This window comes from Lolium rigidum, chromosome 1 (assembly GCF_022539505.1).
Source record: "Lolium rigidum isolate FL_2022 chromosome 1, APGP_CSIRO_Lrig_0.1, whole genome shotgun sequence".
Classification (NCBI taxonomy): domain Eukaryota; kingdom Viridiplantae; phylum Streptophyta; class Magnoliopsida; order Poales; family Poaceae; genus Lolium; species Lolium rigidum.
The window spans coordinates 63151064-63217323 of record NC_061508.1 but is presented as its reverse complement, the minus strand read 5'-3'; the positions used below and the strand labels follow the sequence as shown (position 1 = coordinate 63217323).

The following is a 66260-nucleotide window of genomic DNA, read 5'->3' as shown; positions in this document are numbered from 1 at the left end:
CAACAATGAAGCACAATGAGGAGAAGACAACCATCTAGCTACTGCTATGGACCCATAGTCCAGGGGTGAACTACTCACTCATCACTCCGGAGGCAACCATGGCGGTGTAGAGTCCTCCGGAGATGAATCCCCTCTCCGGCAGGGTGCCGGAGGAGATCTCCGTAATCCCCCGAGATGGGATTGGCGGCGGCGGCGTCTCCGGAAGATTTTCCGTATCGTGGTTCTTCGCATCGTGGGTTTCGCGACGGAGGCTTTAAGTAGGCGGAAGGGCAACGTGGGGGCCACACGGGGCCCCACACTACAGGTCGGCGCGGCCAAGACCTAGGCCGCGCCGCCCTATAGTGGCGGCCCCTCGTGGCCCCACTTCGACTCCTCTTCGGTCTTCCGAAGCTTCGTGGCAAAATAGGACCCCGGGTCTTGATTTCGTCCAATTCCGAGAATATTTCGTTACTAGGATTTCTGAAACCAAAAACAGCAGAAAAACAGAATCGGCTCTTCGGCATCTTGTTAATAGGTTAGTTCCATAAAATGCACGAATATGACATAAAGTGTGCATAAAACATGTAGGTATCATCAATAATATGGCATGGATCATAAGAAATTATCGATACGTTGGAGACGTATCAGCATCCCCAAGCTTAGTTCTGCTCGTCCCGAGCAGGTAAAACGATAACAAAGATAATTTCTGAAGTGACATGCCATCATAACCTTGATCATACTATTTGTAAACATATGTAATGAATGCAGCGATCAAAACAATGGTAATGACATGAGTAAACAAGTGAATCATAAAGCAAAGACTTTTCATGAATAGTACTTCAAGACAAGCATCAATAAGTCTTGCATAAGAGTTAACTCATAAAGCAATAAATCAAAGTAAAGGTATTGAAGCAACACAAAGGAAGATTAAGTTTCAGCGGTTGCTTTCAACTTGTAACATGTATATCCGATGGATAATTGTCAACATAGAGTAATATAACAAGTACAATATGCAAGTATGTAGGAATCAATGCACAGTTCACACAAGTGTTTGCTTCTTGAGGTGGAGAGAGATAGGTGAACCGACTCAACATAAAAGTAAAAAAGAATGGTCCTTCAAAGAGGAAAGCATCGATTGCTATATTTGTGCTAGAGCTTTTATTTTGAAAACATGAAACAATTTTGTCAACGGTAGTAATAAAGCATATGAGTTATGTAAATTATATCTTACAAGTTGCAAGCCTCATGCATAGTATACTAATAGTGCCCGCACCTTGTCCTAATTAGCTTGGACTACCGGATCTTTGCAATACACATGTTTTAACCAAGTGTCACAATGGGGTACCTCCATGCCGCCTCGTACAAAGGTCTAAGGAGAAAGCTCGCATTTTGGATTTCTCACTTTTGATTATTCTCAACTTAGACATCCATACCGGGACAACATGGACAACAGATAATGGACTCCTCTTTAATGCATAAGCATGTGGCAACAATTATTATTCTCATATGAGATTGAGGATATATGTCCAAAATCGAAACTTCCACCATGAATCATGGCTTTAGTTAGCGGCCCAATGTTCTTCTCTAACAATATGTATGCTCCAACCATTAAGGTGGTAGATCTCTCTTACTTCAGACAAGATGGACATGCATAGCAACTCACATGATATTCAACAAAGAATAGTTGATGGCGTCCCCAGAAGCATGGTTATCGCGCAACAAGCAACTTAATAAGAGATAAAGTGCATAAGTACATATTCAATACCACAATAGTTTTTAGGGATTTCTATTTTCGTGCCCTCGGGTCCTTAGTTGTGCTCAGTTTCCCCGACCCCTTAGTTTTTCCTCGCTTTACCCTAGCCTTTGTCCGAAGACCCGCAGAAGGAGCTCGGACGGAAGGAATCCGTTTATTTGGACGTTCGTGCCGACGTGTTGCGCCGCGTCGTCCGTGGGGCCGCGTCGTGTGGGGCCGCGTCGCGTGGGGCTGGTAGAAAGGGACCGCGTGGGACGGGACGAGAAGCGTTTGGTTGCACGTGAGCAGGAGCTGGGTTTTGTCTCTCTCGGCCCAAATTGGCATTTTTAAGAGCACCTTTTCCCCTCTTTCTCTCTCTCGTCTTTTTCACCAAATTAGTATCAAATCTAGAGAAGCTTCTATTTCTGTCTTTCTTCAATATGGCAGCAAATCTAGTAGCAAATCTTTGGGGTTATTTATGCCTTTTGGCCCTCGTTTTTGCCCAATATGGCAGCAAATCTAGTAGCAAATCTAGAAGCTATTATATGATAAATTCACGACGAAGCATAATCGGAAAACTAAGTATAATACATAGGTAAACTGCATACAGCAGCCAAAAGCAGCCAATAACATTGTTAATGTTCACGACAAACTAAGCTGCAAAAATATACAAGATCACGCACGCAATGTATGGACAACAAGAAGATTAGGATGAATGAATTTGTTCTTCATTCCTCCTCATATATTTCTCCGTCGCTCCATTCGTGCAATTCCCCAAGGAAATATTCATTGAACTCCTTCCGTCTGCAAGTGTGAGGCCAATACATCCTCCAAACGGTATGGCCTCGTGTTCATTTCTCAAACCGTAGAATCCTATTCTATCCACACGTAGTGGCCACTCATCCCGTGCATTTGTATCATGAGAGTACGCTCTGATATAACCCAAATCCGTGTAGTAGATGCTGCCAGGTTGAAGTGTCGGGTACACTCTGGTGTCGACGGAGATACACCGGATATAATTCACGAAGAAGGCATTACCGCCAATGTTAGTGACCGGATGGAGAGAGCGGCTCCGAGTGTCCACACGGTACACCAATGGTCTGCCCGCCAAAGCCGCGCCGACCAACAACACAAGCAGCAGCTCACCATCCGACTCCACAAGGTAGAACTTCGACGTCCAAGTTCTGGAAATGAAATTAGTGTCTCCATCTTGACAAGGTGCTCGCGCGCTCGCTGCAACCGTATATTGGTGCACACTATTCTTCCGATCTCAAAATTGTCCGCAGCCTACGCATACAGTTCACCATTGAACGGGGTAATGGAACGGAAACCATGGTTCTTGATCGAAAATCTTCCTTCTCCCCAATCCCCATCTTCATTTATATGCTTAGTTGGAGTGCTCTCATCGACCCAACCAATTTCCGGCGGGTAATGTGTGGCAACGAAGACCATAGTCGGGGATTTGATAACAGCGACCGATTTCGGAAAAACAGATGGCATCCGCGCCTCAAACATCGTGTTCGATTTCTTTGTGAGTGGGTTCAGCAGCCGTATCTTGTGCGGTGGGTTCTTCCGGGCAAGCACGATGACGCCACGGGAAAAGCCGAGGAAGTAGAATCTAAAATATATTGAAAAGATAACATTCAAGCACTAAGATTGAAAATAAGATCTATGGTGACGCCACGGGAAAAGCCGAGGAATTTGAACCTTGCACGAACTGCAGATAGATCTATGGTGACGTAGCGGGATGTGCCGAGATGGAGGAAGGTGAACTCAGCGGCGCGTGGAAGGGCGTGGTGTAGCATGATCCATTCGTGCGGGTGCACGTCGGGATCGGGTAAACCCGAGCGCCAATTTCTACGGACTTGCCTCATAGCAGAGTAGCTGTCCACGTACTCCTCTTTGGCCAATAAGCATTCGCCGATCTTGTGAAGTGGTCCGTCGGCCGGTGAGACCGGCCCGGTTCACGGAGGCGCCGCGCTTGGATGCGCCGCCCTCGGATGCGCCGCCCTCGGAGGCGACGGGCTCGGCGGCGACGGGCTCGGCGGCGACGGGCTCGGCGGCGACGGGCTCGGCGGCGACGGGCTCGGAGGCGACGGGCTCGGAGGCGACGGGCTCGGGGCGATGGCCGCCGGCGCATTCTTCTTCTCCATCGCCGGCGGGGAGGGCTCGTACGGCGGTTGGGGTTTTTTGGAGAAGTTGATGGGACGTGAGAGGGGTGGTTTCGTGCGTGAGCGATAATGAGACGTACTCGTGTGCGAGAGGGAGGGAGAGAGGGGCTTACGCGTCCTAAATGCGACCCGAGTCAACAATGGCACGTCTTCCACGTCCGCACCATGACACGCGTCAACAATGGCACTTCTTCCACTTCGCACCGCAACACGCGTCCTCGAGTCTAACCCCGGAAATTTAGATATACTCATGTATACCCTCGAGTCATATACTAGCATTTTTTGTATGCTCAGCTTTCACCTTGAGTGCTAATATCGGCTAGTGCAATATACTCAGTTTTACCCTCAAGTGGCTGGTCAACGAGAGTCAACAAATGGGATTAACTAGTTAAATGAGTTATTTAATGTGCAAAAAATTCCGAAAAGGAGTGGCACTTACTCATGGAGTCTTCACCACAAATTTCCACTTCTCAAATCATAGATAAATCGTAGATAAATCAAGTTTCACCACAAATTGCCACTTCTCAAATCACCTAGTAGCTATGAAGGTGCATGGTTTTCCATAATAAGCCCTACCCAAAACAGCTTTCCCCAAAACATACTTTGTCCGAATGAGACCATAATTTTCACACTCATGTAGATTTGTATTGCAAATAGTTTGAGGTAGGCCAAGATGGGTTTCATTGTACAAAACACGCATTTTCCATTTTTTAAATCTCATATTTGAATCCCTTAGTCCGTTTACTACTCACTTGCCCTTGGTTTCTTGATACTACTCAGCTTTGCCCTCTCCCTTCACAAACTCTCACGGACGCCCAACATTGCCCCGATTGGTCTAGCCCATGTCACGCGGATCGTGCCCGACGACCGTTGATCGTATGATCTAACGGGCAGGATAACCCCTATCTCTCTCTCTCGGTCGGGGCCACCACCCTCTCTCTCTCTCGTCGTCGGTTAGCTTCACGCAAAGTTTGGTTTTCTCGCATTATTTTTCACGAGCTAAATTATAAACTCTTTTTAGGCATTACTTTTCACGCAAAAAATGATAAACCATCACCGATTTGTTGTAGCCATTACTTTTCACGCACAAAAATGATACACCATCACCCATTTCGTGTACCCATTACTTTTCACGCAAAAAATGATAAACCATCACCGATTTTGTTGTAGCCATTACTTTTCACGCACAAAAATGATAAACCATCACCGATTTGTTGTAGCCATTACTTTTCACGCACAAAAATGATACACCATCACCCATTTCGTGTAGCCATTACTTTTCACGCAAAAAATGATACACCATCACCCATTTCGTGTAGCCATTACTTTTCACGCAAAAAATGATACACCATCACCCATTTCTTGTACCCATTACTTTTCACGCAAAAACGATAAACCATCACCGATTTCTTGTAGCCATTACTTTTCACGCACAAAAATGATACACCATCACCCATTTCGTGTACCCATTACTTTTCACGCAAAAAATGATAAACCATCACCGATTTTGTTGTAGCCATTACTTTTCACGCACAAAAATGATAAACCATCACCGATTTGTTGTAGCCATTACTTTTCACGCACAAAAATGATACACCATCACCCATTTCGTGTAGCCATTACTTTTCACGCAAAAAATGATACACCATCACCCATTTCTTGTACCCATTACTTTTCACGCAAAAAACGATAAACCATCACCGATTTCTTGTAGCCATTACTTTCCTTTTAGGCATTACTTTTCACGGTAAAATGATAAACTATACCCCCACAACGGTCGTCTCCTCCTTAATTTATTGTGTATAAACCCCCACAACGGTCATCTCCTCCTTATTTTATTGTGTAAACCCTACAACGGTCATCTCTCCCTTATAAACACCCACACGGCCATCCCTTGTGTCAATAGGTTCCGCCTCTCTCTTCTTTTCGTTCACATACACTTTATCCATTGCCATGGCTTCCACGTCTCGGACGCGGACCGGAAGGGGAAGGGGAAGGGGAAGGGGAAGGGGAAGGGGAAGTGGATCATCATCATTGCCACCACCACCGTCAACACCGCCATTGATCATAGAGGAGTTCTTCATCGTCGTCTATGAAGACCCTTTGGTCAAGAAGGTACGTACGCGTTCCCACATATATGATGCATGTGATTAATTATGGGCATGTTCTAAAAAACCTTTAATTTCAAGGGTTCCCTAATTTCAAACGATCGGCGCTCGATCTCTTTGCAGGAACTCCCAAAAAAATTTGCGGACTATCTTGACGGCAAGGAGCCAGCTAAGGTGTATCTCGCGAGCAGCTGACCGCGGTCCTCGTCTCTGGACCGTGGAGGTCCTATTTGACGGACAAGGCCGGATGTACCTCGACAAGGGCTGGGAGAAATTCGCCATCGCGCACGGTGTGGATTTCGGCTGGTTCGTACACTTCAAATATGAAGGCGATGATGTGCTCACGATGAAGGTGTTCGACGGAACAATGTGCGGGAGGTACTACTACTCGGACGACGAAGATACCGACGATGAAAGCGACGACGACGTGAAGCCATGCATCCATCCCCTTTAGATAATTAAGGGGATTATGACCAAGAATATATATGTAGCTTCATATGCATCGATTTAGAGATCTAGCTATTTTCTATATATTATGCATGTAAAAAATAACATCCCATTTCCACTATTATTCGAGCACCACATCCTCCAAACGATGCCGATGCCGATGCCGATATCGGCATGGTCGGAACGGCTATGCTCGCCACCACCTGCTAGGTCAACGTCGGGATGCACAATGTTTAGCATAAGAGTCACTTTAGATTAAGCTGCGAAAATAGTCACGTGCCATGGGCTGAGGCGGCCCCTACGGAGCGGCTCTATATTATATTCTCTAAATAAAATAGACGACCACAACGGTCATTGGCTGCGGAGGCCCCACAGAGCGGCAATATATAATTTTCTATAAATAAATAGACGACCCACCGGTCATTGGCTGCGGCAGCCCCATAGAGCGGCCCCATTTGTCATTGGCAGCACCGCGTATACAATCAGGAAATAAAACGGCCCACGCGTCGGCGGTAGATGGATCCACCCGTCGGCACGAGACGGTCGGCGAGGAACCGACCTCACGGTAACGGTAAGGCCTCCGACCCGACGGCAACCCGCGTCTTCGAGGGGTTTCAAACTAGAGGGAGGGGAAAACTGAGGAAAAACTAACGAGCTGGGGAAAACTGAGTACAACTAACGAAGCAGGGGCACGAAAATAGAAATCCCTAGTTTTTAAGCTATTTGTCCCATGATCTATATATTGCAAAGGTGAATGATGGAATTTTAAAGGTAGCACTCAAGCAATTTACTTTGGAATGGCGGATAAATACCATGTAGTAGGTAGGTATGGTGGACACAAATGGCATAGTGGTTGGCTCAAGGATTTTGGATGTATGAGAAGTATTCCCTCTCGATACAAGGTTTAGGCTAGCAAGGTTATTTGAAACAAACACAAGGATGAACGGTGCAGCAAAACTCACATAAAAGACATATTGTAAACATTATAAGACTCTACACCGTCTTCCTTGTTGTTCAAAACTCAATACTAGATATTATCTAGACTCTAGAGAAACCAAATATGCAAACCAAATTAGCAAGCTCTAAGTGTTTCTTCATTAATGGGTGCAAAGTATATGATGCAAGAGCTTAAACATGAGCACAAAAATTGCCAAGTATCAAATTATCCAAGACATTTTAGAATTACTACATGTAGTATTTTCCAATTCCAACCATATAACAATTTAACGAAGAAGAAACTTCGCCATGAATACTATGAGTAGAGCCTAAGGACATACTTGTCCATATGCTACAGCGGAGCGTGTCTCTCTCCCACAAAGTGAATGCTAGGATCCATTTTATTCAAACAAAACAAAAAAACAAAAACAAACCGACGCTCCAAGCAAAGTGCATAAGATGTGACAAAATAAAAATATAGTTTCAGGGGAGGAACCTGATAATGTTGTCGATGAAGAAGGGGATGCCTTGGGCATCCCCAAGCTTAGACGCTTGAGTCTTCTTAGAATATGCAGGGGTGAACCACCAGGGCATCCCCAAGCTTAGAGCTTTCACTCTCCTTGATCATATTGTATCATACTCCTCTCTTGATCCTTGAAAACTTCCTCCACACCAAACTCGAAACAACTCATTAGAGGGTTAGTGCACAATAAAAATTAACATGTTCAGAGGTGACACAATCATTCTTAACACTTCTGGACATTGCATAAAGCTACTGGACATTAATAGATCAAAGAAATTCATCCAACATAGCAAAAGAGGCAATGCGAAATAAAAGGTAGAATCTGTCAAAATAGAACAGTCCGTAAAGATGGATTTTATTAGGGCACCAGACTTGCTCAAATGAAAATTCCCAAATTGAATTAAAGTTGCGTACATATCTGAGGATCATGCACGTAAATTGGCTTAATTTTCTGAGCTACCTATAGGGAGGTAGACCCAGATTCGTGACAGCAGAAAGAAATCTGGAACTGCGCAGTAATCCAAATCTAGTACTTACTTTACTATCAAAGACTTTACTTGGCACAACAAAACATAAAACTAAGATAAGGAGAGGTTGCTACAGTAGTAAACAACTTCCAAGACTCAAATATAAAACAAAAATGTTGTAGTAAAAACATGGGTTGTCTCCCATAAGCGCTTTTCTTTAACGCCTTTCAGCTAGGCGCAGAAAGTGTGACTCAAGTAACATCAAGAGACGAAGCATCAACATCATAATTTGTTCTAATAATAGAATCATAAGGTAACTTCATTCTCTTTCTAGGGAAGTGTTCCATACCTTTCTTGAGAGGAAATTGATATTTAATATTACCTTCCTTCATATCAATAGTAGCACCAACGGTTCGAAGAAAAGGTCTTCCCAATATAATGGGGCAAGATGCATTGCATTCAATATGCAAGACAACAAAATCAACGGGGACAAGGTTATTGTTAACCATAATATGAACATTATCAAATTTCCCCAAAGGTTTCTTTTTAGCATTCTCAGCGAGATTAACATCCAGATAACAATTTTTCAATGGTGGCAAGTCAAGCATATCATAGACTTTTTTAGGCATAACAGAAATACTTGCACCAAGATCACATAAAGCATTACAATCAAAATCTTTGACTCTCATTTTAATGATGGGCTCCCATCCATCCTCTAGCTTTCTAGGAATAGAAGTTTCAAGTTTTAGTTTCTCTTCTCTAGCTTTTATGAGAGCATTTGTAATATGTTTCGTGAAAGCCAAGTTTACAAGCGCTAGCATTGGGACTCTTAGCAAGTTTTTGTAAGAACTTTATAACTTCAGAGATGTGGCAATCATCAAAATCTAAATCATTACAATCTAAAGCAATGGGATTATCATCCCCAAGGTTGGAAAAAATTTCAGCAGCTTTATCACGCATGCTTTCAGTAGCTTTAGCAGTTTCAGGTAATTTTGCGCGCTTTGCACTAGGAGTAGAAACATTGCCAACACCAATTATTTTACCATTGATAGTAGGGGGTGCAGCAACATGTGAATCATTAGCATTGCTAGTAGTGGTAATAGTCCAAACTTTAGCTACATTTTCCTCTTTAGCTAGTTTTTCATTTTCTTCTCTATCCCACCTAGCACGCAGTTCAGCCATTAATCTTATATTCTCATTAATTCTAACTTGGATGGCATTTGCTGTAGTAACAATTTTATTTTCAATATCCTCAGGTTTAGCAGCCATTTTATTAATTAAAGAAGATTGTGACGCAGACATGTATGAGATTCGGGTTTCAGCATTTGCAAGTTTAGTTTGCAACCCGTAAATCTCCATATTCAGATTTTCAAGTTGATTTCCTATATTCTTCAACAAGGTAGATTGTTCATTCATAGTTTTAGTAAACAATTTATTTTGCTCATATTGTGATTGCATAAAGCTCTTGGTGGATCTTTCAATTTCTAACATCTTTTCCTCATTAGGTGAAACATATCTACCATAAGAATTACCATTAGCAGGATATGGCCTAGAATTTTGAGCAACCAATGAAGCTAACGGAACATTATTAGGATCAACATTAGTCCTATCATTCGCAAGCATAGACATAATAGCATCAACCTTATCATTCAAGGAAGAGGATTCTTCAACAGAATTTACCTTCTTACCTTGTGGAGCTCTTTCCGTGTGCCATTCAGAGTAATTAACCATCATATTATCAAGGAGCTTTGTTGCTTCACCAAGAGTGATGGACATAAAGGTACCTCCAAGCAGCTGAATCCAATAAATTCCGCGAAGAAAAAATTAGTCCTGCATAGAAGGTTTGGATGATCATCCAAGTAGTCAGTCCATGGGTTGGACAATTTTTAACCAAAGATTTCATTCTTTCCCAAGCTTGAGCAACATGTTCATTATCCAATTGTTTAAAATTCATTATGCTACTCCTCAAAGATATAATTTTAGCAGGGGGATAATATCTACCAATAAAAGCATCCTTGCATTTAGTCCAGGAATCAATACTATTCTTAGGAAGAGATAGCAACCAATATTTAGCTCTTCCTCTTAATGAGAAAGGAAACAATTTTAATTTTATAATGTCACCATCTACATCTTTATACTTTTGCATTTCACATAGTTCAACAAAATTATTGAGATGGGCAGCAAGCATCATCGTAACTAACACTGAAAATTGCTCTCGCATAACAAGATTAAGTAAAGCAGGTTTAATTTCAAAGAATTCTGCTCGTAGTAGCAGGTGGAGCAATAGGTGTGCATAGGAAATCATTATTATTTGTGCTAGTGAAGTCACACAACTTAGTATTTTCAGGGGTGGCCATTTTAGCAGTAGTAAATAAAGAAAACTAGATAAAGTAAATGCAAGTAAACTAATTTTTTTGTGTTTTTGATATAGAGTGCAAGACAGTAAATAAAGTAAAACTAGCAACTAATTTTTTTGTGTTTTGATATAATGCAGCAAACAAAGTAGTAAATAAAATAAAGCAAGACAAAAACAAAGTAAAGAGATTGAGAAGTGGAGACTCCCTTGCAGCGTGTCTTGATCTCCCCGGCAACGGCGCCAGAAAAAGAGCTTGATGGCGTGTAACTCACACGTTCGTTGGGAACCCCAAGAGGAAGGTATGATGCGCACAAGCAGCAAGTTTTCCCTCGAAAGAAACCAAGGTTTATCGAACCAGGAGGAGCCAAGAAGCACGTTGAAGGTTGATGGCGGCGGGATGTAGTGCGGCGCAACACCAGGGATTCCGGCGCCAACGTGGAACCTGCACAACACAATCCAAAGTACTTTGCCCCAACGAAACAGGTGAGGTTGTCAATCTCACCGGCTTGTCTGTAACAAAGGATTAATCGTATTGTGTGGAAGATGATTGTTTGCGAGAAAACAAGTAGAAACAAGTATTGCAGACAGATTTGTATTTCAGTATTAAAGAATGGACCGGGGTCCACAGCTCACTAGAGGTGTCTTTCCCATAAGATAAAAGCATGTTGGGTGAACAAATTACGATCGGGCAATTGACAAATAGAGAGAGCATAACAATGAACATACATGTCATGATAAGTATAGTGAGATTTAATTGGGCATTACGACAAAGTACATAGACCGCCATCCAACCGCATCTATGCCTAAAAAGTCCACCTTCGAGGTTATCATCCGAACCCCTTCCAGTATTAAGTTGCAAAGCAACGGACAATTGCATTAAGTATGGTGCGTAATGTAATCAATAACTACATCCTCGGACATAGCATCAATGTTTTATCCCTAGTGGCAACAAGCACAACACAACCTTAGAACTTTCTGTCACCGTCCCGGTGTCAATGCAGGCATGAACCCACTATCGAGCATAAATACTCCCTCTTGGAGTTAAGAGCAAAAACTTGGCCGTAGCCTCTACTAATAACGGAGAGCATGCAAGATCATAAACAACACATATGTAATAACTTGATAATTAACATAACATGGTATTCTCTATCCATCGGATCCCGACAAACACAACATAGAGTATTACGGATAGATGATCTTGATCATGTTAGGCAGCTCACAAGATCCAACAATGAAGCACAATGAGGAGAAGACAACCATCTAGCTACTGCTATGGACCCATAGTCCAGGGGTGAACTACTCACTCATCACTCCGGAGGCGACCATGGCGGTGTAGAGTCCTCCGGGAGCTGAATCCCCTCTCCGGCAGGGTGCCGGAGGAGATCTCCGTGAATCCCCCGAGATGGGATTGGCAGCGGCGGCGTCTCCGGAAGGTTTTCCGTATCGTGGTTCTTCGCATCGTGGGTTTCGCGACGGAGGCTTTAAGTAGGCGGAAGGGCAACGTGGGGGCCACACGGGGCCCCACACTACAGGTCGGCGCGGCCAAGACCTGGGCCGCGCCGCCCTATAGTGGCGGCCCCTCGTGGCCCCACTTCGACTCCCCTTCGGTCTTCTGGAAGCTTCGTGGCAAAATAGGACCCTGGGTCTTGATTTCCTCCAATTCCGAGAATATTTCGTTACTAGGATTTCTGAAACCAAAAACAGCGTAGAACAAAGAATCGGCTCTTCGGCATCTTGTTAATAGGTTAGTTCCAGAAAATGCACGAATATGACATAAAGTGTGCATAAAACATGTAGGTATCATCAATAATATGGCATGGATCATAAGAAATTATCGATACGTTGGAGACGTATCAGTCATTCATCCAAACTTCTCACAATGAGCGACCTCTTAGGGCTTCCATCAGACACCGACAGCGAGGGCAAGTCTCCAGGATGGCGCCATTGGTGGGACAGAGTCCGGACACCCAGCAGCGGCGATGATTCCACGCCGTCGGACAGCGCCGAGGAGGAGGAGGAGGAGGAGGCCCAGGAGGCCGAGGCCGAGGAGGAGGAAGAGGTTGAGGAGGCGGCGGCAGCCCGGGCGAAGGCGCAGCCGGCGAGCTCCGTCGATGACGAGGAGGACACAAGTTCCTCCGATGCGTCGAATGACACCGCCTATTCGAAAGAGGTGACGAGCAGGAAGCGCCAAGGTGAGGACGACGAGGCAGGGCCATCAAAGAAGAAGTAGTTTAAATTTTTATGTGTAAATTTGTTTATATTTTTTGAAGTTTTTATATGTAATTTGTGTATGTTGCACCGCTCAGCGTTCTTTAACCTACACATTTCTTCTATATACTAAATAAAAAAGAAGTATTTTAAAGTTTAGGGCCGACGTGGGGGTGACACGGTTGGGGAACAACATCTCCCAAACACGGCACGAATGAAACACGTCCCCCAAATACTCGATCCGGATGTGTTTGAAGGACGGTTGATGACCCGACTAGAGATGCTCTAAAGGTTGCATGGAGGATCTACATGAACTATAGAGAATCTACGGATTATTGGTTTTGTCTAGCTAGGGGTTGTCGGCCGGTGCATGTGTATAAACTCTTGCCTTCCAAAACGTTGGAAAATAAACGGAGCCGGCCACGTGGTACTTTGCAAAGTTTGACCGAACTATAACTACTGTGTGCGTGCTGACGTGGTAGTCAGCTGAGCATTAGCTAGACCCTTAGTTAATATCTTTCTCGTCCCCGCTCCCGTCGCCCCCCTCCCCCCGCCCCACACCCCGTTGCACCTCCCCCTAGGCGGGCGGCTGGGGCGCCTCCTCTTCCCCCACCAAGATCTGCCCCCTCCTCCTTCCCCTGCCACCATCATCGGTGGGAGCCGCCGGGAAAAGCCTCGGTGGTACTGGTGGCGGCGGATCTCCGTTCCCCCGTGCGTTTGGAGGGCCCGATGGGGCGGGTTCCGTCCTTGCGGAGAGGAGGCTCACCGGCTCCATCCCGAACGGGCGCATATCTGGCCGTTGGGGGCCATGTGGGCGGCAGACGGCGATGTTGGCCCTGGCCGGCGCTACCATGGCCTTGCTCGATGGGTGGCAGGGGGCTGGATGCAGCCTCGGCCAGATCTGGGCTTATGGTCCTAGATCTGGGCCTGGCAGGGCCCAGCCATATCCTCTCGATCGGAGGGTGGCCAGGGGTGCGCGGCTGCGTGCCGGGTGCGCCACCTCCGCTGCCTCTCGTCGGTTGCATTCGGGATGGTTCAGGGCCAGGCGGGGCTGGACCTGACCCTGGTCGTTCGAGGTTGTCAGAGCTCTGTGCTTCTGCGAACTCCGGCAGTCCTTCGTCGTTGCGGGCGACATTCTGGAGTCGATGGGGTGACGTCTTGCTAGCTATCTGGGACGAGGTCCTTGGGCCGGCTTAGTACTGCAGCTACTCCGACGACTACGGTATGTTCTCCATCCGACCAATTTGGTCGTGCTTGTGCAAGTGCGCTTGCGCGCTGGGGATGGCGGACATCGTGATGCCGCTAATCTAGGGTCATGGACGTCTAGATCTGGGTCTGGCCAGAACCTGCCAGCCAGCATGTTTTCCTGCGGATGAGTCTAGTTGGGGCTAGCTCATAGTGCTACTTAGGTTGGAGGCGCGGCAGTGATCTCTGCCTTGTTCGCTCTACGTCCTCGCGATGGCGTCCGGAAGTTCTAACTAGGTTTGGACCTCGGCGAAAGCAGCGCATGGCTCTAGCCTGTGCCGGTGACGGCGTCACCTGCGGGTGTCGTTCCCGTGTTGAAGGCGTCCCGATGATGGCCCCCCTGTTTGAAATGATCGACTCCATCCCTCCACCTCAATCTGCTACCCTTGGAAGCCTCGGTTCGTGTAAGCTTCTCTGGTAGTGTCTTGTGGAGCATCGTGTGACCTCTCGCTGGTGTGCAGCCCTCTCGCAACGTTGGCCTGACTGCTTTTAGACGGTTTGGTGCGGTAGTCGATTTCCTTCCTAGCGCCTTGGGGGGCTTTGCTAGGTCGGCGTCTGGTTGTATCTCTTGCCGGTGTGCCTATCCCAACGCCAGGGGATGATAGTGTGTTTGGATGTAGTTTGGTCTGGGCCTAGCCCCATCTCCATGTGTGGTGGTTGTCGGGTCTGGGTGAAAACTTTGCAGGACCTCTGCCTCTACCGATGATGATGACGCATTCTTGCGCCATTCACCTTTTTGGAGGCATCACCGCAAGACCCCCGCTCCTTTGGTTCCTCAAGATCTGCTAGGTGGCCGGCCCATCGTTGAGTTTCTCCTTGAGTTGCAGGCTTGGTGCGGTGAAGGTTTGTTGGCGTGGACACGGTCGTGATCGCGTCGGTGCAACAGAAGACAAGGCTCCCTCTTCATGGATCAAATGATCCTTCGGCTTACTTTTCTGTGTTGTCTTTTGTTGTGGTTTGCGGTGTACGCTTGGCGCGTGTGTATTGTAACACATGGTGTAACTCCTAGCCGGTTGATGGATTCATTAATTTAAAGTCGGACTCGTTTCGAGGCTTTACGTCTAAAAAGTTAATATCTTTTGCTCGGGTGAGCTGAGAACAAACACTGGTGTACAACGGAGCCTAGAGACAACATGTTTGGAAGGTCAATATTTACATGCTTATCTGCTTGTAAAATAACGGACCAGAGATACTTGACATTTTTTTTGGTTTGGTTGCTCAATCGACTTATGGATTAGTATTGGATTATGACTCCTATTAACTGCATTCTTCCGAGTCAAATTTGGCAGCCAGATGGATCCAATCATGAGAGATTTGCCCCCCACATCTCAAACACAATGAAACCAAGATTATTAAAAAAGGAAATAACTCGATGTATAGGTTATTAAGGACTTTGACATGGACTACTTCACGTCAATCTATACACAAATGGTTGCACATGAAAACATTTGTATACTATGAAAAGTAATCACGGCAAATGCGTTGATAAGATTTAAAGGTAGTATATATAGATGGCTTCGCCTTATCAAATGGACAGACTTGAAAATGCTTGATGCATTAAGAGCAACTGTAATGGATCCTGTAAAAATAGTCAAACCCCTAAAATAACTGATTTTTAAACTTTTAGTCGAACAAATACCAATTCCCGATTCGGTATCGGTTGACCCATAAACTTTTAAAGGACACCAAGAATCCACATTGGAGAACTTTCTTTGTTCAGTTTTGAAGCCAAAATTCCCAATGCCCTTAAAAACGATCAACGATTTTGAGGACAATTTTACAACGCATCCGTTCCATTTTGTTGTGGGACTCGCTGGACTTTCGACAAAATCTAGCTAAATTTGGTCGCGCCGGCCAAAATTTAGCATCAGTTCACATTTGGATCTCGTCCCCGTCATACATACTAGTTCCCGCTCGCCTTCGCCACAGATAACCCGTCTCCATCGCGGCTAGGGGCAGGGCCGCGCGGGAGGACACAGGCGGCAGCACGGGCAGGTGGGCCCATATATGTGGCAGATTTACATTTACATCCTATCTTACAGAGGGAGCTCGTAGAAAACTGTGAACCCCTTTTTCGGTGCAACTTATACTTGTTTTTAAGGGCAAGTTTTAGGAATATGTTGAAGATGCTTTAAGACCGACATATTGGTTTGGAGATAAAGCTTCGTTAAACATAAAGGGAAAATAATCGAGAATATATACTAGATACATTTAAATTTTGACAAATCTCGTACAACCTTTATAGGATGGGCATTCTAAACTCTAGAGTAAAACCAACTGGTGAGTACATTAGTGTGTTTTCCTTTCGCAAAAAAAAATTGATTTGTAACATTAGAACTTGGTTCTTTCGGCACAGTAAACGGCTAGTTTAGCATCTGTACTTAACAGTCTACCTGCCACGTGTGATCTAATGGAAACTCTGGGGCCTTCTAGGCCCTTATCTTGTTCAAAAAAAAAAAAAAAAAAACATTAAGCACCGGGCTGACCTATATAAACAGGTCCTCGTTTGCCTTTGCTCCCCACGCACTTACAAACAACACCATTGCAAGAACCTTCTTCCAAAATCTAAACCCCTCCCCTTCTTCCCCAAATGGCCAAGCAAAACCTCCTCATCCTGCTACTAATGGTGCTTGCCACAAACATGGCAGCCGCGTCAGTTACCACCAGGAAGCTCATGTTCCTGGTCCAGCCCCAGCCCAACCAACTCACGTACCACAACGGCTCCGTGCTGCATGGGGACATCCCCGTCTCCGTCCTCTGGTACGGCCGCTTCACGGCGGCGCAGAAGGCCATCGTCTCCGACTTCCTGGTCTTCCTCTACGCCGCGCCGAGGGCGGCCCCGGCGCCGTCTGTCTCCCAGTGGTGGAGCAGCATCCACCAGCTGTATCTGTCCAAGGCGGCGGCCACCGTTGGCAAGAGTGGAGGACAGAGCACAGGCGTTGCCAAGATCGCGCGGGTGGTCCTGTCCGGCCAGGTCTCCGACGAGGCGTGCTCGTTGGGAAAGAGCCTGAAGCTGTCCCAGCTCCCGGCGCTGGCGGCCAGGGCAAGGCCTGCGAAGGGCGGCATCGCGCTGGTGCTGACGGCGCAGGACGTGGCCGTGGAGGGCTTCTGCATGAGCCGGTGCGGGCGGCACGGGCCCGTGGACGCGAAGGCCGACACAGCGTACGTCTGGGCAGGAAACTCGGCGACGCAGTGCCCCGGGCAGTGCGCGTGGCCGTTCCACCAACCGGCGTACGGGCCCCAGTCGACGCCGCTGGCGCCGCCGAACGGCGACGTGGGCATGGACGGGCTGGTGATCAACGTGGCCAGCATGGTGGCCGGCGCGGTGACCAACCCGTTCGGCGACGGGTTCTACCAGGGCGACCGCGCCGCGCCGCTGGAGGCCGCCACGGCGTGCCCGGGGGTGTACGGCAAGGGCGCGTACCCTGGGTATGCCGGCCAGCTGTTGGTGGACTCGGCCACCGGGGCGAGCTACAACGCCCACGGCGCGCACGGCCGGAAATATCTGCTCCCGGCACTGTTCGACCCCGCCACGTCCGCCTGCTCCACGCTAGTGTAGTGGTACACTGCCGGGACGGTGGTGCCGTGCCGTGCCGTGCCAGTGACAAGTGACCCTGCCGCTGCCCATCTTAGCCAAGATCGTACCGTCGTGTACATGCTGCTTCTAGTAGTTACGGTAGTGCATATATGCGTAAATATTTCGCAGGTTGTGTTTGGGTATTCTCGTGCTAAATAAATAAGTACTCCGTACTCCACATGTAAAATGTAAATCATGCGCACTTCATCTAAATCGGTGTGTTGTACTTAGGGTTGAAAATGAAAGGGAAACTTTCCATCCGTTTCCGAAGAAAAAGGGAATGGAGGGCCAAATACGAAAAAGGAAGCGACATTTGGAGGAAAAGAAACGGAAATGGCAAAATCATAAAAGGAAACGGAAAAGAAAACGAGGGAGCCCTTTCCGACAGAAAGGGAAACGGCAGAGGAAATTCCGGAAAAATAAATACGAAAAGTTTCCGAAAATATAACCTAGAGAGGCTCATGCATTTAGTAGACCTACATTTACACATGAAACCAGGCTTAGCCACGTATCAAGTCCACTAATTACTCTAACCGTAATTACTTTGTATAACTGTGTGTGCATGCAGCTGTTAAACTATGTGTATTAATTTATGTTGAATTACCGCTTGTCGAAGTTAAGTGATATATCTTGTCTTATTGTCTTTTTATTTATGTGTGTCTTTCGGTCTACTAATCAAGGTATTATGCCGCATTGTGTTGTGGCAAATATCCGTTTTCGTAATGTATCCGCTACGTATCCGTTCTGTATTCATATCCGATGATTTCCGTTTTCATATTCGTTTCCGGAGTTTTCGATTCCATTTTCGATTCCGACAAGATAGAGGGAAACAAAAACGATAAAGCATGTTTTCGTCCGTTTCCGTTTTATTTTTAACCCTAGTTGTACTACTAATAGTATTTTGTAACATTTTGATTGGTTTGAACGGTACGGTTTAGAAGCGGAGGCACGTGACTGAACTTGGAACTTGGCGATGCTTATCATCACCATCGAACCCTATCCTACTCGACACTCGTCCTAGTATTAGGGTCCGACGTGTTCGAACTCCACGTTGCCGTACCGGAGAGCAGGGCGTGCGTCGGTCAGCATGTGACACGTAAGGCACGATTGGATGATTATGCGGCACCGCACGTGTGACTGAGTCGTGTCTCATAATGTCGACAAACAAGAGGCAGTATGTTTTCTCAACCAAAAAAATAAACAAGATGCAGCAGTATTTTAGTTTTTGTTTTTTGAGACGATGCAGTATGTTAGTTAGACAGGCTATGCTGGCCTGGGCTGTGATGGGCTATACTCTGGTGGGCCTTACGAACTCTAGGAGGGATACAACTTTTAAATGGGCTCTATGTTACAGGAAGAAGTTCATAAACGGGTCATTCATATTCTGTTGTGAAAGACCGGCATGAGATACATTGGCCGAAGCTCTTTTTCTTTTCAAAACAAGGATCCTCACACGGTCACCGAGTTTCATTACAAACTCAAGTATCTCACAGAGTCACGGTTCTTACACGACCCATAGCAGACTTGAACAGATAGCAAGACAAGCCATGTGATCTATCCAACAAAACGAAAAGACCAACATAAATGTACCGACATCCACCACACTATCGATCCTATTAAGAATCCTAATTCTTATCACCAACCAACAAAAGAAATCTTTGATCCTCAAAGTTTTCTTGAGAGTCCACATAACTTTGTAAGGGAAGTTGAATTTTTTGGCTACCAAAAACATAATACTTCAATTTGACAGAAAACACACACCATTTAGTTAATAACCATGACACGTACTCTATTTGGTTTGTTAGTTAATTTCACTTGGCTACAAACATCTAACAATTCCGGCCACATTTCTTTAGTTTCCTCTCTCAAAAATCTACTACATCTCAGAAAATCAAAACCTTTAGTAAAGACATTGTAGCATAGATTGTATAGACGGGAAACTTCGACAGAGCGGTTGATGGCCGATTCAACTGTCCTCCCGAACTAAAGTTTTTCTACCATCACCTAGCACTCTCTTGCTGTCTTGCAGCAACTGTAGAAGGTATCTTTGATTGACACTACCCCGGACCAAAAATGAGAATGTGAAGGACTTCGTTTGCAATGAGTAAAGTACTTTTCCTCGGATACTTAGCTCTAACCAACTCTTACGAGAGGCCATCTTTTTCAAACCTCGCAATATTTTTACATAGAAGGCTAACATTCTTGAGGTGCAGATCTGTACTAAGGCCAACCTCTCTAGCAAACACATCAGGATTTTCAGAGTAGTTGAAATCAACTTCATCCTTAGGGTATTCATCTTCTTCCATGCTGCCAATCTTGCCTCGGTAATTTCTTAGCATGTATTGGAACATTCATGCCAGCATTCCTCATCTTTTCCGCTTCTAGTTCTGCATGTAATCTTATATCAAGTTCATGCATACTGACCGGAGATAACTTCCTCATGACAAAGGTTGTCTTGACTACTGGTAAAATCTTTGTTTTGCTGAATCTTCTTGTTATTGTCAGTTTCCTCATCTTGGTAACACATTGGTCCTAGCTAGTGCCATTGAACACCGAAAAAAGGAAGCCGATCTAGTGCGAACATTACACAATTTTAATGTCCGCGCGGTGGTGTGTGCGCGCGACTCACCTAGTTATGGTGGTGACTTTTAGAAGGTGTGGGCCTATGGCAACTTACACACATTGCAGGAAAACAGTTGCCATGCACCATACACAATTCCATGGTTGTGGACGTGTTGGCTCCGAGAGACTGAAATTCTAATGAACACTGAATATATTTTTCGACAAAAACTAGTGGCACGGAGTTAATTTTGTTCTGTTTTTGGGCAGTAGTGTAAGGATGACATAATAGCTTTACCTTCATCAACTCTAAGAATTGCACCCCACGAACCATTGCCATTTTCTTCTGAAAAACTAGCATCAACATTGAGCTTGGTCAACTCTACATCTTCTTTATTCGGCAATTCATTTAATTATTTTTCCATTTCTTTTGCTTGTCCATCGCCCACCTGAAAGACAAACTTTGTGTACTGGTAATTGTCTAACTCACTAATTGTTTACAGTGCAAATTAATGATATTTTCATGTTGCGCTAATTGGAAATTAGTGGTGTTTTGCATCGATTTTTTTCATGCTTCAAAAGTTCGCCCGATCTCAAATTTTTTCGTCCCCTTCCATTGTTGCAGTTCCATACTTCCATTATCCATCCACGACAATCTCTCACCGGTAATTATACATCTATGGACTGCTCTTATGAAAAGAAAACACGGACCGAGTCTTACATTGCAGCACGCATGGTGGAAATAAAAAAAAATGTGGATTTCGGTTGGATGATATCCTTAATTGACACATATTGATCTAATATGAGTATATCTAAATGTATTTTGCTGTGTAAATACATATGAATCTAGCCAAATCTTGGAACGAGGGAGCATGTAGCTCCTCGGACTGATTCAGAAATAGCAAAACAAAATACTAGCATTTGATTATTCTGTGAAAACATGCATGATGAGAATGTAGAGAAGTTTTGTCTTGTACATTCTCCTGCCTCTAGTTTTGGAGAATAAAGTAGAACGAGACCACTTGTGCGCCGACGGTATAGCTTAATCCATCTTTGAACGCCCATAAAGTATTTGCAATGAACCAATCGGCCGGACTTGCATCCCGGTCACAACTCACAACACAGGACCCTCTCGCACAGCTTGCGTTCAGCAGCCAGCCATGAAAATTGTTGCGACCACGTTGTGAACCAAGTGGCACACAGACATTCTTCCAATCCTACACCTACGGATTGCTCTTACGGAATATGCTTACGGATGCAACGTGGCCACGTTAATTTGAAGTGATCTGGTGTGGTTGATCCTAAAAATGCGGATGCCAGCCTGTGGTTCATTGCCACCTCAGTCCGTAAGCTAATCCGTACGAAATTGTGCCCGTAAGTGTAGCATTACTCATCTCCAGTGTCTCTCTGCAACGTACGACGACTCGAATCCAAAACCGCGGAGCGGGATGCATGCACACGCGCGACATGGCTTTCTTTAACTCCTTTGACGCGCCAAAACATCACACCACCTCCATCACGTCGTCGTCTTTACCACCCATACGCTCCCGAGCTTGCTATTTAAGCCCACCGCGAACGTGATCGACGAACGTACCAAACATACACAAGCTTAACGCACATCGATCACAGCTAGCTCGTTGATCTCTCTCGCCAATCTCCATGGATGAGTCCAGGAGGGCGTCGTTCCTGCCACTTCTCTGCCTCTTCTTCCTCCTTGTCGCCGCCGCGGCGCCCGGGTGTGCGGCGTACAACCCGCGCATGCTGTTCCTGGTGAAGCCCGACCCGATCGTGCTCCAGGACCACCACGGCACGCTGCTCACGGGGAACCTCACCGTCAACATCCTCTACTACGGCCGCTTCGCCCCGTCGCAGCGCGCCATCGTCGCCGACTTCGTCCGCTCGGTCTCTGCGCCGGCGCCCCGTGCCGCCCAGGCCGGCCCGTCCGTGGCGTCCTGGTGGCGCGTCACCTCGCTGTACCGCGGCGGGGGCGCGCGCCTGATTCTCGGCCGGCAGCTCCTCGACGAGCGCATGTCGCTCGGCCGGTCCCTCTCGCTGGAGAACGTCACGGCGCTGGCGAAGGCCGCGGGGCACCACCGCGACGCCATCACGGCCGTTCTCACGGCGCCCGACGTCCTCGTGGACCCCTTCTGCATGTTCCGGTGCGGCGTCCACGACCACGCAAGCGCCGGCGCGCACGGCAGAGCGCGGTATACCTACCTGTGGGCGGGCAACCCGGCCAAGCAGTGCCCGGGCCAGTGCGCGTGGCCGTTCGCGAGGCCCGTGTACGGGCCACCGATGCCGCCGCTCGTGTCGCCGAGCGGCGACGTCGGCATGGACGGCGTGGTGATCAGCCTCGCCGCGCTGCTCGCCGGCACGGTGACCAACCCCTACGGGGACGGGTACTACCAGGGCGACTTGGGCATGGAGGCCGCGACGGCGTGCACCGGCATCTTCGGCAGCGGCGCTTACCCCGGCTACCCGGGGACGCTACTCAAGGATCCTGCCACCGGCGCGAGCTACAACGCCGTCGGGCTGGGCGGGAGGAAGTACCTGCTCCCGGCGCTGTGGGACCCGACGACGTCCAAGTGCAGGACGCTTGTGTAGGTGCTGTGAGCTCGTGACGACGCGCGTGAGACCAAGGAGGCAAAACGGATGCTATAGCACTCTAGATGCATGACATCGCGAAGAGAAATAAATGACTCATTTATTTATTTCCTGTTCCTTGTAATACTTCACTGTGTTTTGCATGTACTTGTCTCGTTTGATCCGTACTTAACGTAATTTGTTCTTTGAGCAGGAGAGGTTGTATTGTACTCTGTGAGTTTCATGCATTGTAGGATGATGCCAACCTTAAGGCTCCTTCGATTTATAGGATTTATGTAGGAATTGTGTAGGATTTAGATCCTAAGAGATTTTTTCTACACTAGTTATTTGATTCATAGGAATATATCATATAGGAAATAATTTTATAGGCATCTTGTAGTGCAAATCTTATAGAAAAAAAATAAGGTCATACATTATGGAAAATTCCTTTGTCGCAATCAAAGAAAACTCATCTTCTCATAGGATTCAACTAGGAATGACATCTTAATCCTATGTTTTTCATATTCCTATGATTTTCCTATCCTATGAATCAAAGGAGCCCTAATGAATTTTTCCGATGCACGTTCTACTCTGGCGTGCTTCTGGAAATATTGGATGTTTTGGCTTTTCGACTCCATGGACCATGTGTGATTATTGCTAGCTAGTGTTGTTGTTTGACTTGTTTCATAATGCAAAATATGCTAAAAACATCCATGTTTCATTTCTTTCTGGATATAAAATGTGAGATCTATACAAATCAAGAAATTACATATGCAAAACATACTAGGTCAAACTTTACATCTGCAAAACTCACATTAGTTTTAGGATGTAGATGTTAAATTTTCTTTTCTACGTACTAGGTCAAACTTTGCATACCTTGACAATCAAAACTAATACGCACTTCTATATTTTAGCACAACGGAAGTATGTCTTTCACGTTTAGAACTCGACACCGGAACAACAACACGTCGAATAAAACTGTCAAATACTCGCACGAGGAAACAAACGTTCATGCAACGTAAGGTTCTCTCCCTCCACCGACGCTAGCCTCCAACTTTGTCGTCATCCGCTCGCCTCCTCTGTTCCCCCCCTCTAGAGAGCCCTCACCCACAAGCATTGGCGAATCTTAGGGGTTATTTGGTTCAGGGATATTCTCAAGTGGCTAGAGGTAGCCACTGAATAAGTGGTTGCCAACTAGTTGGTTTAGAGTGTGAGAGAGGATAGGAATAACCAGTTTCTACAAATATTCATTCAAAACGGTGGCTCTAGCCCTCCACTAAAATGTGCCAGACGAGGCTAACCATTTCTAGTTCCCGTCAATAGCCTCATCGGAAAAGGTTTTTCACGCGGATTTCACCCCCTCGCCGATCCGTGAAAGAAAGGAAACCCCCAACATACAAACATACAATTTTCATATGCAATTTCACAAAACTCTTAGTGGTTGCCATTTGTTTATAACCGATGGTTCATAAATTCTAATTGTGAAACAAATATTTCTGCCGCAAGCATGGGGTATCATCTAGTTATATATATGAAGGCTGTCATTGACTACTAATTAGGTACTTGGAGAGGTCAAGTGGACATATATAATTTGATTATCCCAATTGAGAAGGTCGGATAATCCGCGGAAAATAGCGGATACTATCCGTTGCCATATCCATCGGATATCGGCACATGCAATATCCATATCCGCGTCCATATATGTTGCATTTGAAAAATTGTACTCTCTCCGTCCCATGAATATTTGAAAGGAAATTATGTGTACCATTTACCTCCCTACTTTGAGTACACCACAGCCCAGTTTTCTTTTGACATACTGTACTACATTCAGCCCAGTACACTGGAAGTACCGGAGGAGCCTTGCCACCCAGAGAGGCATACATATTCCACGTATCATCCCAGCCCAACAGAGGAGAGGAAACCATTTCCGCCGTGACGGACGCAACTCCTCTTCTCCAGCGTCAGTCAGTCAGTGCCTTCCCCGAGTCACCCACCCCTCCTCACCGACCCAAACCAGCCGTCTGCGATCCCCCGCCGCCGCCGCCGTCGCCGGCAGTCATGTCCAACCCCGATTCGACCTCGTCTTCCACCCCGCCTCCCTCCCACGCCGCCCACATCCACACCCCGCTCTGCCGTTCCTGCGGCGCGCCCGCCGCGGCGCCCACCCCCGCCCCCTGGTCCGGGGACTCCCCGCCGCCCGCCTACCGCCCCATCCGCATGCCCGCCATAAACGCGCCCACCAACACCGCCGCCATCGTCCTCTCCCCGGTCCCGCAGCCCCTCCCGGTACCCGCCGCCGCGCCGCCCTTCGCCTTCCACCCACCCACCAAACGCATCACCTCCCCCGACGACATCGCCCGCTTCCACGCCTCCACCCACGGCCGCCACTTCCTCGGCTTCGTCGCCTCGCTCTCCGCCTCCGTCCACGGCCGCAAGCTCTCCGACCCGCTCCCGTCCCCGCCCTCCCCCGCGGTCTCCGCGCTCCTCGACCTCATCTCCGCGCTCTCCGCCTTCGTCGCCTCCACCCCGCCGCTCCCACACAGCTCCCGCTACGGCAACCCCGCCTTCCGCCTCTGGCACGAGAAGCTCGCCCACTCCGTCAACGACCTCATCTCCCCAATAATCGCCACCGCCACCGCCGCGTCCCCGTCAACCCTCGCCGGCGCCGAGGTCGAGCTCGCGCCGTACCTGCTCGACTCCTTCGGCAACGGCTCCCGCATCGACTACGGCACGGGGCACGAGACCAACTTCACCGCCTTCCTCTACTGCCTGGCGCGCCTCGGGCTCATCGCCGAGGACGATTTCCCCGCCGTCGTGCTGCGGGTGTTCGCTGCCTACCTCGACCTCATGCGCACGCTGCAGGACACCTACCTGCTGGAGCCTGCGGGGTCGCACGGCGTGTGGGGGCTAGACGATTACCATTTCCTGCCCTTTGTGTTCGGGGCTGCGCAGCTCATCGATCACAAGTACATGAAGCCCAAGTCCATCCACAACCCAGACATCTTGGAAAACTTCTCCAAGGAGTACATGTACCTGGCGTGTGTCATGTACGTTAAAAAGGTGAAGAAGGGGCCCTTCGCCGAGCATTCGCCCATGTTGGATGATATCAGCGGCGTGCCGCACTGGAAGAAGGTCAACAGTGGGCTGCTCAAGATGTACAAGGCTGAAGTGCTGGAGAAGGTGCCCATCATGCAGCATTTCCTCTTTGGGTCGCTCATCAAATGGTATGGATCCTGAACGAACATTCTTTAGTTACGGTGTAATATATGTGATGCCTATTATTGGATATTGTTAGCCGGCGCAACACAAGGGTATGGGAAACTACTATCGAGGAAATGGATGAGCGATTAGTTAGTGCTTCAGTTTTCTTCCTCGAGTAAGCTTGAAATTAGCATAGTGAATTCGAGGGTGGAGCAACTTCTCGTAAGGGGCCCCATAGTCATAGAAGCAAGACATATTTCGGGCACGATATTATGTGCCACCTATCTCGACAGAATATCAACTATAATGAGAACTGAAATTTTTGGATCCATATGCATATTTTGAGTGAGTAGGAACAAAGTAGCAACTGAAAGTTCTTGAAGAAAATGCAACGATTAATCTGCACGACATTGTTAGTTGTTTCGTTGGAACACAAGTGTATGAGAAACTATTATTGAGGAAATGGATGAGAGATTAGTTAGTGCTTCAGTTTTCTTCCCCGAGTAAGCTTGAAATTAGCATAGTGAATTTGAGGGTGGAACAAGTTCTAGTAAGGGACCCCATAGTCATAGAAGCAAGACATATTTTGGGCACGATATTATGTGCTACCTATCTCAACAGAATATCAACTATAATGAGAACTGAAAATTTTGGATCCATATGCATATTTTGAGTGCTATGATATTAGTAGGAACAAAGTAGCAACTGAAAGTTCTCGAGGAAAATGCAACGATTAATCTGCACGACATTGTTTAGTTGTTTCGTTGGAACACAAATTTGTGCACATGTGCTGTAATGTCTAGGTATTATATTATATTGTCTTTAGATAGCTTCTGATTGAAATTATGTTGTTAAAAACTAGAATGAACCTCAATCAATCAAATTGTGATCTGACTTTGGTCAATCTTAGGGCGATTTGGCGAATTAGTTAAAAGTCAGGAATCATGTGAACCTACAGATATGACTGAGCTATATCAGGCAGTAAATGGATGTCAATACTTCTTGATTAGCACCTAATATATGTCTTTGGAAGTGGTTTTTGTTAATCCAGCAGCCTTTTTTGATTCTTTAGATGCAATGCACTGTTGGAAGGAGACAATTCCTATGTTTAAATATCTAACTCCATTTGAAAAAACAAACTGTTATGCTAAAATTTCTGCTCTTTCAGGCTGCACTTACCATTTATTTTGTTATGAAAAAAGAGTTGACAAAAGAAGTTTAGCATTTTTGCCAGTCATGTGAAATCTCTTCTTTGGCATTTTAATGGAACTTTTAATACATTTCTATCGATTTTCTGTTGGGAGAAGTACAATTTTCCTGTTGCGGTTATAGGAAATACGCTATGAAGACGTTTTCAATTTGCTAGTATGTCCTCAAGAGCGTGGAATAAGCCACCACAATACCAAACTAAGCCTTATATATCTGTCCTGTCATGAAAGAAATCTCAGCTAGCAATCACCTCTCAGATACTTTCTAGCGCGTGCTTCAGTTGATAGCATGAGTTAATGCAACATACGGAGAAATAGTCGACTAGTCTTACCGTTTTTGTCTGTCTTGGACCTCCATGGTCGTATCGTTGATCATCTTAGCTTGTTGTCATGATTATTAAGATCAATCTGGCCATTTCATGGTCAGATTTTGCATTTCTAACACTACCGCAGCTGAATTTGTTATTTTCGTTTCTCAAGCTGTGAGTTGAACATGTTAGATGCAAGCTATGTCTCTATACCCAATTGGGCTATGAATTGGGCCCTTAGTACTGCAATTTTTCTGTCATGTTGGATGTATGTATGTCTACTAAATTATTTCCAGAACTTCTTAGAACAAATAGCATTGGTTTTTCGATGTTGGGTGCACAGGTTGCACAAAAAACTCAGGGCAAACTCAGGTCACATAAACTTTCTGGAGATTCTGCATTCTTCACCATTGGTCTGCCTCCAGTTAACTGGGATGCGCATATTGCACATTAGTACCGCTTGGGACTGCATCAGTAGTCAGATGACAACAGTACAACAATAAAGTTCTTCTGTGATGTGGTCAATTTAACATACGTACATATGTGAACACAGTGAAAAGAACCACTGGGGGAAAGGGTTAGAAACTGCTTAGCTCCGCAGCATGTTGGCATGTTAAGTTATTGACACCTTCAATGCCCCCAAGTCAAAGTACTCTCTGGTCTCTAGTACAGTATACTAGACCGAGGGAAGATAGACTTTTTGTGCCATGTGATTAGAGAGAAACATTTTTGTGCTAGTTTAGTGTGTGAAGTTTTTTTACTGACTCTTTACCGCAATAAATCCTCCATTTGTGATGGATTCCCATTACTTGGGCTATGGTAGAGGGCGCGGGTATCATAGAGACCTCAGCCTGTAAGTAGCTAACTCAATTTGAGAAAGGAACTGTCATGCTAAAATTTCTGCTCTTTCAGGCTGCACTTACTATTTTGTTATGAAAAAAGTGTTGACAAAAGAGGTTTTATATTTGTGCCAGTCATTTGAAATCTCATCTTTAGCATTTTAATACATTATTGTCGATTACTTCTGCTGGAAGAAGTACAATTTTGCTGTTGCGTTTATAGGAAATACGCTATGAAGATGTTCTCAATTTGCTATTATGTCCTCAAGAAAGAAGAAACCGTGTAATAAGCCACCACAATACCAAAGTAAGCCTTATATATATGTCCTATCATGAAAGAAAATTCAGCTAGCGATCGATGCCCAGATACTTTCTGGCACGTGCTTTAGTTGATAACATGAGTTGGTGCAAGAAATGGAGAAAATAGTCTAATAGTCTTATCATTTCTCTCTGTCTTGAGGCCTATAGATGAATTGATTGCAAGTAGAAGCTTGTTTTCATGCTATCATGCACCAGAAGTTCTCGTGCAACCGGTGCACCTGGTGTTCAAAACCCATGATAGAAGTTATATAAAAAGATTCTAGAAATAATTGAATACATTGACACAATATATATCTACAATGTCACAAAGTTTTTCATAAATTTAACTCACAGCCGGAGAAACAAAAAAGGCATCATGCCATGCACAATAGTTGATTCTAATTGGGGTCTGAATTGTACTGTTAACACTACCGCAGCTGAATTTTGTTATTTTCGTTTCTCAAGCTGTGAGTTCAATATGTTAGATGTATGCTATTTCTCTATACCCAATTGAGCTATGAATTGGGCCTGTTAAGAGCATCTCCACCGGCGCTCCCCAAATAGGCGCCGGCACAGCATCCCTTCATTTGGGGATGGTGTTCCCACACCAGCGCCCCCCCCCCCCCAATACGGCAGCCCCCAATAGAAATTCATATGTAAATAACATTTGAAAAATGAAATTCATACGAATATTGACTAGTTTTATACAAAACTGACTCGAATTTAAACTAAAAACTAAAAAAGAAAAACTAGTGGCGTGCATCGAAGGCGCTGAAGTCGAGGTTGTCCGAGTTGCTGCCTCCGTCATCGGAGAGGGAGCTGAAGGACCAGTCGTCCTCCTCCTTTGGCGCCGGCAGCTCAGATGGACCGGGGAGGTCAACGAAGTTCTCGCTGTGGTCCTTGGCGGACCACACTGCTGCCTGCCGCGGGTCCAGCGTGATCTGCTGGTAGTCCTTGTCGATGGAGTGGCGGCCGATGGTGATGTGGTGACCGGGGAAGTCCTCCGTGTCATCACTGCCACGGAGGGCCGCCTGCGCCTCCATCTCCCACCACCTCTTCTTCGCCGGCGGAGGTAGTGCCGAGCCTGCGGCGTCCTCCTCCTTGGGGCGGTAGCGTTGAACCGTCCCTGTCGTCCTTCGAGCCGTAGCCGAAGATGTGCGCCTTGTCCCGTCGCTGATGACGATGCCGCCCAAAGGAGGCATGTGCAAGGCCGAGCCGTGCGGCAGCTGGCGATCGACGATCCGGTGCGCGAGCTCCAAGACGTCGTCGTCCTTGCCGGCGGCCTCTACAGAGGCGGCGCTGCCGGCGCCATGCACTCCGCTTGCGGGTAGTACAGCGGGACGTGCGGGGGGTCGCCGTGGATGGGCTAGCGGTAGCCGTACTCCGTCAGCGTCGCGACCTTGCCAGACCCGTCGGCCAACGCGGTTGAAATGCCAGCGTCGCAGCCGGCCGAATGCGCGAGCTCGATGGCGTGCTCCTCTTCAAAGCGCAGCGACCACGCCGGGATGGTGAGCGCGTTCGCCGGCTGGCTTTTGTTGGCCGGCGACATGTGCGCCTGCCCCTCCGCGATGAGGGGGCGGCGGCGGCACGGTGTAGCCGGTGTTGGACATGTGCCACCCATGCGGCAGCTTGAACTGCAGCGGCACGGGGATGCGCTGGCAGTAGAGGATGTCGGCCTCGTCGTAGGTCAGTTGTAGCGACCGGAGCCCACCGCCTCCGTCGCTGCCGCCGGCCTCGGCATTGTGTGCCATCGTAATGTGTTTGCGGCGGTGGGTGTGTCGCGTGGCGTCTGCGAGATTGGTGGTCGCGGCGACTAAGGTTGGAAGACGGGGGATAAGACGAGAGGAGTGCGTCGGTGCAGGTTTAAGGGCGGCGGCGGACGCGCATTGAAGGCGCGTGGGGGAGGTGGGTGGTCGCCGCTTGGCCAGTTGCCGTCCTCGTCGCCGCTTCGGTTTTCGACGGAGTGGTTGACGCTGACAACCGGCACGCGTCATTTTCAATGCGACCCGTCGCTTCGAGTCGCTGCCAAGACGGCCCCACCTGCGAAAACCGTCATGTCGCGAGGCGCCGGCGCCCGATTCGCGCCCTTCGCGAAGGGGCTGGCACGGGGTTGCCAGCGCTTCTATTGGACTCGAAAACGCGCCGGTGCGAGCCCATTTTGGCCGCTGGCCCCCAAAAAGCTATTGGGGCCGCTATGGGCGCCCCGGTGGAGATGCTCTAATACTGCAATTTTTCTGTCATGTTGTGTGTATGCTATGACTCTACTAAATTATTTCCACAACTTGTCAGAACAAGTAGGGTGGGTTACTCTACTAAATTATTTCCACAACTTTTCAGAACAAGTAGGATGGGTTTTTGACGATGGGTGCAGGGGCACAAAAAACTCAGGTCACACAGACTTTCTGGAGATTCTGTATTCTTGGCCATTGTTCTACCTCCAGTTAATTGGGATGCACATATTGCACATTGGTACCGCCTGGGTACTTCTTCAGTAGTGAGATGACAACGGTAGAACAATAAGGTCGTGTATTATCTTCTGTGATGTGGTCAATTTAACTTACGTACTTATGCGAACACAGTGAAAAGAACCACCGAAAAAGGTTTTAAAACTGCTTAGCTCCACAGCATGTTGGCATATTGACACCTTCAAGGCTCCCAAGTCACAGTACTCTCGGAAGATAGACTTAATGTGCCATGTGATTGGAGAGAAACATTTTAGTGCGAATTAAGGGCGTGAAGTATTTTTACTGACTGACTCTTTATCGTAATAAATCCTCTATTTGTGATGGATTCCCGTTGCTTGCGCTATGGTAGAAGGGACGGTTGCTCTTTTCGTAGTCATACAGACCTCTCAAATGTCTGAAGTACAAAACTAGTACTGTTTGTACACGTTGGTAAGGACCACCCGTTACAGTTGTGTCTTTTTTGCTTTCTACTTGATCACCGGAGTTGTGCTCGTACGTTTCTAACTGTATCATACATTAATGTTGTCTTCAACATTTTGGGCCATGTGATATTGTGATGTGGCATCAGGTCTCTGTTCGAATTTTTTTCAGGGAGGATTGAGCCTGATTATCTCTTTGCGTCGAGGCCAGTCTCCAGGACACGCACCATGCCCTGCAAGCAACCAAGTACCCCTCCTCTGTGATGCAAAGACTGATGTACAGCGATGCTGCTCCATGCCAGCAGAATACAGGACGCCTATAGATGTTCACTTTCTATCTATAGCGCAATGGGCTGCTGGTTACGAGATGTGTGCTTTCTGCAGCTAGTGCAGTGTAGTGTTTTCATCATCACGCTGCTATCTATGTTGCTTGAATTCTTGGACCTGTCCCTATTCGCCGTGAATTTCCTGAGGACAAGCTAGTAGTATGTAGCAGTACCATTGAATAACGCCCTGCGTTGGAGAGTGAATAAAATGAACCTGGCGGCATGTGATCTCACCTCAACTCAGCATTTGATTGGTCCAGCAGTGCGTGCGGGGCCCATTGCTAAAGGCAGCCTTTTTGGTATACGGTAGGTAAATATAGAACATACTAGTACATATACGTGTGGGGCCCACCTATGGAGATAGACTAAATTATTTGGGATGGGTGCTGCTTGCGCAGTGGTGCAAGGAGCTCGCGGAGAAGCTCGCCGACGCTAGCTGCTCGCGCAGTTCCCGCTGGTGTCCCGGAGCGAAGACCCGGCGGCTTCTCGCGGAACCTCAAGCATCGCCAGCTCTGTGGCCGTTCTCCGCACCTTCGAGACACTACTCCCGGCTGCCGAGGATGTCGACTGTCGAGCTCGTCGCCCGCGTCATCGCCAACAACGTCTGCCAGGAGCAGCTCGCGTCCGGGCTGCTGTCCAGGCGGATGGTGGGGCTCGTCGAGCTCGACTCGCCGGTGCCGAGGAACTGGTCCCGGCGCCCTAGGACCTGGCGGCTGCAGGGGACTGGTCCTCTGCTTCTCCTACATCAGAGCAGAGCACTTATGGCGGCGGTGGATTCCATCTCTTCCTCCGCCGTACGGGACCTCCACCACGCCATGGATCCTCCTTGGATCTCACCCAGTGCAGATTGAAGCTCGACCTGGATCCGCAGCTGCGAACACGATCTCCACGGTGCCATGGCTCCGACCGACCTCCACAGCGCCATGACTCCGCCCAAGATCTTGCCCGACGTGGCGCCCCGCCTCTACATGTCCACAACCTGCACCACAGCACCGTCCACGACTTAGATTTACGCGATGAACTCCTCGAATCAGGAAAAGCACCTGGGGTGAAATCAGCGGAGGGTGGGCTCGGCGCCTGCAAGGTGGATCCTGGGTTCCTGGGCTGCTGCCGAACGACAATGGCCGGGTTCGTCAGCGCGGTGCGACACTTCCTTGACGACCAGGTCTACGATGTCGCGGGGATGGCCGCCGATTGCCCGAAGTTGGCCGTTGGACTGGAGCGCATCGCCAGCTCCATGGCCGTTCTCCGCACCTGCGAGGCACTGCTCCCAGCTACCGAGGATGTTAAGCTCGTCGCCCGCCTCATCGCTGTCATCACCAACTGTGTCTGCAAGGAGCAGCTCGCGTCCGCGCTGATTTCTAGGCTGGACTCATGCGTCCCAGAGTGTGTTCGATCTTCGATGCGTCCGTCACTCTCGGCATGCCGCCCATGCGCGTGGTCGACATCGGCGGCGGGTTCATGGCCGGCACGCGTTCGACGAGGCGGCTGCGGTCATCAACGAGGCGCCGCGCCGGCCGACAGGCAAGCATCGCTGCAGTGGGGAATTTCCTGTCTCTCTGCAGTTTCCATGTGCTACTAGCATTAATTACGGGTCCCCACCTGAAGTATTCCCCTTCTTATTGACAGTTTTGTATAAAATTGGCTTGTTTCTCTGGTAGGTCCCGCAACCAACACAGACCAATAGGAGGCCGATTTCCGCCGGGAGCAAATGCCGCCCGGTTCAACAACGAGTTTCCCCCTGCGTTGAGGCTTTTGATGTAGATGACTGGAGTGCAACAGTTTCTTGTTGCGTTTTCCGTGACTGCTTACGCCAAAGCTAACACAGGCCTGAGGTTGGGTGGTTAGGAGGATGGTTGTATCCCCAGTCCACCAGAGTTCAAACCCCAGGTTTGACATCTGTGTGTCTCGTAAAGGCGGAATATTCATTCAGTGGGAGGCGACGTTCCCGTCGACAGCGAGGCGCCTGTGGTGACTTCGTGAATTTCAAGATTCAATCCGCCGGCTCAGTCTTCCGGAGGTGCTCATAGGGGTAGGGTGTGCGTGTGTGCGTTCATAGGGGTGAGTGTATGCACGTGTATGTGAGCGTCTCTGTTTGTACTGTGTTCCTCAAAAAAAAAAAAAAAGCTAACACAGGCAGCTGCGTGTAAAGCTGTGTTTTAACTAATGCTTGTAGTCGGTGCAGACAGCAGATTGGTAAGTCTAAATTCTAACTACCACCAGCTCGTACCTGTTTGTCTCATATGTCTCTTGCAGCATGATGGGGTTGATTCCTTTTGCATGTGATCCCGCAAGCGACATTGAGTGGCTTACCGGAGTAGATAATTGCGAGGGGCTACAAGCCAACTGGTAATATTATCGTCCTGGTGAGACAACTTTTTCTTGTGCTCTGTGTTTCTTTAGTGGTGGTGCTGCAACCAGGTCATGGATTATCCGCTGGACATTATCTTCCAGCAGAAGCCGGGCTCATTTGAGTGTGAAGAAGGGAAGAAATCGGCATGGTTAAGACACTGCTTGGTTGGCTGACTGTTGAATGCGCATTAAAATCTCTTTACCCTCGAGGCGGCGGCGGAAAGAAGCCACAAAACCCATCTAGGGTTCCATCCTCCTCGCCGGCGATACCGTCGGTCCGCTCCGTCTCCGGTGGCCTTGGGGTCTTGGAGGTGTGGCGGACCACGATCCCTCACCGGCGGGGAGTTTCCGTTCTTAATTTAGTTTGCTTTTCAGTCTATCTTTTGGGATGGTGAGGCGGCGGCTACATCCTGAAGTCAGAATAAGGTCATCCCCGCCCTATCCTCGCTCCGGTGGTGCATCTAGCGCCGACGGAGGGCGCGTGGAGTTGTGTGCCCATCGGATCTCCCCGGGATCCGGTCGGTTTTCGTGTTTATTGGTGTGGTTTCATGATAGTCTCTTCCGATCTACGCGTTGTCATCATTGGCGATGGTTGCCGCTCTCGCGTGCGCCGGTCCTTCGGGGCCTTAGCACGACGACTTCCCGTATGTCTACTACAACAAGCTATACTACGACAAGCTTTGCCTCGACTTCGGTGATAGAGGGCGAGGATGCCGGCGCGCCTTCGGCTCGTGCTAGTGTTTGTAGTCGTCGCTAGGTGGTCCGAGTACCAATTTGTAATTTTCTTTACTTTTTGGCTTATTTGTACTACTGTTGATGATTATTAAATAGATCGGTGGATTTGTCGCAAAAAAAAAAATCTCTTTACCCTCGCAGCGTCTTTCTTTTATGATCTCGCGGAGCATTCACCGATGTGCTCCTCAGAGCATCTCCAACAGGCGCTGTAAAATCTCGCGCGCTATACCGGCGATTGGGCGCGCTGTATACCGCTCGCGCGCGGCATAGCGAATTTGCCCCCGGCGGAGGCTGTATTTTGCAGCGCGCGTTGGTGTGCGAAAACGCACCTCCGCCGCAGGCGCTATTTTGCAGCCGCGCGCGTCACAACCGCTAATCCGACCTTTTTTTTTTGAAAATTCATCAAACAAACTATGAAATTTGATCGAAAATACGAATATATTTAAAGTGCGACGATACAATGCGACATTTAAACGAAAATACTAAATAAAAACTACTACTCGGCCCAGTCGAAGTCGGAGCTACTCAGTGTCGTGTCCGACACCGGCGTCGACGTCGTCGTGTACTGGAACTCGGAGGAGGACGAGAGGACGACGGTCGACGGCCCTGCGGCGTTCTTCCTTTCCTCCTTCCTCCTCGCCGCCGCATCGGTCCTCGCCTTCTTCCTCGCCGCGGACTCGGCGCGGCGCTTCTCGCGGCTCGCCTTCTTCTTCGCTTTCATCGCCGCCTTGTCCTCCTCCTTCTGCGCGTAGAAGGCCTCCGTGGCAGCGACGTCCTCCGGGAACGCGCGCGCTCACTCGAGGCGCAGGCGCTCATCCTGCTCCGCCACGCGCAGGCGCTGCTCGAGGTCACGGGCGCGGCGCCGCTGCTCGGTCGTGATGAGCGGCGATGGCGGCGCGAGCATCTCCGCCGCTCGCGCGTCCAAACATCGTGGAAATTCATCCGCCGCGGGGGCGGCCGAGGCGCCACGCGACGGCGTCGTAGGCTCGCGCCGCCTCATGCGCGGTGTCGAAGGTACCGAGCCGGATCCGCTCCTCGCCGGAGCGAACCTCGGCGTCGAAGCGCCGCCGGCCGCGCGCGGACGCCGCGGTAGCCGGAGGCGGAGCGGCGGCGCGGAGGCATGGCGCCGGAGACGGAGGCGGACCGTCCGGCGCGGAGGCGGCAGCGGTGGCGCGGAGGCGGAGCGGTGGCGCGGAGGCGGAGCGGCGGGAGAGGCGAGCCGACACGCGGAAGTTTCGCACGCGGGAGGCGCTGGCCCGTTCGCGTGTGTCGTCTTTATAGCGCGCGCGGTAGCGCACGCGGCAATTTTCCCGCGTGGGATAGCGCAAACGTGCGGGCGCGGCAAAATTTTTACCGCGCGCGCCCTTTTCCCGTGTCTGCTGGAGCTTCGCGCGCGCCAAACTGGCAGGTATTTTGCCGCGCGCGCCTTTTACAGCGTTTGTTGGAGATGCTCTCATCTTGGTTGTTAGAGCATCTCCACTCGTCTCCCCACAGAGCCCCCCACGGCCACTTTTTTTCATCCGGACGGCGAAAAATGGCCCAGTCAGGCCCCCAGTTCCTCGTTTTGGTCCGGATTTGAGCATATTTTCGTCCGGACTCCCCATGCCATCCTCGGTTTCCCGGGTCTCCCGGGACTCCGAATGAAGCTAAACCAACCGCCCACGCCCACGTGTCTCCTCTTTCGTCCGGATTCCCCGAGCCATCCTCTTTTTTCCCGAGAAACGCCGCTTGGGGAGCACACGACTGGGAAACTACTCCTCCCCACGCCAAATCTTCCTCCAATCCGGACGAAAATTTCGCCGGATTTGGACGTGAGGAGCGCCAACGAGTGAGGATGCTCTTAGATCTGGAGAGCGAGGCTGCCTGCTGCCCTGCACAGAGCACTGACAGGCGAAGCAACTATAAATGAGAAACAGAGATGGGTAAAATGATCCATCCCTGTACGCATCATTGACGTAGTACCCATCGGATCGGCAGCATTGCTCTCAAGTCTCAACTGCTGTGCTGCGGGAGAGTTGGCGAGAGCATTTACTTCGAGACACGGATTGCTTGCAAACTCTGGTCACATAAGATAGAAAACAGACACATTTTACCTGTTCTCTCGCAGTAAAACGACACTCTGATGTTACTGAAAAAAAAGCTGTACCACAGTCCAGATGCGCAGCTCTGTCAATCAGCACGATGTGTTACGGTTTTCAGTCTCCACTGTAATTTTCAAATTAATGGCAGAGCTCCTGTCAGTTTTTCTTTTCTGAAGCAAAAGATTCCAGGGGACGACAGGTAAGACCTGAACTTGAAGTCCAAACATGTGGGTTGAAGATCTTAATGTGTGAGCAGGCACTTTCTGAGTGGCCACCGAGTAAGGGCACGATGAAAAACATGAATGAGCAGTACACGAAAGGGTAAAAGCCTTTGCAAAGCACACAGCAGCAAGCAACAGTACCAAAAGGGTGTGTTCAAGTACATCTGGTGTATCATTCACTTAGGTTTTAGGGCATCTCCAGCGGCGCGATGCATTTTAGAGTCCGCGTGCGTCCGTTTGCGTCGGTCCTTTTGGTCGAAATCGATCGTGCGTCCGTTTGCGTCGGGGGTGGCTCCAGCGGCACGACGCATTTTTTAGGATGAATCTTTTTTTTTTAGCATGAAACATAATTTACGTACTTAAAACATAAAAAAAACCTAAACGCCTACTGCTGCTCATCGTCGTTGTGATGCTGCTCCTCGTCGCTATCGAGCACGATGAGCTCCGGTATGAGCCACGGCCAGTAGCCATCCGGGGGAGCGTACGCGGGGCGCGCCGCCGGTGCTCGAGGTTGAGGAGGCTGCGGCTGTGGCGGCGGTGGAGGCGCCCAGGGCTGCGGCTGTGGCGGCGGTGGCGGCGGTGGAGGAGGCGCCGCCGACTCCAGGAGCGCCTGTCGAAGTGCTTCATCCGCCGATAGGCCCGACGGCATGACGGCGGTGGCGTAGCGGGGCAGCGGCGGCTGCACAGGCGTGTCGTACTCGGAAACGAGGACGGCGACCTTCGCCATCTCGTCGTCCGTCATGTTCTCCGGGCAGTTGCGGACGCACAAGAAATCTGTTGGGTGGGCACATCCCCTAATTTTTAATTTTTCCTGCCCATGTGTGATAAAAATTTACCCAAATAACTAAATATTAATGGTTTTCCAAAAAATAAGGGGGGGCCACGGCCCACCCAGCCACCCAGCTGCGTACGCCACTGTCTCCGGGAACTCGAAGTTCCGGCCCTCCGCCATGGCCTGCTGCCATTCGTGGAAGACGACAGCGACGACTACGTCGCTGTCGTCCTTCACCTACTCGCTATGGTACGCGAGCGCCTCGATGTAGTCGTCGTCGTCATCGAACGCGGCGTAGGCTTCGTCGTCGTCCTCGCGGTCGTCGGCATCGTTGTGCTGCGTCTGCTGACATCGCGTCGACGCCTGCTGACGACGCGTCGGCGCCTGCTGACGACGAGCCGACGGTGCAGGGCCGAAGGGATAATCCCTGTCGCCCATGAAGCTAGCCCTTCGTCTCCTGTCCGTCTCCGTGGTCAGGTACGTACGCCAAAGCTTCGAGTCGATGACGTACGCCGGATCGGCGCGGAGGTCCGCCGGCAGATACCGCCTCCTGCGCCGGATCTCCGCGGTCCGATCAGGCTCGCGCGCATGTACTGGAGGGATGGGCACCGGCGGCGGCTGAGCCGCCGGCCGCCGTGCGGCTGCACGCCGAACCAGGCGTCATCGCACGGCATCCATTTGCCGTGCATAAGCCTCCCCACCGAGACGGGGAGCGGGATCTTCTTGCTGCCGCTGCCGGAGGCCTCGAAGTCATTCTTTTTCCCCATGGCGCTGCGATGGTGGTGGTGCAAGTGGAGGTGTGGGCGAAGGAGCGACGCGGCCGGTGGACTTTTAAGGGCGGCCACGCGCGGGATACGATGCCATTGAAGGCGCCGCAGAAGCCCAGCCGCCGCCCGCCAGTGCGCGTGCGAACAGCGCGCCGCGCCATTGATGGCGAAGGCTGCGGCGCAGACGCGGAAGCGCTGACCGCCTGAATCGATGCCCTCGATGCAGACTCGCTGCCAGGCGGGGCCGGTGGGGAAGCGAGCGGACACTTTGCGCGTCCGCCGAACGTCCGCCAAGACGCAAACCTGGCGCATATTCGTCTCCGCGGACGGCCCGGTCACTTTGCGTCGCGCCGCTGGAGAGGGTGCCAGACGCATTTTCGGTCAAAGCGGACACAAACGGTCGCTCAGCGTCCGTTTGTGTCGCGCCGCTGGAGATACCCTTAACTCCAAAGTCCAAACTAATGAGGTTAGCTAGGCTGTAGTGGGCTAGTGGCAAACCAGCGAGACCAAATGCGACATTGTTCGATTAGATTGAAACGTTAACTCCCAAAGGTCGAGAGATTTCTCTCTCATATGTTGGCGTCCCCATTAGAGTATTTTTAGTGGGAGAGAGGGCGACCTTCACGTGTCCCAGCGTACCATGTTGCTGGGTGGCCAGTGGCGCACGCATCCTTAATTTGATAATATTGGCGTGTACCTACAAGTAAGCAAGTTGTGGTTGCGATGTCGAAAGGAGTGGCACGATGTGCAGAACACTTTCTTCTTTTTCAGAAATGCAAGTTTGTGAACAGGATGACGGACATGTTGACCTAGTTGACGTTTCATTTGAATTTCCAGCCACCATTGTGTATCCACGTGTTGGAGGAAAACCCAAGTCCCCTTTCACATGGCAAGTTTATAGATTTATTGGTGAAGGTATGGATTCCCCAGAGAAGGTCAAGTGGAGGTATTTCAGGGCATGTTTGGTTCACGTGATTTTTCAAAATAAAGGAATAGAAAAAATGTAGAAATATAATGGCATGAGATGTCCGATCCTAAATGAACTGAAAACACCATAGTTTGCCATACATGTCATTTGGTTGCATCAAGGGGAAATCTCGGGAATAAGGATTGTGTGTATGTCCTAGAGAGAAAAGACCTTTTAATGAGTTTAGACCCAAGGGATATTTTCCCATGGAATTGCAAACTAAACAAGGACTACAAAGGAATTGAATCATATGGATTCAAATCCTACAAACTAAACTAGACTATAGAAAAAAATCATATGGATTCAAATCCTACAAACTAAACAAGGACTACAAAGGAATGGAATCCCCAAAAATTCATGTGAGATTCCTTTGAGCCAAACACATGACCTCAGCTTTAACCTTCTTTTCTTTCTTACAGTGGTTTAAGCTTCAACTTAATATCACATACCATATGAGTATAATGATATCCTTCTCACCGGGGAGGATAAATGATTTTCTTAGCATTGCGGTGATTATGATGATCTTGTTTGTCAGTTTTGCTTAGTTCACCATTTGGTTACATAAAGTTTCGTACTTCCCTAGCTTTCTTGGAAAAGATTATACTATCTTTGTTTATAAAAAGATGTCCTATATTTGTCAAATTTAGATTTATGTAGATACTATTTAGTGAGTGCTTAAATACATCTAAATTTAGATAAATTTAAGAGATCCTTTTATCAACGGAAGGAGTACTATTCTTTTCACATAAAAATATACGGTCAAAGATTCACTCTGAATATTGTGTCGATGTCTAAAACGACATTTTATTAGGAGGCATGCTCGCATGTGCGCACATGTGTCCTTCTTGCAGTAGAAAATGGTTCTCACAGCCTGAAGTTATATGAATCTCGGATGAACAATAAAATCATTAAAATATTACATAATTAAAAATCATTTTTTATAAGACATCCATGTTCGTGGATTCCACGTGTCGGGAAGAGTAAAAAACAAATGGTGTGTCCTAGGCATAAAAAAACCATGTTGTCCTAAGAGAGGATTTTTAAGCACTAAATTTGTTTTTGCACATAGGTCGCACAACTGATCATTTGGTCCATGAGAATTTTACGTGTAGACATAAAACGTGGGCCTTGACATGACAGTTTTTTCTCAGGTTTCCTTTTTTACATCGGGAGCGTCATGTTCTTTCACAACTTTGTCGAAAAAAATATTCTTTTACAAGGGAGCATGCTCTTGTGAGCCGATTTCGAGTATCGGACATGGCTCCCTCATTTTATGTTGAATCTGCACTTGGAACGGTGGAGGGAGCACGTAGAGCTGCAGCTAAAGAAAAGAGGGCCAGAGGGGCTAGGTTGTGATGTGAGTTCAGAGGACCCAGTCGAGCCCATCGCATCTTCAAGTGGACGCCACCATGTAGGAGCGTAGGACGAGAAGCCAAGTGTATGTCGACGTCGATTATAGTATAGTTCTATAGCTAGAACCTCAAAGTTCTCTAGCGCAGTGCTGGCTTGTTTGCCCATAGGAAGGACAATGATAAGGTTGAGCTAGCTCGTGAAGTCGTGACCCACCCTCGAGGAGATGCATTCGGAGGGTTAAGTCGGGGACGGCCGGGCGACTAGCTATGGTACGTAGAGGATGGAGGGTTGATTGATTAAATTGTGATTTACTAATTCTCAGCTAGCTGAGAACTAATTTTGTGTTTAGTTAAGTCTTACATATTTGATTTGCATCTGATTTATGCTAGTTACAAGTTGGAACATAAGTTGTATAACTAAACTTTGATGACATCATCTAACTAAGAACGAAGTTAATTCTCAGTCGACTGAGAAGTAGTCACACCCGATTAAATATGTATTGAAGCTGATGCACTAGCGAAGTTTTTAAAAGTTTGAACCGTTGAAAATAGTTAGGATATATATTTTAACACTTATATTCACGTTTAGGTTGGACAAACGGGAATATGATAGACACATATAGATAGGGGACTGCATTTTTTTATATTAAATAGCATCTGATACCATATTAAATTGATGCATTATCCAAGTTTTCCAAAAATCTCAATCATTGAAAAGAGCTAGGCCATATATTTTAACAATGCAGTGTGTAAGCAGTAGCAAGACTTCCTTGTGTAGAATTTCAATTTTTGTATCGAGAGAGAATGTAGTCGTCGACTCAAGTTATTCAAAGGTTACACAACGAAAGTAATGTATCAAACATAATGGATTTTTTTATACTGAACCGTTGCAAATTTGTTTTGATAGTCGAATTGGTTCATTTATCTTTCAATATATATAGTGTTGCCTTGTTGTCACACGTGCTAGGGTTTAGGGCTTGACCAGAGTTCATTAAGCTTAAGAGGGATCCCGAGGCTGATGTTTGATTGGGGCACTTAAGGAAGATTGTTGAGACGATGAAGCATGTTGGCGTGGGGGTATGTATATGGTGTTGAAGGTGTTGAATTAGTGTAGGGCATTGTGGTAAAGCATGATCAACTAGGCATGGCTAACATGAGTAGAAGAATACAAGCGAAAAGGTCAACAGATGGAAAAGCAAGAAACAATGGTGGCTTTGTGGTGATGTGAGATTAAATGCATCTAGTTATGATTAGGAGGTGGTGAGTGGTGAAGAATCACAACAGTTGCAAGAAATAGTTAATATCACACAGAAACGATAGAGGCGTGACATGTATAATAGAGAAATTTAGGATGATGCAGAATGGTTGTCCAAGAAAGAAAAATACGTGTGCGGAGTTGGTGGACATCAACATCCATGAGGGGGTGTCAGACTGTCAGTCATGCTAGAGAGGACATTGTGTAGAGAGATGGTGTGGTGGTGGTAGAAGGGCAGTGGTAAGAGCAAGCTCATTAGAGTTATGTGTGATTCTTATATGGTTGTGACAGGGAACTCTTGCCAACGATCTTTGTATAATGATCACCTATGATTGATTGGGAACCCTTAGATATAAGAATATGGTAGTTCTTTTAACTGAAAAAATCAAACTTTATTGAAGAGTGAACTTATAAAGTTGTGGGCGCTCACTTGTGAATCATACATGTGAAACTTATATTTGTAAAAGTGGCTCACTTTACACCGCGACCCTTTGGTGACTTACATGATTCTGACATGGAAAGCGTACATGTTGTCCACCTCATTTTTTCCTTGATATTGATTAGTTCGCTCTCTCCTTGGCTTCACACTTTTTGTCTTTGTATGGACAAAATACATAGTGAAAGTGGTGGGGGTGGCGAGGAAGCGATGCGTAGTGGTAGGTATTATTCTAGAAGCACTAGTGGAGAAGAGGCCTTTTGCCGTGGGTGGTGAGCCCCTTTTGTCGCGGGCCGCCAGCCGCGACAACGGAGGCGCGATAAAAGGTCCACCTTTTGTCGCGGGTCACTTACCACCCGCGACATATGGTCGACCACGTGGCGGACGCGGGGGCGCAGTGGACGGACCCTTTTGTCGCGGGCGGTATTACCACCCGCGGCAAAAGGTCCTCGACGTGGCGCTCCCAGAAACCTGCTGCTTTAGGGTTTGAGGGATGCAGCCCCCCACCCCGCCCCCGCCGCCACCGCCCCCTTTTATTCGAAATAAAAGTTGCATATATTTATACGGTACTAGAAGTTGTACACACGTTCATTTATATATAGATTGATCAACCAAATATTGGAAACAAAAGTCGATTCCCCTTACATGCATATATATATACATGAGCTCACGACTACCGGGACTAACTAAACTTGGGGAGAGGGAGAGCGCCTATTAGGACTAAACAAGCCGTTGTTGTCTATTACTTCTCTAAGCAAAACTCCCGCTACTTCCTCCGCAATTCCTAGTAGGTGTTCCTTTGGTTCGAGTGTGTCCCGCATGTAGTCGACCTATATAGGAAAATGAGATGATGAGTATGACTATATCAATGTGATAACGAAATATTGACGAAAATAAATAAAGTTGTGAATGTTATTGCTTACGTTGAATTTATTATTGTTCCGCTTCTCGGTGGTTAACATGCGAATGAACTCGCAAACGTAGTATCCACATAGATTCGTCCCTTGTGGCTGCTGGGCGCACGGTACGATAGTAAATGTTAGCTTCTCCGCCTGAGTACCCTTAATGTTTTTCTTGAAAGCTTTCCAAGTCCTGCCGGGCAAAAGAATGATTGAATGAGTGGATAATTAATTGATATCTCACGAAAGATATAGCGCGGCGATGAAGGAAATTACACTTGGAGCAACTTCTGCAGGTCGCGGAACCCGTCCAGGCCTCTACTCATTGGGTCCCTTACTTCAACTATTCCCTTATCAAGTTGAATGTCTAGTAGAATCCAGTGGAAGCTGCACATGTTTATGTATATACGTCAGGAATTACACTTAACATCGAGTAAGCAAAACTGAATGTGCATAAAAGATCATTAAGACTCTCACTCGTAGTTGTAAGGAAACAGTATTGAATCACAGAAATTTTGCTCCCCCAAAAACCTTAGTAGGTTTCCCCCCGTATCTAACGCGCTATGCTTTACCGTTTGAACATGTACTTTATCGGGGTCAACAAACCCAATATTGATAATATTATTACTTTTGCATTCACCGATCTTCGAGTCCGCATAAGAGAACACATAAGATATAATGAGTATATGCAATGAAAACGAACATGAACTGAATGAAAATGAATTTAGATGTAGTTAACAACTTACAAGCAATAGCAGCTCATGAGAGATTTGTCGAGGGCTTCTAAATTGAATAACCGCCGAGTTCATTCATCTCAATATGGATCTCCTCCTTTCGGTAGTAATATTCACGTGGGATCTTCGCCACGATGTACTTTTGGTTCTCCTTGCACGCATCAAGGTACCACTGATGCAAATTCCGCATATGCGTTGACATTTTATCCAGCCGCTCTCTACTGACCAAGTCGGCCCCGTAGACAAATGTAGGAGCTATGTCAGCAAAGGGTAGTGCAACATCTGCGGCACTCAGCAATTCCTCCACGGTACAGGACATCGAAGCCGCTAGCGCCTCAGCTTCATCCAGATTGAAACCTTCACCATGTTGCCGGTACAGCTTGGGAACATCAAACACTTTGAGTGCTGGGATCGATTGTTTGGCCTGTTCTCCGAGCTGGGAAACTTCCTTTCTTTTTTTGCCTTTTGTCGTTTGCTTGGGCGCCTTGAGGGGTGCACTTGTCTTCTTCCCGGCTGATGATTTGCTCGTGCTAGCACTATCCTTCTCCTTAGCCTTGCCATCCTCCTTCTTCTTAGCCTCGTCATCCTCCTTCTTCTTCTTAGCCTCGTCATCCTCCTTCTTCTTTTTAGCCTTGTCATCAATTACCTTCGCAAGGTGGCGTGTATAGTCATCCTTTTTCTCGTGCAAGTCATATTGCGATGGTGTGTTCGAAAAGAAGTAGCATATGCTATTTGCTTCTCGGTGAATGGCTCGGCGCTGGAGGTATTGGCTTATGGAAATGATCATAGTTGTGTTTCGCAACAGCGGCCGCATTTTGCTCGACAGGTAAGATCCCAAGGACGGGGGGAGGAACCTTTGGTACTCTTGGGAGGGGCGACAACTTGCGGGTAGGACTCTTGAAACGCTTCCGGCCGGGTGCATACCGAGTCTTAGTGGGCGGAGGCGGCGGCGCTGGAGATGGAGATGGACTACGGATGTCGTGGTCGACGTCGTACCCATGGGGTGATGGTGTCGACATGTGATCTGTAGGAGGAGGTGATGGTGGCTTGCGATCACCTGGAGGAGGTGATGGTGATGGTGGCCTGCGATCACCCGGAGGAGGTGATGGTGACCCGGGACGACCGGTACTAGGGGCTACCCAGCCTGGCAGCTTTATGTTCTTCTTTTCCCGGAGAATGATTTCTCCCAGCACCTCTCGGAGTGTAACCCCCCATCACCTCCAGGGATATCGAGCTGCAATGTCTCCCACGACGGTACAAGCCGAATCCACCCCGACACGAGCATAGCCAGCTGGAATCTCATTGCCATGCCATGTTGCCGGCTCACCTTCAGCTCCAAATGCAGGTAAGACAAAGCCGACCGCCACCTTAACAGATACGTTCCTGAACACGTCATGGAGATCACAAGGTGTTTGCTCCTTGATTCCATCAATGGGGTCGCCAGGACAGCCATCTATCATCTTCAAAGGCGGTGCCACCTCCGAGTCGGCAACACTGCTGTCTCGCTGCTGAGATATGCCGGCGGTATTATCTGGCTGGCGCTGTCCTTTTAGTTCATTTATCTCCAGCTGTTGCTCGCTGAATCTCCCGCTGCTGCTGGTCAAGTCGGCGTTGAAACTCGGCCATCCGGTCATTCCGCACCTGCAGCTCGCGTTGTTTAGCTCTCGCTCGGCTTCTATAAGTCTCCGCGTCGGCCGGAAACCCAAGCGACCACGGAACACTAGGGCCGAAGCCTCTTGTTCGTCCTCCCTTCTCGGGATTACCGAGGACAAGCGTCAGCAAGTCTTTCTCTCTATCGGGAGCAAACTTTAGTTTTCCCGCCTTTATTTCTGCCGTCACTTCAATCCATTTTTCCCCGGGTACCCTAACCCTGCTCGTCACTTTCAACAATGTTCCCTGTCTTCATGTCATACTCACAGCCATGCGCGAGGAACCAATTTCGAGCCCTAATGTCCCATCCTTCTCGCGTGGGTTCGGAGTGATCCCATTCCGCTCCATCTCAGCCTCTTGTGCATCCCACTTAGGCATGGCTACTTCGTAGCCCCCTCGCCCCGTATGATGGTGATATTTCTTCTCGCTTGCATTCTTCTGGTTTTTCTTCGACAGGTTCACAGCCTCCTCTGATTCTTTGTACTTCACAAATTCTTCCCAATTATGCTCCCGCTTCGATAGATAGTTCTCGAATACTCGGAGGCTTCTTCTCGGCCTTATAAGTTGCCCATAACCGGTTCTTATACGCCCGGAAAAGTTCCCCCATCTTCTTAAGAGCCCATTTCTTCACTAGCGCCCTCTCGCTTAGCATTCTCAGACTCCGATCCCAGATCTGGCAAAGTGAAATGTGCCATGAGGTCGCCAAAAAGTGTGTTTTTGTACCTATCGGCAACCTGATTTTCGGACACCTTCTTGGTCTTGTTCCATTCTCTAATAGTGATCGGGAGAGAATCCCTAACCGAACTCCGCACTGATTTTTAAATTTCGTTCGACAAGTGAGGGTGCCACAGAGTTGGCCTTCCGGTGATATAGCTTCAATTGTGAAGTGGTCTTTTTTGGTCAACTTCTTTGCCGGGCCTCGTTTGTCCAACTTATCTTCGGAGGCCTAAGAGAATAAAAATTAATTAATTTATATACATATGTACATATAGAATTCCATTAATGCATCTATACTAATCGTATACCTCGTCATCACCGGAGCCGTCGGCTTCTCCATCACCGGAGCCGTCGGCTTCTCCCAGCACCGGAGCCGCCGGCTTCTCCATGATCACCGGAGCCGCCGGCTTCTCCATGATCACCGTAGCCGCCGGCTTCTCCATGATCACCGGAGCCGCCGGCTTCTCCATGACCATCGCGGATTATGTTCGCGAAAATGTCTTCCTGTTCCAAGTCCCGTTCGAATGGATCCATTGTTTCTGCAAAAAATTAAATCGATAAGTACATGTTCTAACCCAAACCAAACCCTAACCCTAGCTACCCAAAAACTAACCTAACCCTAACCCTAATCGGCGTCGGTTGTTCGTGAGAGGGAGAGGGCCGGTGTCGGCGTCGGTTGTTCACGAGAGGGAGAGAAGAGGGGAGTTGCGGCGTCGGTGGTTTCGCGAGAGGGAGAGAGAGGTGTTTGCGAGAGGGAGAGGGCTGGTGTCGGTGTCGGTTGTTCGCGAGAGGGAGAGAAGAGGGGAGTTGCGGCGTCGATGGTTTTCGCGAGAGGGAGAGAAGAGGGGAGTTGCGGCGTCGGTGATTTTCGCGAGAGGGAGAGAGAGGTGTTCGCGAGAGGGAGATCGAGCGGTGTCGGCGAGTGTTATTCGCGAGAGTGTTTCGTCGGTTGTTTACAAGCTAACTAATACAAAATTTAAACTAATATAAAATTTAAATTAATACAAAATTTAATCTAACTAACTACAAGATTTGAATTAATACAAAATTTAAACTAACTAACTACAAAATTTAAACTAACTAACTAATACTAAATTTAATCTAAATACTAATACTAATACTAACTAACTAATACTAATTAAAACTAAATACTAATACTAACTAAACTAAACTAACTAACTAACTAACTTAATAAAAAACTTAATGAAAAAACTTAACAAAAAAAAATGCCGGGGCATGGCCGGCCGGCACCGGCGGCCGCGCGGGACGGCGGAGGTGGCGGCTACCTGCGCGGGACGGCGGAGGGTGGCGCGGGACGGCGGAGGGTGGCGGCCGCGCGGGACGGCGGCCGGGGTGCCCCAGAGGAGGCGGCGGGCGCCGGAGTTGCCGCGCGCAGAGGCCGCGCGCGCGAGAGGAGATGGCGCGCAGACGGCGCGGCCGGCGCGCGCAGAGGCGGCGCAGAGGGCGGGGGCGGCGAAGAGGCGGCGCAGAAGTGGCGGGGGCGGCGGCCGGAGGCGAGGAAGATGGCCGGCGGCGGCGGCGAAATCGGGCAGCCTGGCGGCGTGATTCGCTAAGTGCTGGCCTCCGGGTATCGCGGGTGGAGGCACCGCCCGCGGCGCCCACCTTATATACCTACCCCCCTTTTATCGCGGGCCATGGCACGACCCGCGATAAAGGCCCCTTTATCGCGGGTCGTGCCACCACCCGCGATAAAGGGGGCCTTTATCGCGGGCCATGGCACGACCCGCGACAAAGGGGTAGGAGAGGCTGATCCGTGGCACAGCCCATCCAACGGCTCGGCCGTTTGAATCCAACGGCCTAGAGCCGTTGGATGGGTTGTGCCACGGATCACCATCTCCCTCTTCACCCCTTTTTTTCTATTTTAACTTAATAAAACTATTATTTCAATAACTTTTGAATGGTACCTCAAATACAAAAGTTTTATATATGAAAATTGATCAGAAAAATCCAATGAACATGAATATGACATGCATATAACTATTTGCATCTCGCATCATATCAAATGTTTCACCGCTTCCACGTGCCTCGCCCGCCGACGCCGGCGTGCGACGTGTAGCCACCGCTACCACGTGCCTCGCCCGCCGACGCGGCGTGCGACGTGTAGCCACCGCTACACGTGCCATGCCCGCGTGCGCTATATGAGCGACAGTGCGGGCGCAACCACACGTCACCACCGCCTCCGCTCATTCATCTCGGGATGCCTCCACGTCGTCGAGGGCGTCCGGTTCCGTGGCGTTCGAGTGCGTCCGAGCGGTAGGTTCACCGCCGAATACGCGCCGGTGGCTTCCGCTCACCTCGCACGTACAACACGCCGGAGGAGGCGCGCGCTCGACGCGGCGGCGTGGCGCTTCGGCGGCCGGGCACGACATGAACTTCCGGATGTTGAATCGCTAGAGGAGCGGAGTTCCTCGCGCCACCGCCGTGCCTCGTCGACGACGAGGACCGTCGCCGCATCGCCGTGCAGCGCAGATCGCCATCGCCGGCGCGACGAGCGTTGATGCGCCGGAGGGCGCAGCCCCGACGCGTTCTTTGCTAACCTTAGGGCACAACGCAGGTCCAACAGCGCCACCGTCGGGCCGTCGCCGCCTTCGAGCTCGAGAACCCGAATACAACTTGGACCGAAAACGACCCTCGGTGGGATGACATTTGGACGGAGACAACCTCCGACGACGAGTAGAGTAGACTAGTAATTTATCTATTTTATTGTAATTTCAATAAAGTCGTTGTCGGTTCTATTAGTTTAAATTTAGTTTATAAAGTCGTTGTCGGTTGTTTTTGTTCAATAAAGTGGTTGAACTGAAATTAAAGTACAGACCTCAACTGAAATTAAAGTACAGACCTCAACTGAAAAATAAGATACATGGCCAGATTCGAATGTTGGAGCCATTCAATCATAGTCGTGCCTAGTCCTATAATATTCGCCACTGTAGTCATCAAAGTCGCCGACGTCATCGTCGCTAGCATCGGGGTCGCGGTTGTCGAACCTCGGCGGATGACCACGCGTGGGCTGGGATTGAGGGTAGCGCAGGCGGGGGCCACGATAGGCCATGACGCTCTGCGAGAGTCCGGCCGCGCCACCACATCCGACGGCCGGCCTCGTTCAAGTTCGAAGGAGGCGGGCCGTCCTCCTCGTACTCGGCAACCGCCCTCTCACGCCGATTGATGAAGAAGCTGTCCCAAGTCGGGCCGTAGTCGGGATGCCACTGGGGATTCCTCCGCTGCTCAGGCGTGAGCTCGAAATAGTAGTGGTTTGTGATGGCCATCTCGCGTGGCACACCTACAGGGATAGGAGGGACCGGTACGCCTCCGACGCTCAGCAACCAGCCGGTCGGGACGCGGTAGCCGGGCGGGCAGGGGTAGTTCGAGGCGCAAAGCGCCTCCGCCTCCCGGGGTGTTAGACATACGATGGAAGCCATATATGGGAGAGGGTGATGAGGTTTGCAGATATGAGTCCAAGGCCTACATATATATAGTGAAAAAATGGCGGGATTGCGGGAAGAAAATAGGCGGGAACGAAGAGGCGCGCGAAACTTTCATCCCGGGTGGAGGCTCAAACCGGGACAAAAGACCGGGGAGGCTTATCTAGGAGGGCCTTATCTGGGGGGATGATGTGCGGGTAAGGATGTGTCGGTAACCTTTTGTCACGGTTGGTGGCTGCAACCGGGACTAAAGCTGTCGGCAGGATAAGGATGTGTCGGTAACCTTTTGTCACGGTTGGTGGCTGCAACCGGGACTAAAGCTGTCGGCGGGATAAGGATGTGTCGGTAACCTTTTGTCACGGTTGGTGGTTGCAACCGGGACTAAAGCTGTCGGCAGGATAAGGATGCGTGGGTGGACGCAATGCTCGATGAGATAAAGCATGTAGCACACCACGCCCTGTCGAAGGAACAAGACAAAGTAGAAGCGGTGCCGTGCCTATAAAAGGAGCATCAATACGCCTTGCCAAGCAGATCAACAAGCCAAGCACAGTTTCATTCCCATGGATGAAGGAAAGGGTTGGGAAATCTCCCGTGGCGCAGCTTCTCGAAGATGTCGTTGGTGCACACGCCCTACGACATCTTCGGAAGCTGCTCCTTGGAAAAATTTCTTTTTCCCTCTAACAGTGTTGGGGAAAGGGTTCTCATTATTACATAAATGTAGAGATTGTCTTGGGAACTATATATGAAGAATACATTATTACATCGCCATCTAGTGTTGTGATCTTCTACGCCGTAGCCATGGAGAATCTTCATCATTTAGTAAGATGCTTGGGTCAATTTTCACCGTGAAGGGCGGAATTTCTTTAAACTTATTATAATCTTCCGACATGTCCGTCTTCTCATCCACTCCCACGATGTTTCTTTTCCCCGAAAGAACTATGTGGCGCTTTGGCTCCTCGGTTGATGTATTCTTTTGTTGATTTCTTTTTCTTGATTTGCTAGACATGTCCTTCACGTAGAAAACTTGAGCCACCTCGCTGGCTAGGACAAATGGCTCGTCCGAGTACGCAAGATTGTTGGGATCCACTGTTATCATACCGTACTTATCGTCAATATGTATACCGCTGAGCCTCACCCATTTGCACCGAAACAAAGGGACCTTAAAAGTGGGACCATAGTCAAGTTCCCATATCTCCTCTATGTATCCATAATATGTGGTGGTCTGCCCATTCTCGTCTTTTGCATCGAAGCGGACACCGCTGTTTTGGTTGGTGCTCTTTTTATCTTGGTCCATCGTGTAAAATGTATTCCCATTTATCTCGTACCCTTGGAATGTACATATGTTTGAAGATGGTAACCTAGACAACAAGTACAGCTGCTCCACAGCAGATGGGTCATTAATGAGATGTCTTTGCAACCAACTGCCGAAGGTATTCATGTGTTCACGTGTAATCAAGGACTCGGGCTGGCCCGGGTTTATTTCTCGTAAAGCATTCTTATGTTTCTCGATGTACGGAGCCACCAAGATGGAATTGTATAGAACGGTGTAGTGTGCTTGATTGAAAGAAATCTTGTCCCTGCACACCCTTGATTTCCTTCCTAGTGTGCCTTTTCCAGTCAGCCTCCCCTCATACCGAGATTCAGGAACACCAATCGGCTTAAGGTCAGGAAGAAAGTCAACACAAAACTCAATGACCTCCTCAGTTCCATAGCCCTTTGAGATACTTCCTTCCGGCCTAGCTCGGTTATGAACATATTTCTTTAAGACTCCCATGAACCTCTCGAATGGGAACATATTGTGTAGAAATACAGGACCGAGAATTCTAATCTCTTCAACTAGGTGAACGAGGAGGTGCGTCATAATATTGAAGAAGGATGGTGGGAACAACAACTCGAAGCTGACAAGACATTCGACCACATCTTCCTGTAATCCCGACAAAGTTTCGGATCCATTACCTTCCGAGAAATTGCGTTGAGGAATGCACATATCTTCACAATGGCTAGTCGAACATTTTCCGATAGAAGTCCCCTCAATGCAACCGGAAGCAATTGTGTCATAAGCACGTGACGAGTCATGGGACTTCGGGTTCTGGAATTTTTTCTCCTTCATATTTACTATCCCCTTTATATTCGACGAGAAACCAGACGGAACCTTGATACCGAATAGGGCTTCAAAAAAGATCTCCTTCTCTTGTTTGGTAAGAGCGTAGCCGGCGGGCCCTTCAAACTTCCCTGGATGCTTGCCGTCTCGTCCTTTATGATGTTTCGGTCCTCACGTGCTTCTGTTGTATCTTTTGACTTCCCATACACGCCCGGAAAACCTAGAATATTCACACAAAGATTCTTGGTCGGGTGCATCACGTCGATTGCGGAGCGGACTTCCAGTGGCTTTCCAATATTCTAGCTCCCAAAATATAGATTTCTTCTTCCACATGGGCGCGTGTCCGTCGGAGTCTTTCGGAACAGGTTGACTGCCTGGACCCTTTCCAAAGATAACATTTAAATCCTTGACCATGTCAAATATATCAGCACCACTACGGGGACAGGCTTCGGACGGCGGTCTGCCTCGCCATCGAAATGCTTGCCTTTTTTTCTTAAGGGATGCTTGCGCGGAAGGAAACGACGATTGAACGGGTACACAACTTTTCTGCTTTTTTCCAAATATTTACTTTCAGTCTCATCTAAACAGTGTGTGCATGCATTGTATCCTTTGTTCGTCTGTCCCGAAATGTTACCGAGAGCAGGCCAATCATTGATGGTTACGAATAGCAACGCTCGTAGGTCAAATTCTTGCTCGGTGTGCTCATCCCACACACGTACACCTGGTTTGGCCCACAACTCCAAAAGTTCATCGACTAATGGCCTTAGGTACACGTCAATGTCGTTGCCCGGTTGCTTTGGGCCTTGGATAAGCACTGGCATCATAATGAACTTCCGCTTCATGCACAACCAAGGAGGAAGGTTGTAGATACATAGAGTCACGGGCCGATGTGCTGTGATCGCAGCTCTGCTCCCCAAAAGGATTCATGCCATCCGTACTTAGACCAAAGTATAAGTTCCTTGCCTCACCCGCAAAATCCGGGAACTCTCTCCCGATGTTTCTCCACCGCCGACCATCAGCGGGGTGCCTCAACATCGCGTCTTTCTTACGTTCTTCCATGTGCCATCGCAACAACTGGGCATGCTCTTTGTTTCTGAACAAACGTTTCAACCGTGGTATTATTGGAGCATACCACATCACCTTCGCAGGAACCCTCTTCCTGCGTGGCTCGCCCTCAACATCACCAGGGTCATCTTTTCTGATCTTATACCGCAATGCACCACATATCGGACATTTATTCAAATTCTCGTACTTCTCACCGCGGTAGAGGATACAATCATTAATGCATGCATGTATCTTCCGCACATCTAATCCTAGAGGGCAGACAAGCTTCTTTGCTTCATATGTACCGACGGGCAATTCATTATTTCTTGGAAACAGCTTCTTTAATATTATCATCAATTTCTCAAATCCCGAGTCAGTCACACCGACCTCTCGCCTTCCATTTCAGCAATTCCAATATGCTACCCAGCTTTCTATGCCCATCTTCACAACCTGGGTACAACAATTTGTGGTGGTCCTCTAACATCTTGTCGAACCGCAACCTCTCCTTATCCGTGCCACAGTCTCTTCTTGCATCGAAATGGCCCGACGAAGATCATCATCAACGGGATCATCCGATGCCTGTTCTTCACCTCCTTCTTCTTCATTGTCGTCCATTGCGGTATCATCGCATTCGGAGAACATAGATCGGTACTGGTCATCATTATCTTCTTCTTCATCGCCGTCTTCCATCATAACCCCTTCTTCTCCGTGCTTGGTCCAAACATTATAGCTGGACATGAATCCAAACCGAAGCAGGTGGCTCTTAATGTCTCTTGAGCAAGAGTAATCCTTCTCGTTCTTACATTTTAGACATGGACAGCACATAAAACCTTGCTTCGACTTGTTGGCCTCGGCCACAAGCGAGAAAGAATTCACGCCCTCTCCGAAAGCGGGAGCACATCGGTTACCGTACATCCATGGATGACTCATCCGCATCATAAGTACAATTATATATATATCGGATGCAATCACCTTTCTAAAATTAGTATTGTATGGACTATGTATATATATATATACGAGAAAATAGTGGCTAACCTTTTAGGATCGAAAAGAGGAGAAATCTTATCAACTAAAATCAAGTGGCATCCCTCTTACAAGCATTCCATCAAACACCTCTTGTGCACATGTAGAAAAAATGAGCTAGCATACACCTCCACCTTCACCACCAAGGAAAAAATAAGGTGGGGGGGGGGGGCTGGCTGGGTGTCTATATATAGCCATGGCCCTTTGGTCGCGGGCCGTATCTCGACCCGCGACAAAAGGGGTGCCGACAGGAAGCCCCAGCGCGCAGACACCTTTTGTCGCGGGTCGAGATACGGCCCGCGACAAAAGGGCGCGACAAAAAGCCCTGCCCGCTCCACACGGTTTCTGGGCGACGTGGCCAGGCCATTTGTCGCGGGTGCAGGCGCGCCCGCGACAAAAGGCTCCCACGAAAGCCCTGTTTTCCACTAGTGAAGGAAAGAGAAGGACAAAAAATGAACAAATTGTAACAAATTGTAAGGTACATGACTTGTCAACTAAGCACTTGGATGCCCCATGTCATGTTAGATGCATTTTTTATTGAAGTGAATCACTTGCAGAAGTTTAAGTAATGTAAATTGACGGATCTATTTGACACGAGAGCAACATCGGTACAACTCAGGTTGGTGAAAGTATTCAATGAACCATCAAGTATACATAGAAAATCACTTCAATAAAAAGTTCACAACATTAACATAAAGGTATCTGACATGCAGTGAAATTTGAAACCTATACTCCATAATAGACTGATAGCAATTTTTCTCTTCAAATTATTGTCTGAATAAAATTTGGGTTGCTTACAAATAGGGTGTACCATGTGTTTCCATGGACAAAAGAATCTATGTTGCATTTTTTATTTAGACATCAAATCATGTGTGTTGTCAAATGGTAACAATTTTAGAAAGAAAAATAGGGCTAACTCGGCTTCTTGATAAGGGCCCGCTACCGGCCATGGTAGATGGTACGTCTTCAATATCGAGCTCTATCGTTAAACTTAAATCATGGACAACATCCTCAAACACCTAGGATCATAAAGTTCCAGTCGATTTCACTGAGAATAGCCGCCCGCGGGATCAAGATGGAGCCTCGCCGCTGCCAGACTTGCAAGAACTTTCAGAGCCGGCAGTTGGCTTTCCCTAATGAGAAAATAGAGGATTATAACTAAGAAGCTGGGAAGCTTTCTCTCCCAAAAAAATTTAGGGATTAAGAGGCGTTTTGGGACTCTGTTAGAGCATTGTTTTGGTCCATTTTTATGGAACGTGCTAGTTTTTAGTGATTGGAGGTGAGTTTTCTCCTTCTTATAAAGATCTCTAATAAATTGAGAAAGAAAATTAGTGTGCGATTATTTCTCAGTCGACTGAGAATTAGTTTTGTTCTCAGTTAGATATATCATCAAATATCAATTACAACTCATCTTGCAATTGATGAACTAGCACGAACCACGAAGTAAATTAAATGATGTAAAATTTAACTGAGCACGAACTTATTTTTCAGCTAGCTAAGAACTAGCAAATTTCAGAAAATTATGGCTAGCTCGAGGCTTCTCGAGCCTCTGTGAACAGATCGCACACACTCTCCTCTCTTCTTTGGATATCACGCTTAAGTTCAAAAAAATCACGATGGCACCACGTTTAAGTTGAAGAAATTACACGTGCAATTTACTGAACCTCGGTTCATTCCGGGTTCCGGCGAAAACACCCTGCCGCATTTTTCTTCTCCGCGAACCAGAAAAGGCACGCGCCGGCGCGCGCAACAAAAGGGGGTAAACTTTCCGGCCCTCTCGCCGACCAATTCACATTCACCCCGCCACTGTTTCACTCGACTCTGTCTCTCCCTCCTCTCCTCCCCCCACCGCCGAGGCTCCTGCCCACAGATCCAAAGAACACTGCCTCCTGCTCCTCCAGTCCTCCTCCTCGTCCGCCGAGAGCTGGTAAGCCTCCCGACCATCTCATCGTCCCTGAAAAATGCCCCGTCTCCGCACCGTCTCTCGTCCTTATCCTCCCCCGCGAGCGAATCCTCCTCCGTGGGGGACGAAAAGGACCGGCGGTCTTCTTTCTTATTCTTATTCTCGGTCCCTTCTTCTCTCGCGAAAGATAAAAAGAAATCACGGAAAGGGAGAAGCTTTTGTGTTCTTTCTCACAAGTATCCAGAGAGAGACCTGGGAGCTAGCAGCCATGCCTTTCGCTGCGTGTGTAGAGCGGGCAGCAGTACTATATTAGCTCGGCATCACCAATTACAGTGCTGGGTGTCCCCCTCCCTTTCTTGAATTCTTCGTTTGTGAAGTCGGGTCGCTTTAGATCTGCGGCGTCCTCCCACTTCCTTGGTACTTGAGTGAGTGAGTGAGTGAGAGTGTTTAACAAAGTTAATTAGTTCCTCCCTGGCTTTTGGTTGGTGCTCGCATCTCGCTCTCCGTCTCGTCTGTCTGGTTCTTGGATAACTGTTTCCTGATTTGGGTTTTTGCTCCCGGTAAACCAGTCCGCTTTGCTCCAAGAAGGCTGCTATTTTTAGTATATCTGTGTGCGGTGCTCTAGGCAGGTCTCCTCTCTCTCTTTCTGCCTTATCTAGCCTGCTTCTTGGACTGGTAAAAGAAACTTAATGGTTTCCCCCTCTTCTCCGACTCCCAGCCATCACGGTTACACTAATTTGCTTGCAGCTTGCAAGTTCTTCGCGAGTCAGGGGAAGCTTGCAACTGTACACATCTCCAAAAAAAAAAATTCTCCTTCGAATTGTATGTTGTCCTTTTTTTTGTACTTCGGTAGCTGCTTAGCAAAGAGAAGAAACCAATTAGCTCTGAACAGTTCGGTGGTACTTTTTTTATGAGAAAGCACATCAAGCCTTAAGCTGTGTGAATTTAAGGATATCTGACCACAGTTTTCTTGAAATAGGTGGATCGTACAACTTGCACGGCCATTCCTAGAGGGATGGAAGAGTGCAGTGAGTACAGATGCTGGGAGGAGCTACTGCCAGATGCCCTGGGCCTCATCTTCCGCAACCTCTCCCTTCAGGAGATGCTCACCGTAGTTCCCCGGGTTTGCAAATCCTGGAGCCGGGTGGTCGCGGGGCCCTACTGCTGGCAGGAGATCGACATTCAGGAGTGGAGCCAGCAACATAGCAAGCCTGACCAGCTCATCCGCATGGTTCATACGCTCATAGCTCGTAGCGGGGGCTCATTCCGCCGCATTAGCTTGTCCGGGCTTCCCAACGACTCGTTGTTCACCTTCATCGCCGACCAGTAAGTTCTGATCTTTGTCTAAATCATGTTTATGTTCCATGCATGATGCTTTGCTGATGAGATTTGGTAACTTGGATGGGAATAGCTCGTATGATCTTGAGTATTGGCGACCTATTAGGCCGTGGAATCGTGTATTTTGCTGGAGAACTTTTCCAGATTTGATAGCATGGTTGCATAATGCACGAGGGACTTTTGTGCATTTGATGGTTTAGGTTGCGACAAGGTGCAACGGCAGATGGCATATTATGGCTGTGCTGTTGTATTATAGGAGTTGGATTACTGAAGTACTCATGTCTGATAATAAGACTCGGCCTCCATTGTATGTCTATTCAAAGAAATGTGATGAACATAGTCAAGTTCCTTATGTGCCGTATTATTGATTCCAAAATTACTTGCCTTATTTTTATACTTCATCTTTACACAACAAGGTGCAGCCTATGTGTGCTGAACTGAATCATTTTCAGACAATTGTTTGTATGTTTATAGTGATTTTAAAATGCTTATAAACTCTGTTGATCCCATTGCACAACTACAGACACAGTAGCATCATTCCAGTGTGTTAAGCATTAGATGCAGGGTTATCGGCACATGGTTTAAATGATCCTGAATGGCTCCAAATCTACCTGGGTCAATCTGTTTACTGATAATGATGAACGTTAGAAACTCAGTTCATATTTGTAGTTAAGGATTTAACTGTGCATGTTGTGTACATTTTGAAATATTTATGTTACCTTCCAGTTATAGACCCTAATAGAATGGGGGTATACATCATAACCGTTATGCTTTGTTTACCGGTGATCATATCCATGATATTTTGTTGAACCCTACTGACCCTGCCTTGTTTTGTTTTGCAAGTGCACGATCTCTTAAGACCTTGGAGCTTCCAAGGAGTAGGATCAGTGACTGCATAGTGGAAGATGTGGCACAAAGATTGTCCAATGTTACGTTCTTGGATGTGAGCAGCTGCACCAAGATCGGCGCCCGTGCTCTGGAGGCATTTGGCAAGAACTGCAAATCCCTCGTCGGACTTCGGCGAGTCATGCACCCCATAGATGTCGCTGGCAAGCTTTGCCAGCATGACGAGGCCCGTGCCATTGCTTGCAGTATGCCAAAGCTCCGCCATCTGGAGATAGGCTACATGCTCATCGCCACCAAGGCTGTTCTTGAGATTGCCTCCCAGTGCCATGACCTCAAGTTCTTAGACCTGCGTGGCTGCTGGGGCGTCGACAATGAGTTCTTGCAGGAGAAGTATCCTGGTCTGCAAGTCCTAGGCCCTTGTGTGGACGACTGCTACGAGAATAGCTTCTGGGAGGAGTGCTCGGACGACTCGGATGATGACTCCATCTATTCATGGGAGTTCATGGATGATGACTACTATGCCATCGGGAGCGACGACGAGGGCATATGGGACGACGGCCAGGGTCTGGAAGGCTTAGAGGTGAGGTTCTACGGCGGAGTTGGTGAAGGCTATGCTGGTTTTGATTGGCCGCCGTCTCCATGAATGCCCGATCAAGTTACTGAGAGAAGTGTCTGCTTGCTCCTGGTGCTGTGGTGCTCTTGTATGTTTCAGCTTCTTCCGTGTTATGTGTGTTTGTAACTGTGTTATCTGTAGCTTGCAGATATTTGAAGTGAACTATAAAAACTTTGGTGCTTCATAAAGCAAATCAATGTCTGGTGAAAATAACAGCAGATGCGCTTACCATCATGTGTGTAGCAGTACTGTTTGTTTCTGCAGTTTTGCAATGAACCCGTGCTTGTAAATTGTTTTTATAATGTGGAGTAATGCAATCATGTGAACTGGGTTCCGCAGGGTGCCATCCCATCTGTTTGACAGGATCACCTTTTCGAAAAAATAAGCTGTTTGACAGATGCAGAAAAGCTGTGTCAGAAGCTGATATTGACGCATGTAATTGCGATCCCCAGAAGTTCAGAGGAAACAGTACAAAGGCAATCCACTTTTACGGCAGACCTCACTGGTGGCAGGTCCTAGATTTTGTCCTAAAATCTTGTGACCAAGCAGTGTCTTCTTTTCAGATGGACTGGGAATCATGGCTTACTTGGCAAGTCAGTTGTCTCTTGCAAGGCAAGCTAGACCTGACCTTGCCATGAACCACTCTGCTTCTCTGCAGCTCTGTGTCTGTGGCGTGGCTCTGCGACTTCAGCTTTGGCAATGCATGCCAGGTTCTGATGGGCGTTCCCAATGGAGGGACTATTGCGCGTGTTGCCCGAACCCAGAAAGCCAATTCTGATAACCAATGGGTGGGAGCGCACTGATTATCTTGCTTCACAATGCTATTTTCCATGAAGCCTTGAACCATATTATCACAAATCACAACAGAAATTGGAATGTTCATTTTTACATCAGGTCACATAACACATCAAGTCAAACCATCCAAACAAGATAAACGAAGAACAGGCAATGGTGAAAAATACACTGGGAATTAGATAGGAAAAACATCGAAAAGCATCTAGAGGAATAAATTATAATCCACATACAGTAAAATATATTGTTTAACATGATTGCTAAGTCAAATAGTACATAATGCTGCTGCATGCAATGGCTTAAACATTGTGAACACAACACGGTACATGACAGATACCCATCACATCTAACTGTGAAACAACGAAACACAGTGTAAGGAGCTTGAACTTTCTGGCTGACAATAGAAGACTAGTGTCCGTGTGTTGGTTCCAAACTCCATCAGAGCGAGTACTTCAATAGAAGGGCCTGCGTGGCCGACGGAACCTGGGAGCTCTCCTGCATTAAGAAAAAAAAAACAGCATGGCATTTAGACAGACTGATGATGATGATCTCCTAAATTCAGATGGCCCAAGAGGCAAGGGTACTAAATAGGCAAATTACTATTACTTACCCATAACCACCGTAAGGATTGAAAAACGGTGGAGGATATGGCCTCATGTAGGGGTGGCCGCCATATGGGTTGTATCCTCGACCCCCTCGAGGCTGCTTCAACCCAGGAACATTAGTCCGCTTCGGCGCTACCTGATTTGCATACAAGAAGGTTGGAAGGTCAGCATGCCGCGTCGATTATTGCTGAAAACAAGGTGGTCAATTTCAGTTCAAGGAGAGGATGAATTCGCAGCTCACCTTGATTTGTCTACCATGCAGCTCTGAGTCACTCAGCTTGACAGCTTCCTGAATAGCTTCTGCTTCAACAAATTCAACATAAGCAAAACCTTTGGGTTGTCCAAACTTATCAGTCAGGATCGTCACTCTGTTGACTGTTCCACAAGAATTAAAATGCTGCTGCACTTCTTCTGGAGTACATGCATAGTCAACCTGCAGTGTGATCATATATGAGTAAGAAATAAGAAGCATAGTGAGTACAAAAATACACAAAACAAACCAACAGTACCAAGATTGTATGTCAATTTCTGCACAAAACCTACTTGACAAATATTTCTCACTGCCTTTTGCTATTCTAAATTATTTATTCCACTAAGTTCCAACAGGATCCTAAGCTCAATGGGATGTGTCCCTTGTAGGTGACTAATGAGGCTGCATAACCAACAGGTAAATCTCGTTGGCACAGTTAAAGAAGTATACAGACATGAACGACCAACTAAATTATAGGAACACTAAGAACTCTCATGCAATTTAATCAGGCGGATCTGCTTTGTGTCTAAGAGCATATAGACAAACACTCTGTGCACACTCTTATGTACTAATGCTACAGGTACTTTGGTAATAATATAGATGACCAAATAGCCTAAAGCTAACCTACTTCGTCAAAAACATCAAAAACAGGATATAGAAAGTAAACAGACTCCACACTGTCACACTAGCATAAGTCGACAGGTACAGTGATACAAAGAATACATGATACTGAGACATAAATTAGAACTGATGATGGTATGGGTCTGTAACTCAGCATCATATCGATTTTTCAGATAACATTTCAGCCACTCTTTTGCAAGATTATGTACACTACACGCTAGACCATATACGCAGCACTAAATGGATAGTGCAAAGATAATGATAGTCGTGCTGCAGGGTTTACTTACAAACTACTCACACCAACTTCTATAAGACACTACAGATGATAATATGCTTGCAACATACACATGAAAGCTGGAAAGCATACTGACACATACAACACACTTGCAGAAGTTTGAATGATAGATGTCATTAGCGACTCAGAAACTGCTGCTAAAGTATTTTCCTCTATTTATTTGATGTCATAGGATGAAATCTTCTCTCACATTTTAATGAAGAATCCAACTATCAAAACTTCCAGCAAAATACACACTCCTGCCATTGGGGCTCGAACAAGCAAAAAAATAGGATGCTTTCAGGCCGATCATGCATCTGTTTACGGCTATTTAGTACTAAAACATCACAGATAATGTTATCTTCTTAAATACACACTCCACAGAAGCACACTGGTATACTATACACCCACTCTACAGATATTTCTTAAACAAGTTATATTTCGCAAAATTATCATAAAACTGACAGACGAAATACTGGTGAAATTATCTATACACCCACTCTGCAGATATTACAAAACACAAAGAACTTATATTTCGCAAAATTATCATAAAACTGACAGACGAAATATTAGATTGGTTATTAATGAGTGGTGGATGGGAACAAGCAAAAAATAGGATGCTTTCAGGCCGATCATGCATCCGTTTACCGCTATGAAATACTAAAACATCACAGATATTGTTATCTGCTTAAATACACACTCCAACACAGAGGCACACTGGTGAAAACTTATCTATACACCCACTATACAGATATTTCTAAATAAAAGTTATATTTCGCAAAATTATCATAAAACAGGCAGACGAAATATTAGATTGGTTATTAATGACTGGTGTGGAAGGGAACAACACCAAAAAAGTAATTGATTTCCACAAGGAGAAGAAAGCCAGACATGTATTATGGAGGATAAATCTCCAAGAGGCAGGACATAAAAAACACAGCATTCTTCAATAGTCTCAACGTAAAATATGAGTTCACACTTACATGTCATGCCTAAGCACTCCTGCCACTCATGTTCATCTACCAACGGCTATTGATAGCATGCCGCATCAGTCCAGGTATGAGTCTCAAGCGCCAGGCGGAGTATATCCAGCAGTAGACTACTGGCACTTTGGGGGGAATTTCCTATCACATCATACTTTTCTTTTTTTTTTCTTTCTTTTCTATATTCTTTTTTTACTTTTTCAAATATTTTTTTCTTTTTTTCAAGGATTTTTTTCCTTTTTTTCTTCCCCCCTCTAATCTAGCACTAGAACTTGCACTGAGACTCAGCCATAGGCCAAAATTTTGATTTCAAAGACTTGACGATAGCAGACTACCCTGCGTCCAATGCCATTGTTCAATCAATGCACCAGAAAATAAATACAATAAAATGCATAGATAAAAATAGAAGACTATTGTCTTTCCCAGTAGTTAATACTGTAAAACAAATACTTTCTACCAGATCTTATACAGAAACATGATTATCAATGATGCATGTTCAAAGATATGGTATAGCTGTATGAGAAGTGCACATGTAAATTTAGACAAGATAAGAAAAACTTACATTGCCAACAAACACAGAACGAGAATCCATTTCTTCTTTTGCTTCTGATGTGGTTGCATTAGGATCCCCGCCTACATGGATGAAAAGACATAACGCGTTAACAGAAGTTGCAATGTATAGCTATATAGAATCAAAACAGATATCTGGTGTTATTACATTTGATTAACTTGACAAGCAAAGAGGCACTAATTAATCATCATTGAATAAAAGGTTCCAGAAAACAAAGGTGCGGATATATAGTTCCTTTATACTTCTTCAAAGTTAGAATCTAGTCTTAGTCCATACTAGACTTAGCACAACAGAACTACCCAACTCCGACCCAGGAATTAAGAGGACTAATTGTGTGAAGTAACAGCACGTGTACATCAATCTTAAGGCAGGTTAACTACCAGAATCGCACAAGTAGGGCCATATCGCCCGTTCATGGTTTGGTGTCAACAGTCAACCCGAGCACACCATGGAACCAACTCTACAAAAACCTTATGTCCGGTTCACAGGTTCTGCCCGGTTTGAAACCGTCCTGACCATTTCCAATCTGCAACATCAATTCTCCTCCGGCCAGACGTAAACCTCAGCTTTAGCCATCTATTCCGCTGTTCTCTCTCCACTCCGCCATTCACAACGCGAGATTTGAGTTCTCAGCTAAGGACTGAGCACCAGGTCGATCCAAAAAAATGATTTCGGATCCTGCCTCTGCAGCTCTGCTGGTCTGCTCCTATCTATTCTTCCTCGTGTTGATGGGATCATGGGAAGAGGAGGCAAGTGAGGACGAGTGCGCATCCAACACGAGAAGATGTGCAGGTGGTGATTGGTGCGCCATGCCGCAGTGGAGCCTGGCGTTCTTGCTACTCAGCTGCGCCGGCGTGTATAATTTTGTTCCTGCTCCATGATGGCGAGCTCAGCTCTCATAGAGGTGGGGCTTAATCATGCCAAGCAACGGTTCAAAAGCGTGTAACCAGTGGAAACCAAACCTTCTGAACCGTTAATTTTATGCTGGTTTGCTGAACCTGTCCAAAACCAGCTAAACCAGCGATGCACACCCTTAGGGCCATTTAAGGACCAACTCAAAGAAATTAGACCTCAACATACAGTCTATATTAGCAGAATCAGCTAAGGTCAAACCACTGATACAGACGTGCGTATACACTATGGCCGGTTAACAGACCCAAACCAACAGGTAATAAAAACAGGCAAGCTTATTGTCCCGGATCTCAGATTTCCCCGTCACCCCGCTTCGTATGCTGGTCTTAAAAACTGGTACGGACAGGTAGCGTAAAGGGAGACGGCACGAACCTTGCATCTCCTTGGCGACCTTGGCCTGCATCTCGCGGAGGGCGGCGGCCTCCTCCTCCATCTCCTTGAGACGGCGCTTCATCTCGTCGAGCTCGTGAAGCTGCACAGGCGAATAGAGGGTCAGTACCAGCGTTAGGGTTTGGGGAGGAAGCCGCCGCGGCGGCGGGGGCGACGGGTAGGAAACGGACCTTGGCGGCGTCGTCGCCACCGGCCCCCATGTCGACGTCCTCGCCGTCGACGGGGATCTCCTGGCCGTACACCTCGTGCTCTTCGTCCTCCATGGCCGCCGCGTGCTGAGCTCGGACCTTCTCGCCTCGGCTCAAACCTAACGCGAGAGTGATTTGTCTGGAGGACAAGGGGAAATCGGGATTGGGTTAGAGGAACAGCGGGCTTTAATACCCGGGAAGGGAGTAAACCGTCTCAGAACGAGACCCGGATTGGGCTGAAGGATAGTTTGGGCTAGGGCCTCGACTTCATATGGGCCTTTTCGAGGTGTTTGGTTAGGCACTCAAAAAGTGTGTAGGCTACTCATAGTGGGGCAACCTAGGGGAAACCTATTCTCCGCTCAATGCGGAGGTTATCTGGGGCGCCGCTTAGGGAAGCCAGTTATGGGCCGGGCCCATCTAACGAGACTGCTTCGTCCCCTTCAGGTTCTATTTTTTCGGTTTTTTCCTTTCCTTCTGAATTTAGGTTTTTTAACGGTTTTATGTTCTCATGTTAAAAAACGGTTTTCTATTCAGTTTAATTCGAACCTTTTCAATTTATTAAATTTTCCAATTTCGAACATTTTTAAAATTTGTTCAGATTTAAAATTTGTTCAAATTTCGAAATTTGTTCAGATTTCGTTTTTTATTTAAATATGCTCAGATTTAAATTTTGAACTTTTCTCAAATTTAAAATTTGTTCAGATTTAAAATTTGTTCAAAATTAAAAATTATTTAGATGTTGAAAAGGTTCATTTTAAAAAAATGTTTACTTTGAAATTTGTTCATTCTAAAAAATGTTCATTTTTAAAAATGTTTAGTTTTTTTAAAAATAATTTTGAAAAATGTTCGGTTTTCTAAAACTTCAGATTTAAAATGCTTTTACAAATGAAAAAAAACAGAAAGAAAAAGATAACGAAAAAGAGGAAGTACCTTTTATTGGGCCGCTGCAGGGAGGCCCATAAGCTAGTGCTTCAGGCGGGAGGGAGACTCGCTCCCGCTTAAAGCGGGCAATAGGAGCTCCCGGCAACCTAGCTGGCGGTTAACCGCCGGTCAGATTCTAACTAGAAAATTTCATTTTTAGTCATATTCGAAATTTTTATTTAAGGTAAAATTTCCGTTTTTAATAAAAAAAATCAAACCAAATTTGTTATACAGGGAAAGTTCTGCATACATGCGCTAGGAGACAGATTTGCTGATGTCAGCGAAATCCTTTCCAAATGTAAATATTTAAAATGTTTTAACTTTCAAACGACAACTTCAATTTAAAATTCGCTTTCACCAATAAATTCGTCTCGACGAGATCTTCAAAACTAGCACCAATGTTAATATGTTTCGTCAATTTTTTCCGGGTAAAAGTTATCAACTCTCTCTATTTGAATAATCAACTCTCCGTATCCGAGTGATCAACGGTAAATGTATAAAAAAAATTAACCCCCAAAGTTAATTTTATTTAAACATTTTAACAGATTTC

At 47.5% G+C, this 66260-nt stretch overlaps 5 protein-coding genes across 10 annotated transcripts; 4 read left to right on the top strand and 1 right to left on the bottom strand.

The window, feature by feature from the left end:
• The first annotated feature begins 16709 nt into the window (after nt 1-16709).
• On the top strand, nt 16710-17731 carry LOC124674355 (protein PHOSPHATE-INDUCED 1 homolog). Of its 2 annotated transcripts, XM_047210405.1 has the most exons (2): nt 16710-17061; nt 17104-17731. In XM_047210405.1, exons 1-2 carry the CDS (start codon nt 16763-16765, stop codon nt 17729-17731), a joined length of 927 nt encoding a protein of 308 aa, XP_047066361.1. In that variant the 5' UTR covers nt 16710-16762. The 2 variants fall into 2 exon arrangements, with proteins under 2 accessions (XP_047066361.1, XP_047066352.1); XM_047210396.1 differs by having other exon boundaries at nt 16710-17731.
• Nucleotides 17732-21967: 4236 nt separating this feature from the next.
• On the top strand, nt 21968-22912 carry LOC124708869 (protein EXORDIUM-like 2). Its single transcript, XM_047240511.1, has one exon. The coding sequence runs from the start codon at nt 21968-21970 to the stop codon at nt 22910-22912; it is 945 nt and encodes a 314-aa protein (XP_047096467.1).
• Nucleotides 22913-24929: 2017 nt separating this feature from the next.
• On the top strand, nt 24930-32106 carry LOC124674346 (serine/threonine-protein phosphatase 2A activator-like). Its single transcript, XM_047210386.1, has 2 exons — nt 24930-26115; nt 31804-32106. The coding sequence occupies exons 1-2, from the start codon at nt 24950-24952 to the stop codon at nt 31811-31813; spliced, it is 1176 nt and encodes a 391-aa protein (XP_047066342.1). The 5' UTR covers nt 24930-24949; the 3' UTR covers nt 31814-32106.
• A 24191-nt stretch (nt 32107-56297) lies between these two features.
• Nucleotides 56298-59523, top strand: LOC124685422 (F-box protein FBW2-like). Of its 5 annotated transcripts, none has more exons than XM_047219764.1 (3): nt 56298-56430; nt 57386-57732; nt 58588-59523. In XM_047219764.1, the coding sequence occupies exons 2-3, from the start codon at nt 57422-57424 to the stop codon at nt 59231-59233; spliced, it is 957 nt and encodes a 318-aa protein (XP_047075720.1). In that variant the 5' UTR covers nt 56298-56430; nt 57386-57421; the 3' UTR covers nt 59234-59523. The 5 variants fall into 5 exon arrangements, with proteins under 5 accessions (XP_047075720.1, XP_047075722.1, XP_047075723.1 ...); XM_047219766.1 differs by lacking the exon at nt 56298-56430 and adding an exon at nt 56561-56823; XM_047219767.1 differs by lacking the exon at nt 56298-56430 and adding an exon at nt 56561-56831.
• A 657-nt stretch (nt 59524-60180) lies between these two features.
• On the bottom strand, nt 60181-64907 carry LOC124685421 (polyadenylate-binding protein 2-like). The gene is made up of 6 exons (XM_047219763.1): nt 64772-64907; nt 64584-64683; nt 63291-63361; nt 60842-61033; nt 60606-60736; nt 60181-60490 (listed from the first exon to the last, which is right to left on the bottom strand). The coding sequence occupies exons 1-6, from the start codon at nt 64862-64864 to the stop codon at nt 60448-60450; spliced, it is 630 nt and encodes a 209-aa protein (XP_047075719.1). The 5' UTR covers nt 64865-64907; the 3' UTR covers nt 60181-60447.
• Nucleotides 64908-66260: the final 1353 nt, after the last annotated feature.

Bases quoted from the DNA above. Each gene is read 5' to 3' on its own strand.
- LOC124674355 (XM_047210396.1), top strand. From the start codon at position 16,763: ATGGCCAAGCAAAACCTCCTCATCCTGCTACTAATGGTGCTTGCCACA.
- LOC124708869 (XM_047240511.1), top strand. From the start codon at position 21,968: ATGGATGAGTCCAGGAGGGCGTCGTTCCTGCCACTTCTCTGCCTCTTC.
- LOC124674346 (XM_047210386.1), top strand. From the start codon at position 24,950: ATGTCCAACCCCGATTCGACCTCGTCTTCCACCCCGCCTCCCTCCCAC.
- LOC124685422 (XM_047219764.1), top strand. From the start codon at position 57,422: ATGGAAGAGTGCAGTGAGTACAGATGCTGGGAGGAGCTACTGCCAGAT. The intron at 57,733-58,587 runs GTAAGTTCTGAT...TTGTTTTGCAAG, and splicing joins TTCACCTTCATCGCCGACCA to TGCACGATCTCTTAAGACCT.
- LOC124685421 (XM_047219763.1), bottom strand. From the start codon at position 64,864: ATGGAGGACGAAGAGCACGAGGTGTACGGCCAGGAGATCCCCGTCGAC. The intron at 63,362-64,583 runs GTTCGTGCCGTC...TCATCCATGTAG, and splicing joins GGTCGCCAAGGAGATGCAAG to GCGGGGATCCTAATGCAACC. The intron at 60,737-60,841 runs GTGAGCTGCGAA...TATGCAAATCAG, and splicing joins TGCATGGTAGACAAATCAAG to GTAGCGCCGAAGCGGACTAA.